The sequence below is a fragment of the Nicotiana tabacum genome, chromosome 18 (genome assembly GCF_000715075.1).
Source record: "Nicotiana tabacum cultivar K326 chromosome 18, ASM71507v2, whole genome shotgun sequence".
Classification (NCBI taxonomy): domain Eukaryota; kingdom Viridiplantae; phylum Streptophyta; class Magnoliopsida; order Solanales; family Solanaceae; genus Nicotiana; species Nicotiana tabacum.
This window is the reverse complement of record NC_134097.1, coordinates 9359966-9432054: the sequence shown is the minus strand read 5'-3', so window position 1 is coordinate 9432054 and position 72089 is coordinate 9359966. Positions and strand designations below refer to the sequence as shown.

The following is a 72089-nucleotide window of genomic DNA, read 5'->3' as shown; positions in this document are numbered from 1 at the left end:
TTTTGTATCATACTATCATAGGTAATTGATCCGGAGAGGCTGTTGTGAGATAAGTAGAACAAAACATGAGGAAATACTCAATATAGGGTGGCCGAACTTGATATACCGACTTATACATATTATGTACTGGCCTATAAGGCCATACCAGTATCAGTATACATGACATTTGTCTAGAAGCCTCTAAGAGTATATAATATCATAAAGGTCGGGACAGAGCCCCGTCATACCAAACAATACATATTCAAATCATACTGACCAAATAGGCAACTCCGGAGCAAGTGGAGTGCACAAACACCTTCTGCTGAACTGATAGCCTACTAGGAGAACTCTCAACCTGTCTATCGGGACCTGCGAGCATAAAATGCAGCGTCCCCAGGCAAAAGAGACGTCAGTACAAATAAAGTACCGAGTATGTAAGTCATGACATTAGTATATAAAAGACTTGAAAGAAACATGGAGTAAAGAACTCAACCTGAAATTCTGTATAGCTCTGTGAATCATGAAAATTTATAATGTCATGTATGTGCGTATAACTGATATATCATGCATAGGTATATGCGTACATAACACCATCAAGCCTCTGAAGGCATCCCATCATATCATCTCAGTCACTGTGGGCAAAATCATCAACGTATACCAGTTGATCAGGTGGTGGTGCGTATATAACGCTGTAACATTTTCCCATATCCCATATACATATGATATACGCGTATATAACGCCTTCTGGTCACGGGTCAATATACATGTATAAATGCATGAAATGCATAAGAAATACGTTAATAAGATTTCTCGAATATCATAAAATCAATATGCCTTTCGGACAAACTTTATCAAATACGTATTTTTCTGAGACCCGTGAATAGAGGATATAATAATAATTCACATGGGGAATCAAGAATATAGACACCCCTAGTATTTCTATGAATAGAGTCATTTATGAAAGTTACTTATTTTGCTCATTTCGTTTGTATCATTTGGATCATGCCAAAAGAAAAGAAGGGACAACCTTAACATACCAGTATGATCTCTTCCTTATTACTCAACCAAGCTCAACACAACTTCTTTTATCTACAACAAGTGAAATAATATTGCCGTTAACATATAATGCCATACCATCGTATTTGGCTAGTCGTATGGCTTAAGAAAAATCGGACAACAACTCCCCTATTCTTAATACATCCCAAAGACCACTAAGGGATATCAACAGCGCAACAACAACTATAACCAACAATAGCAACAACAACAATATAATCCAATATGAGTTTCTCCGATTATCTTAACAACCAAATTGAGCGGCAAGCTCGTTTTTACTCACAACAAGATATAAATTGAATCCAAATCTTATTCCATAAATTAGTTTATAACCTTCAGAACATCATACTTATATGTACTATATTATTTCTAGTTCAAAACATCCACAAAATACCTTCCAAAATAACCCCATACGTCTAGTACCTTAATCTTTATCGTCAATCACTTGTTTTTTTCATCTTTTCTTCTTCAATAAACTTAATTAACACCTATAAAAGCTTAACAACAGCAGCCAAAAAATTATCAAATTAATTCGTACAATTTCCAGCCATCACAAACCATCTATTTAGCCATAAAACAGTCCAACCAAAGACAACTACATCCCATGTTCTTTCAAGTGCTATCTTATGGTTTCTCACTCAAACAACACAACCAACACAAGATTAACCTTAGGCACAATCAAGAAGATATTATTAATACCTTGGACAACAGCTACAACTCGAAAATCTATCTCAACTTAGCTCATAATAGCCCTCAATCACACCACAACATCATAGAAGCATCCTCTTGTAGTCAGTAACACCTTTGATGATGATTTGAGTTGATTTCCCTTGAGTTTGGTTCTTGAGATCTTGGGATATGTTAGGGAGGGTTTTGTAGATATGTTAGATGAAGTTTGGGTGAAAAATGACCCTCAATGAGTCTGAAACACCTTTAAAAAAATCGTAAGGTCGAAGGTCGTCTCAAGTGGGTCCCAACCGAACTGCTTGCGCAGTCTCACAAAAATGTGGATATCTCAGTCGTATCAACAAAATGTTTAATGCGTTGGAAACTAAACTCGCAGACCTTCAATTAGGTATATAATATGTCCCAAAAAGACCTCATATAGCACGCGAAATATATTTCTCAAAAAGCTCTGTTACAAGGAAAATCCTTAGTCGGTTCTTTTTCTGCAACTTAAATCCGATTTTTCCAAAACTTTATATATTATATCCAAATGTCATATATAGTCATATCATGACTTTAAACTAATTTAAATCATGATTAACAAATATCATATTCATTACGTCACCTTGGGACGCACATGGTGTAACAGTCAGGAGATGAGAGATGTTATTCAGCTATCGAATCGATTAGTGGCCGCACAAGCTCTGTGCCAGGAGGTAGGTATTGTTTATGCAGATAGGGACATTAGTGCAAGGTTTTGTGATTTCATTAATTTGGACCCTCCGATATTCATTGGAGCATATCCAAATAAGGACCCTCAGGTATTTATCGATAGGATGCAGAGGAATTTGAGAGTAATCAAGGCCACTGCGACTGAGTCAGTTGAGCTAGCTTCCTATAGACTTCAGGATGTTGCAATTAATTGGTACGAGTCTTGGGAGTTGTCCAGAGGTAAGGATGCCCTTCCAGCAGTATGGTAGGAGTTTACAGAGGTTTTCCTTCGTCATTATTTGCTACCAGAGCTAAGACGGGTCAGAGTTGATAGGTTCTTGACCCTTCGACAGGGTAATATGAGTGTTCAGGAGTACAACCTTCAGTTTGATTCTTTGGCTAGGTATGCTCCCACTATTGTAGCTAAGATATAGGATCGGGTTAATCGGTTCATGATGGGGTTAGAGCCGCACCTGCTCAATGACTGTATGTTGGTCTCACTTCATCCAGGCATTGATATTTCTCGTATTCAGGCATACACTCAGGGTGTAAAGGAGCATAAGCATAAGCAGAGGGCCGGTCGTGAGCATGATACGGGCCAGAGTAAGAGAGCGAGATCTTCATGTCCTTCTGGTGAGTTTCGAGGTGGTCATACACAGCAATACCCGAGGTATCCAGACCAGCCATCGGCTAGTGCACCCCCTCAGTTTTTCGGTAGGAGATTTGATAGTTCCACATATTTAGGTCCCAGTCAGAGTTCTAGGACCTCTAGTTCTCAGTATAGGGGTGAGTCAAGTCAGATGAGGTGACCCTTGCCACTATGTGCTCAGTGTGGTAAGCAAGATGTCGGGCAGTGCCTCGTGGGGTTGGGTGTTTATTATACTTGTGGTTATCCAGGCCATGTTATGAGAGATTGTCCAACGAGAGGTGGTGCATATATAGTTCAGCCAACGAGATCTATAGCTGGTTCGTCATCACCAGTACGCCCCCCTGGGCAAGGATCACAGGCATCAACCGGTCGTGGTAGAGACAGAAGTGGAGCATCTAGCTCGAGCGGTCCTCAAAACCGCATTTATGCATTAGCGGGTCGACATGATAAGGAGTCGTCACCTGATGTTGTTATAGGTATATTATCAGTCTCCTCATATGATGTATATATATTGATTGATCCAGGTCCCACCTTATCGTATGTCACTATGTGGGTTGCTAGCAAGTTTGGGATAGAACCTGAGTTGATTAAACCTTTTGAGGTATCTACACATGTTGGGGATCCAGTGATAGCTAGACGGGTATATAGAGATTGTATAGTAGTAGTTCTTAGTCGTTCTACAGTAGCAGACTTGATTGACTTAGATATGGTAGAATTTGATGTTATAATAAGTATAGATTGGTTGGCTTCTTGTTATGCTAACGTTGATTGTAGATCAAAGATGGTTCGGTTCCAGTTTCCATGGGAGCCAGTTCTAGAGTGGAAAGGTAGTATTGCATCACCGAGAGGTAGGTTTATTTTGTATCTTAAGGCAAAGAAGATGATTAGAAAGGGCTATATTTATCACTTAGTTCGGGTACAGGATGTAAAAGCAAAGTCACCGACCCTTCAATCTATCCCGATGGTTAATGAGTTTCCCGATGAGTTTCCATGCCTTCCGCCAGAGTGGGAGATTGAGTTTGCTATTGACACATTACCAGATACTCAGCCGATATCTATTCCTCCTTATAGAATGGTACCCGCAGAGCTGAGAGAGTTGAAAGAACAAATGAGGGATTTGCTTGAAAAATGCTTTATCAGACCCAGTACATCACCGTGGGGAGCACCTATGTTATTTGTGCGAAAGAAAGATAGTTCTTTGCGGATGTTATTGATTACAGACAGTTGAATAAGGCGACGATCAAGAATAAATACCCGCTCCCGAGGATTGATGATTTATTTGATCAGTTACAGGGTGCCAAGTGTTTCTTAAATATAGACTTGAGGTCGGGGTACCATCAGGTAAGGGTTAGAGAGAAGGATATTCCGAAGACAACATTCAGGACCAGATACGGGCACTTTGAGTTTCGTGTTATGTCATTCGGTTTGACCAATGCCCCAGCGGTATTCATGGACTTGATGAACCGTATGTTCAGAACCTTTCTAGATCTATTTGTGATTGTATTTATAGATGATACTTTTGTTTATTCTCGTTCAGAGGCTGAGCATGCAAATCATTTGCGTACTGTGCTCAGAGATCTACAAGAAAGGAAGTTGTATGCAAAATTCTCTAAATGTGAATTCTAGTTGAATTTTGTAGCCTTCATTGGTCATATTATTTAGGGTGAGGGTATCCGGGTTGATACACAGAAGATTGAGGCAGTGTAGACTTCTCCTAGACCCACGACACCGACAAAGGTTCGTAGCTTCCTGGGTTTGCCAGGTTATTACAAGAGATTTGTAGAGGGGGTTTCTTCCCTTTCAGCACCATTGACAAAGTTGACTCAGAAGGCAACTAAGTTTTAGTGGACTGATGCTTGTGAGCAGAGTTTCCAAGTATTGAAGGACAGATAGACATCAGTACCGGTTCTAACACTTCCAGAAGGGACTAATGGTTATGATATCTATTGTGACGCTTCGAGCATTGGATTGGGTTGTATATTGATGCAGCATGGTAAGGTTGTAGCTTATGCTTCTAGAAAACTAAGAAACCACGAGAAAAATTACCCGACCCACGATTTAGAGTTAGCCGCTGTGATTCATGCATTAAAAATATGGAGGCACTATTTGTATGGTATTCATGTTGATATCTATATAGACCATAAGGGCCTTCAGTATATATTTAAGCAAAAGGAATTGAATTTACGTCAGAGGCGATAGTTGGAGCTACTAAAAGACTATGATGTTGATATTTTATACCATCCAGGAAAGGCGGATGTAGTAGCCGACGCCCTCAGCCGTAGATCTATGGGTAGCTTATCATATTTACAGCCAGAGAAGAGCGAGATAGCTCGTGAGATTCATCAGCTAGCTAATCTTGGAATTCGATTGCTAGATTCAGGTGGTACCGGAGTTACTATTCAGGACACAACAACATCCTCTCTAGTAACTGAAGTGAAGGAACGCCGGTGTGAATATCTTGTGCTAGCTCACTACAGTGATACAACCCCTCAAAAGGAGAAGACACAATTGGAGATAACATGAAATGGAGTCCTTAGATATCGAGGTCGATTATGTGTTCCTAATGTGGCAGGGTTACGCCAGCAGGTTATGGGAGAAGCTCACTATTCTCGTTATTCCATTCATCCAGGAGCGACGAAGATGTATCATGATATCAGGGGAGTATACTGGTGGGGAGGAATGAAGAATGATATAGCAGAGTTTGTTGCTCAGTGCCCTAATTGTCAGCAGGTTAAGATTGAGCATCAGAAACCCGATGGATTATTGCAGGCTATAGAGATTCCGACTAGAAAATAGGAAGTGATTAACATGGATTTCATCATAGGCTTACCTCGTACCTAGCATAAGTTCGATTCTATATGGGTTATTATTGATAGACTTACAAAATGAGCCCATTTTCTGCCTGTCAGGACTATGTATTCAGCAGAGGATTATGCAAGGATTTACATTAAAGAGATAGTATGACTTCATGATATTCCTATATCTATTATCTCAGATAGATGTGCTCAGTTTACAGTTAATTTCTAGAGGTCCTTCCAAAAAGGATTGGGGACTCAGGTAAGTCTTAGTACAACATTTCATCCTCAGATAGACGGTCAGGCTGCACATACTATTCAGACACTGGAGGATATGCTACGGGCTTATGTGATGGACTTCAGGGGTAGCTGGGATGATCATCTTCCACTTATTGAGTTCACATATAATAGTAGTTATCATTCCAGCATTCAGATGGCTCCATATGAAACTCTTTACGGACAAAAGTGTAGGTCACCTATCAGATGGTTCGAGGTTGGGGAAACTAAGTTAGTAGGACCAGAGTCGGTACAATAGGCAGTCAGAAGTCATATGCAGATAATCGACGATGAGACTTGGAGTTTCAGGTAGATGACTAGGTATTCCTAAAGGTATCACTGATGAAAGTCGTTATGAGATTCGGTAAGAAAGGAAAAAATGGCCCTCGGTACATTGGACCTTATAAGATCATACACAGAGTAGGGCAGGTAGCATATGGGCTAGACTTGCCTTCCAACTTGGAGTAAGTACATCCAGTTTTTTATGTGTCTATGCTCCGCAAGTGTATTGGATATCCTTCTAGAGTCGTTCTAGTTGACGATGTTCAAGTCACAGAGCAGCTATCATATGAGGAAGCTCCCATTGCTATACTAGATAAACAAGTTCGGATATTGAGAACTAAAGACGTATCTTCGGTTAAAGTACTTTGGTGGAACAATAATGTGGAGGAGATGACTTGGGAAGATGAAGAAGACATGAAGTCTAGGTATCCTCACTTGTTTCCGCTTCCGTAGGAGGATTGGACTGAGACATCACAACCTTAGGTATGTATATGGTACTTGATTCTTATGTTAGTTATTGTCATTGGTCGTGTGAGACCATTGATGTTATTGATGATTGTGGCTATGTGTGGATTTGTATTGTTGGGATTTCTATCTAACAGGTTGGTAGTGGTACCATTACAGGGGAGACTCTACCAAAATTTCTATAAATCTCTGGAAGTTTAACATTCGAGGACGAATGTTTCTAAGGGGGGAAGATTGTTATACCTTGTATATCCCAAGGTGACGTATAATGAATATGAGACTTTTTAATCATGATTTAAATGATTTTAAAGTCGTAATATGACTATATATGATGTTTGGATAAAAAATATAAAGTTTGGAAAAAATCAGATTAAAGTTGAGAAAAAACTGACTAAGAATGTAACAGAGCTTTTTGAGAAATAAATTTCATATGATATATGATGGGACATATTATATACCAAATTGAAGGTCTTGAAATGAAGTTTTATACTTAACCGTTCATTCATACGACATCCGGATAAAAAGATATAAGCGCCAGAAGATGGGCGAATGAGAGGGTGCCAAGCTAGTACCTCTTTGACTTTTCAAAAGTTGATATATATGTCTTAACTCGTCTCTCTCTTCATTTTTATGTAGAACCCGACTGGAGAACACCATAAAACCTGTCCTTGAGCTCTCTAATAGTGCTTCAAAGGGTACTAACATTCCGGGTACAAAATCGAGAAGCGATAACATCAGAATGATCCCTACGACGTAAGTATCGCTATATCGCCTCTCTTTTTCTTTGTAATTTGAGTTTTGGAATATGTTTAATAGTTAATAAAATAAAATTCCTAATTTCTGAGCTTTAAAATATCAAGAAAGGTTGATAAATTCGTTTCCTAATAGTTAAAACTCACGTGACGGTAATTGAAAGTCGTGAGTTCGAGTTATTTGACTTGTAGTGGACGATTTTGTGGGTTGTTTCATGTTGCTTTTAGGCTGTCTATTGTTCTGCTGATTTATGGAGTTTTGAAGGATAAAATGGCATGGATAAATTCCATATGTGGTAGGGTAGTAGGTTGGTCGCTCGTCGTTGTAGTTACAGGCTAATTGATAACTTGTTGATTGGGTGTATTATGGTATATTTGGGGTTTTTGTTGTATTGAAGGACCCGAATTGTAATTAGGTTGGTTTTGAGTTACGGATTGTATTATGTTTGTATCTCTCCTATAGTAGGCTTGAGGGAGCAGTAAAATCAGGGAAAATGCTGCCCGTTTTATTTTAAAATCGAGTTATCGTTTGAGATACGTGATATACTACCGCCATCTAAGTTGTACACATATTTATTTGTTATAGGGTTGGCGCGCTAGTTGTCATAAGCTTGTTGTTGAGTTGCATTGACGACTTGAGGTATGTTAAGGTTATCCCTTCTTTCCTTTTTGCATGATCCATACAATACAAACGAAATGAGTAAACGCACAACTTTCATAAATGACTCTATTAATAGAAATACTAGAGATGCATATGTTCTTGATTCCCCATGTGAATTATTATTATATCTTCCGTTCATGGGTCTCAAAAAAATACGTAGTTGATAAAGTTTATCCGAAGGGCATATTGATCTTCTAACATTCCGAGAAATCTTATTAACGTATTTCGTATGCATTTCATTCATTTATACATGTATATTGACCCATGACCAGATGGAGTTATATACGCGTATATTATATGTATATGGCGTTATGTACATTGACCCAAAACTCGTGTTATATACGTACCACCACCTGATCATCTGGTATATGTTGATGATTTTGCCCACAGTGGCCGAGATGATATGATGGGATACCCTCAGAGGCTTGATGATTTTATGTACACCTACATGACATTATAAATGTTTCAGGATTCACAAAGTTATTTAGACTCACAGATGGAATTCTTTACTCCATGTTTCATCTCTGTCTTTTATGTACTGATTTCCATGCCTTACATACTCAGTACATTATTCGTACTAATGTCCCTTTTGCCTGGGGATGCTGCGTTTCATGCCTTCAGGTGCCGGTAGATAGGCTGAGGGTCCCCCTTCTTAGGATCCTTGATCAGCGAGAGTTTGTGTGATCCATTTGATCCAGAGTTGATTTGAGTTTTGGTACGATGTGTTTGCATACATATATGGGTACGACGGGTCCCAGTCCCGTCCTTTATACAGTTGTACACTCTAATAGAGGTGTGTAGACAGTCATGTATAGTTAGATGGTACGTGGCCTTGTCAGCTCGCCCTATCGTATTTCGTATATATATATATATATATATATGCATATATGTCTTTTGGGCATGCTTTCCCACATAGGTTGTTCATATGAATTAGTAGTTTATTTCCAGATGTTATGCATGATCTACACTTATTTCATGTTTATATCTTAGATGAATGCTTATGGGTGTTTGATAGGTAGAACTCGGGCACTCGTCACGGCCCATCGGTTTGGGTCGTGATATATCAGGCTTACTCGATCGGGTTCACTCGGTTGAGCGTCGGTCATGCTTCCTGAGGTTGGGCATGACAGTCTGCAATTGATAGCAAAATCGTTGCTCATGAAAATGAGGTTACCCGTTTCTGTTTGGGGTCATGCTATTTTGCATGCAGCAATGCTAGTTTGTCTTAGACCGACAAATTATGATAAATATTCCCTCTTGCAATTAGTTTTGGGTCATAAACCTAATATATCCCATTTAATAATTTTGGATGCGCGGTATATGTGCCTGTAGCAAAGCCATATCATACCAAGATGGGTTCCCAAAAAATATTACGAATATATGTTGGGCTTGAATCACCCTCCATTATTCGCTACCTCGAAATATTAACGGGAGATTTATTCACTGCTTGATTTGCAGATTGTTGATTCGATGAGACACTTTTCTCAAAATTAGGGGGAGAAATTAGTGAAATCAAACGAAAAATTTTGTGAAAAAATCCATCATTGTCTCATCTAGATTCACGTGCCTCTATTTGTGAAAAAAGAGGTACAAAAGATAATTCATTTGCAAAAAGAAAATAGCAAATCAAATGCTAGATATGAATATGAAAAGGATAACGAAATCACATATCCATGCAGAGAATGTTCCAATGCGTATTGATGTCCCAGTCGGACAATTTTCTAGTGTCTTAGCGAATGAGTCAAAAGCACGCCTAAAGTGTGACATACCATTGGGTTCTAAGGATCGAAATCCTAGAGAAAAAAACATAAATGATCAAGATGACACTACAAATAAGTCTCATAAAGAAACCCATGAATTAACCAATCCTGATATTCATGAGGAAATCACGGAGCCTGAGACTCAAGAAAATAAGGAACTATCAACATATTCAATCGATATTGAGACGAATTTGAATCGATCTGATACAGTGGTAGATTATGTCTTTGCGTATAATTTTGCATCTAGCATTATGCAAGATATTTAGGATCTTGAACCTCAATCTATTGGAGAATGTCGACAAAGACGTGATTGGCCAAAATGGCAAGAAACAATCCAATCTGAGTTGGATTCACTTGCGAAACGTGAAGTTTTTGGGCATGTAGTCCAAACACCTAATAGTGTTAAGCCTGTTGGCTATAAATGGGTCTTTGTACGTAAGATAAATGAGAAAAATGAGGTACAAAGATATAAGGCACGCCTTGTTGCATAAGGATTTTCACAAAGGCCTGATGTCGATTATGAAGAGGCATATTCACCCATTATGGATGCAATAATATTTCGTAATCTCATTAGTTTTGCGGTCCATGAAAAGATTGACATGCATTTAATAGATGTTGTTACAGCCTACCTTTATGGTTCACTTGTTAATGAGATATACATGAAAATTTCCGAAGGATTTAAAATGTCTGACACACATAATTCAAAGTCCCAGGAAATGTTTTCAATCAAATTGCAAAGACCTTTGTATGGTCTAAAGCAATCAGGACGAATGTGGTATAACCGTTATGGTGAGTATTTATTAAAGTAAGGTTATGTAAATGATTCCATTTGTCTATGTATTTTTATACAGAAAACAATATCGAAGTTTGTTGTACGTGCCGTATATGTTGATGACATCAACATTATTGGAACTCCTACAGAACTCCAAAAGGCAATTGATTATTTAAAGAAGAAATTTTAGATGAAAGATCTCGAAAAGACAAAATTATGTCTCGTTTGCAAATTGAACATTTGGCAAACGACATATTTGTTCATCAATCTGCATACACAGAAAAGGTGTTAAAATGGTTTTACATGGATGAAGCATATCCATTAAGTACTTCGATGGTGGTTCGATCACTTGATGTGAATAAAGATCTGTTCCGACCTCAAGAAAAGAATTAAGAGCTACTTTGTCCTGAAGTATCATATCTTAGTGCAATTTGTGCACTAATGTATCTTGCTAATACTACAAGGCATGATGTAACTTTTTCAGTTAATGTCTTAGCAAGATATAGCTCTTCTCTTATAAGGAGACATTGGAATGAAATCAAACACATTTTGCGGTATCCAAAGGGGACTATCGATATGGCCTTATTTTATGGTAATAATTGCAGTCCCGATCTTGTTGGTTTTGCCGATGATAGGTATTTATCCGACTCACACAAGGCTCGATCTCAAACAGGCTATGTGTTTATATGTGGAGGCAGTGTCATATCTTGGCGATCGACTAAGCAATCAAACATAACTACTTCATCTAATCATGCTGAGATAATTGCTATTCATGAAGCATGTCGAGAATGTGTATGGTTGAGGTCTATAATATATCTTATTCGAGACAGATGTGGTTTGAAGTATGATAAACTACCCACTATATTGTATGAAGATAATGCAACATTCATAACCCAATTGAAGGCATGATTCGTAAAAGGAGATATGACAAAGCACATTTCACTAAAGTTATTTTTCACACATGAACTTCAAAAGAATGGTGATATCAATGTGCAACAGATTCGTTCAAGCGATAACGTGGCTGATTTATTCACCTAATCTCTACCGACGTCAACCTTCAAGAAGCTAGTGTACAAGAATGGGATGCGAAGGCTCAAGGATGTGAATTGATGCTCTCATCAGGGGGAGTTATTCGCGTTGTACTCTTTTTTTTCCCTTACAAGGTTTTGTCCCACTGGGTTTTCCTTGTAAGGTTTTTAACTAGGCAACCAAAAGGCGTATTTCTAAATACGTATACTCTTTTTCCTTTACTAGAAATTTTATCCCACCTGGTTTTATTTTAGTTAAGGTTTTAGCGAGTTGCATTATCTGTTGAATAGACATTCAAGGGGGAGTGTTATAAATAAAATTGTATTTAAGGTGAATGTCTATATTATAGAGAGATCTTAGAGTTTGTTACTTGGTGGCTAAGCCACTTTTTCCCTATAAATAGAGGCGTTCTATTCCATTATAATTCATCCTAAATCAATAAGAACTCTCTCTCTCTTTCTTTGTAATATTCTTCTTTATTGTTTCATTACAAAAAGTATTTTTTGTGAGATGATGATTATCATTCTCAAATCTTCAATAAAATTCAAGTGAAATTCATCCTTGAAAACTTGGAACCTAATCGAGTTAAAGGTGATCTGAAAATTAAAAAATATGTTGCATAAATTTTAAAAAATAGTAAGACATCTAAGGTGAATAGTAAGTATATTAAGGGCCTCTTTGGTTGAGATGTGACTGAATAATACCTTTATAGTATCTTGTATTATTGGAAAAACTTGCCACTGTTATGAAATATAGCTCAAAGTAATAATATAGAACAAGAAAAATAAGCTAAGAGATATAGAGAGAAAGAGAGGAGAGATTCTTATTTCTTCTTCAATTGTATGTATTTTTCTATCTATTACAAGGCCTTTATATAGGCAAGAAAAGTGAAGAACAATATGTCATTGAATATGTCATTGAGAATAAAAATATGTCATTGAATATGTCATTAAGCATTTGAGAAAATCATGAAGGAAGAGTAGACATCCACCATAATTTGATTTTTCTTATAACACTCCCTTTTGGATGTCCATAGATAATGTGCCTTGTTAAAACCTTATTAATAAAAAACCCTATGGGAAAAAAATCTTTGAGAAGATAAAGAGTACACATGTTTAGAAATACGCCTTTTGGTTGTCTTGTTAAAAACCTTGTAAGGAAAACCCCATGGGACAAAACCTTGTAAGGGTAAAAGAGTACAACGCGTATTAACTCCCCCTGATGAGAGCATTAATTCATATCCTTGAGCCTTCACATAGATTTGGTGAACAAATCAGCCATATTATCACTTCAACGGATCTGTTGCACATTGATATCACCATTCTTTTGAAGATCATGTGTGAAAAATAAATTTGGTGAAATGTACTTTGTCCTATCCCCTTTTATGAATTCTCCCTTCAATTGGGCTATGCATGCTGCATTGTCTTCATACAAAATTGTGGGTAGTTTGTCACACTCCAAACCATATTTGTCTCGAATTAGGTGCATTATAGACCTCAACCATACACATTCTCGACTTGCTTTATGAATAGCAATTATCTCAGCATGATTAGATGAAGTAGTCACGATTGATTGCTTAGCCAATTGCCAAGATATGACAATGCATCCATATGTAAACACATAACCTGTTTGAGATCGAATCTTGTGTGGGTCAGATAAATACCCAGCATCGGCATAACCAACAAGATCGGGACTGCAATCATTGCTATAAAATAATCCCATATCGGTAGTCCCTTTTAGATACCGCAATATATGTTTGATTCCATTCTAATGTCTCTTTGTAGGAGCAGGGCTATATCTTATTAAGACATTAACTGAAAAAGTTATGTCAGATCTTGTAATGTTAGAAAAATACATCAATGCACCAATTTCACCAAGATATGGTACTTTAGGACCAAAAAGCTCTTCATTATTTTCATGAGGTCAGAATGGTCTTTATTTATATCGAGTGATCTCACAACCATTGGGGTACTCAATGGATGTGCTTTATCCATATAGAATCGCTTTAAAAATTTTTTAGTGTATGCTGATTGATGGACAAAATTTCCATCTTTCATATACTCAATTTGTAGACCAAGACAAAATTTTGTCTTTCCAAGATCTTTCATTTCAAATTCTTTCTTTAAATAGTCTACTGTTTTAGGAAGCTCCTTAGGAGTTCCAATGATATTTAAATCATCAACATATATGACGATTATAACAAATTTAGATCCAGATCTTTTTATAAAGACACAAGGACAAATTGAATCATTCTTGTACCATTCTTTCAACAGGTACTCACTCAGGCGATTATACCACATACGCACTGATTGTTTCAATCCGTATAAGGATTTTTGAAGATTTATTTAATAAATTTCTTGAAAACCTTAATATGCTCCAGAATAATTTAAATCCTTCAATGATTTCTATTATACGCATATCACGTTTTTCTTGTATTGCCAGATTAAAACCTGAAATGACGACATCCACCACAGGAGAACATGTCTCTATATAATTAATGTCAGGATATTTACAAATCTTCTTGTAACACAAGTCGTCTTTATGTCTATCGACTTGACCTTTTTATTTTCGCACAAGAACACATGTATACCTCCACTGGCTTTATACTTTTAGGTATTGGGACTATCCGTCTAACTTCATATTTTTCAGGTAAAATCAATTTTCATTGCGTATTTTTCATTTGGCCAATCATTTATCTGTCCAAATTTCATGACAGATTTGAGCTCAAGATCCTCGTTAATATTAATAATATTGAGCGCTATATTATATTAACAATATCATCGACGATCATTTTATATCGGTTCTACTATTACCCAATAAAGACATAACTTATTGAGATTTATTTATCTTATTATTTTCAGGTACCTGAGCCTCCCCCGTGAGGTCTTATGAAGTATTATGTCGTGGTGCTCTTCTAGAGCACTTGCCTTCTTATTATGACATCTTGAACATTTGCTACTCTCCTTCTTGAAGGAGTTTTATCTTTATAACTGATTAGTTTATTATGCTTCATGCATGCCATATACTCTATTCATTATGAACTTTATTTTATTTGGAGCATTAGCAGCTGAATATGACATTTAGCTTTGGGTCAGCAAATACGTCTGACAATATTTTACAAATGAATTATCACTTGCACTTCAAGTTCACATTTTCTCGTACGAGGATCTAGATGCACTCATAATAATTCATTACATGCATTACTTTTTCAGCTGCCCATTTTCTCCCCCTAATATTGGGATCACCAACACATATCCCTAGCCTTATTTGGGGATCCATCTTTGTACGTTATGGTAGAACAATTAAATCATATAGCACATTCATATTTTTAGATAGAAATTATTTGGTTCCTGACCCTGAACCGATTGTGGTAGGGAGAACTTATCATAACTTGGCTAGATGCGTACAAGTCCTGTTGTATATTAAATAATACATCACATACCAAAATTTATTTTGGCAGTTTTGTTCTCATAACCAATGGTTTAGATATAATTGGAGGCATACAATTTCTGCTAAACTGGCTTGGATTTAAACTAGTATTATCAAGATAAATCATCATAATTTATATTCTGGAACTGTGCTCTAATAATTTGAGCAATCAATCTTGCAAAAGCCAAACTGCAAGTTGATAACAAATGCACACGTGACTATAGAATAGATGCATCTATTAAAATCATATAAAGTAAACGGTCCACATGGCAGGTGACTGGGCTCATATATTTATCATCTTTTATTTGTTCCAGAAATCAAGGGATTCAATCCCAATCTTAACTGGTATATCATGAGAATAAGCAGCACAAGAAAATTTTTGAAGAATCTTTTATTTCTTCAATACATGACAATGTAATTCTCAATTAATTTATCGCATCATAATTGAACCGGTATGGTCAATCGGTCATGCCAACTAATATTTGTTTCAGTAAACTTTTAGTTTACTTGTGACATATGATTCCATTATCATACATATATTTGTGTAGTATAAAAAGAAAAAAAATCGGATAACCTTTCATATTTACCCGTTATGATTATAGAAATATGAAGATATTCAATATTCCTTCCATTTATAGTCTCAATATGCCAACCACTTTGACTTATACATTTGAAACTCAAAACGTTTCTTTTGAGACTTTACAATATCAATATCGTGAATAATTTTATTTATCCGGGTAATAATAAACTATTTTTTTCGGAGCTCTTAACAATTTTTGTACTACAAGATCTTTTATCACACCATTCTTATGGTAAATATCTCCTTCACGGAGAAAATTATATCATAATAAATTGTCATGGTCAAAATCATCATAAGCAAAATCATTTCTTGCTTTAATTTTACCTTTAATAACCTTTTATAAGGCACAATAATATATATATTTTTTGGCGTATCACATGTACGCGACCAATGACATATTCATGTAACCACACAATAATATTTATTCTCTTTATTTCACTCAAACCTCCCTCAGAGGTGAGTTGTGTGGTATTCATCTAATCATGTACTGCATATTTTTATTCATTACTTTTATCACATATTGTCACATTCACCTTTAGGAATGGGTCTGCATTCTCATTGCTTATCACATGTCACATTCTCTTCAAGGCATGGATCATAATTAGCAGCGTGCTTTATTATTTTTCATACCAATTTGATGATAAACATTGCCTTCACATTTTGAAGGACTATTTTGAGAACCCTTATTGTTCTCCTTTTATAATCATAGTGATTATTATTATTATTATTTTGATCTTTGGAACGCCCACGTTTATTGTTCAACCACTTGTCTTTATTTAGACTTATTATGCGCCGCTACTATATTCACTTCAAGAATGGAGCAAATCAAGTGGGACAATATTAATGCCTTTTCATGAAAAATATATTATTTTTCTTTAGTTTTCATTATATCATCAATATGGTATAGTGGGACTCAAACCCAATGTCTTACCAATATAAAGGCATGTTAGACCATAATGAATTGGGACTCAAACCCAACTCTTATCAGGACTTGATCCTGATCTCTTACCCTCATGGTGTATTACGACTTGAACTCATTGAAATTGATATCATTAATAGCAAAGGACAAAAACAATTTCAAATATGAAGAAAATGCTTACCTCTTGAGTTATACTCTTCATAACGTCATTTGGATATAATTCTCAACAATAGACTTTCGTTTACTCAAATCAGCTAAGTAATTAGTGTCAAACAAATATATGAAAATACAAAATAATATTAAAAATTTACATATGGTCTTTGCTGCAATAAGCTTACTTCAAGATGAAAGTGATATGACGAGAACATTAAGGAAAAATTATGTATCAAACAGAATAATAGTACTACTAGTTACCATGCACTTTTGTGGAAACTAAGTATTATGCTCTCTAGAAAAATAAAAGATATAACAGAACCTTTAAGTCAATTAGGGAATCAAAAAAATAGTGGACAAATCTCTGTCTACTATGTACTACTATATGTTTTCCATATAGAAATGATTCAACATATTAATTTGATAAGAACTATCATCAATGAAAAATTTGGTGTAGTACATACTTCTTGTACTAATGTTTTATCTTATCAAAATAAAATAGTTATGATTATTATTATTATAATATTATATTTGACAGTAAACTAACGTATAATAATTATATCAGGCATACTAAAATCGTATTATAAGGTAAAACCATAAGCATACATAATAAAGTATAATTTTAATTTTGTAGATTATTTAGTATATCGCATGCCACTTATTATTTAGTTTGTGAAAATTTAACAAGGTGACATCCTTAGCAGCCACATAAATACTAATTTTTTAATAACCAGACCATTGCTTATTCTAAATAGTGGTACAAACTTATCTGGTTTAAAGCTCAGACTTTTATTCAGAAAAGTATCTGTTCTATATCGCTTAGCTTGTTTTTTCGTGCTGATAACGTGTTATAAAATATAGCTCAAAGTAACAATATAGAACAAGAAAAAAAACAAGCTAAGAGATATAGAGAGAAAGAAAGGAGAGATTCTTATTCTTCTTCAATTGTATGTATTTTTCTATCTATTACAAGACCTTTATATAAGCATGAAAAGTGATGAAAAATATGTCATTAAGCATTTGAGAAGATCATGGATGAAGAGTAGACATCCACCATAATTTGATTTTTCTTACAACAACCACAAATATAATTTTAATTAATGATCAAAGTAAAAAGAATTAAGCTTGTTAGTGGCTCATAGTTGGTAGACTAGCTATTTTTAAAAACGAACACACACATATATGTCTCCTTGCAATTGGATGATGGTAGCTTGATATTGCACCTCAATATTGTAAGATGAAGAGGTTACAAATATATTACGGTTTTTTTCATCTAGTTCCTTTTTGCGTAGCAATTTAATAAATGCTTCAAGTTTGTTGATGGTTAGCCACTTTGTCTTGGATCAAATATATTAGGTTTGCATCAAATATGTTAGGTTTGCCTAGTAATGATCATTATAATAAGAAATTCGTTTCAATCGGCTGTGAAAAAACTAGTGAAAGAAGTAGAGATTATTGAAGGTGAATATCTTAATCCATCGTTCAATTTATTTTTGGGTAACTAATATTTTTGAAATCAATACAAAACGATAGCTAAACTGTCACAACTTGCTATCTAAATATCAAAAATCAAAATCTTAATATACTTCTAGAACATAAGTTGTTGTACAATATTTCTAACTCCAGGGGGAGCTCTAACATTACAAACACTTTCCTCTTGCAATATTATCTCAAGTTCTACTTCTACGCTAAAAGATTCTGATTTCTTTCAATCCAATTGATATATATACATTCTACATAAACCATTATGACAAGTTGAGCAGCTTGTGATCTTTCCTATAAGTTTGTAATAGCCCAATTCAAATATATAATTGAATATATACACTGCCATTGTAATATATATTTATATGCTACTTGATATTAATAAATAAAAAATAGATAGATTAATTGTAGCCAATTAGTAGCCAGATTTACAAGTGGTAATTAAAAAATAGTCATAGTTTCAAAAGTAATCGAAATTTAGCCACTTTTCATATAAAGATAAATCTGAACGAAAACACTGTTCAAAATTTGAAAAATATTACAGCATAATATACTGGAGTTCGATTTTTTTTACATGTAAACGTCCAACATAATATGATGGAGTTCCCGTATATAACATAATATGCTGGAAGTTCATACACATGTGCTCCAATCTCCAGTATATTATGCTAGAACTTTCCGTGTTGCAGTAAAATAGTAGCTATTTTTCAATGACTTTGCAAATACTGGCTATTTTTCAATTACCAGTCCGAAAACAGACTAGCCCGTGCTATTTCACCAATTAGTAGGCTAAGTTGATACACAAATGCCAAATTCCCTTTCTATTCCTAGTACTAGTAAATACTCATGAAAAGAAGTTTGTCAGGCCGGCCCATTTATGAGAATGTTTACGCCCAGGCACAACTAGGCTTCATTCAGCTGGACCGGAAAGAAGAAGAAACAAGCAAAAGATCAGCCCAACAAGAAATCTCAATCAGCTAAACTCTCCCTCATCGGCGAAGTAAAGAAACGTTCTTCAGTTTATCTATCAAAACCCTAACAAGTAAGCATGGCCCGTGCGCAGACACGCACAAATCGAGAAATGGTCCAATTTTTTTTTTAAAACATTTTTCCATAGCTCCATTTTCGTGGATTTTGCTTTTTTATTCGGTTGAAATCTCTAACCCGAGGTCAGTTTCCATTTCTAACCTGAGATTATATTCAGTTTACGTTTCTTGTTTTAGAAATATTGATTAGAGTTTTCAGCAATTTCAGTTTCTGAAGTGCATTACAAATATTGTATGGAGCAATTTTTGTTCCTGGAAGATTTAGGTCAAATGGCATTATCCTAAAGGTTTTATCTTTTGGAAATTATATGCCAATTTACATGTCAAATACTTTCTGAAACTGGGTAAATTAGTGTTTTGAACATTTAATTTCATAGTTAATCTGAAGAATGTGTTCAATTTTGGAAGAACATTTGTGTTGTTTGGTGTTGGAAATTAAAGCATTGAAACTTTCTGTTTATAATTTCTCTTGCTTACGTTGCTCTAACTTTTTTTTAATAAAAAAATAGGAGAAAATAATTTCTCTTGCTTACTTAGTTTTAGGCAAATTGCATACAAATGGGAAAGAGGGAAATGGATATACATAAGCAAGTATGTATAAGGCTATGTACTCTTCATTTTGCCTTGAACACCTATGCGAATATGTATAATATGGTTGTGCATCAAATAAAAAGGGCAGCCTATTTTATTTGATTCTTTAAATTATACAGTAGAACTCTACTAGAACTTTGGTAATCCACCTCCGATCTACACCCGCTAAAGAATTGCCGTCTCTTGCACTATTTTGAGGCAAAATGGCTGTTACTGAATGTTCAATCAGTGGACAAGAACTTGACTGGAACTTTGGTAATCCACCTCCGATCTACACCTGCTAAAGAATTGCCGTCTCTTGCACTATTTCAGGCAAAATGGCTGTTACTGAATGTTCAACCAGTGGACAAGAACTTGACTGGAACTTTGGTAGCTAAATGGAAAAAAGGCTTCCTAAGAAGCCAGCTTGGGCTTGTTGAGTTTGCCTACCAAATGGGTTGCGAGTCAGGAAAAGCGGTCATGGGGACTCAGGTCGGGGGTGCAACATAACTAATAGAGACAGAGTCATTCCATTTACGGCGAGACAAAATGCACGGTCACAGGTGATGCCAGTTAATTAGATTTGTCATGGTTCAGAAAATAGGGAGAAGAACCATGAACACCAGGGTTAAAGGAGTCTGAACTAAATAGATCTATATTGAGAGAATGCTGATTTCCTAATCTTCCCCTGTCACTGGTTTATGGGAGTTTCCTAATAGGAGCATAAGAGTATTTGGAACACTAAACAAGGAGTTATTTAAGCTATCAACCAAAGCAGCTGTAAGCAGAGTTATGCAAAACGTTTATTAACTTAATCTCAGCCTGGAGGTTCATGTTTGAGATTCTTTAAAATTTTTACCAGAAACTAAAGTCCCGACAGTTTGGTAAACGTGCTAGTTCAAAACTCAAGAAAGATAAGTTTTTTAGAGCCCACCATAAAAATCATACCAACCATTAAAAGAGGTTCTTGAGTTTATGGCAGAAGAAGTCGAGCCCAATAAGATGTATATCTTCTCAATTTTTTTGGAGTAACACAGCTTTATTAAATTACGTAGGTGCCATGATTGACTTTCTTATCTCATTACACATTTCGTAATTGTAGCCCTCTTGTAATTACTTACCGGCACGCTCTTGTTGCTGAGATCTATGTACTTACTCTTTTAAAAATCAAAACGAATTTGAGACCAATACATGCGTCCATCTATAGCAATGGATTTGTGGAAACTACTAGCAATTCTAGAGTTTGAAGCTTTTGTTAGATTTTTATTTTGCCTCAATAGTATGTGCGCGCGCATGTGTTTAAACTACTTCGCAAAGTCATAAACCAACTCCGCACTGGAGAATTACTCGTGGATTTGTGAAAATGATCTTTGTTAATCAGTGAAATAAATCTCTCTCTGTGGCAATGTTTTAATGTCCTTGCTGAATCAATTAATTTAAGAAGACTGGGATTGGCATCTAACTTGTAAAATGTGGAATTTCCTTGATAGGCCATCACATGTTAGACTCTACTGCATAATCTTTCATGCATCCACTTTCATCATACTTCAATTCGAATCGAAGCTTTCTTCTGTTTATCTAGCTAGTTGTCCCATCCCAACCAAAAACCCCAACCAGCTAGTTGTCCATCATTGGCTACCTAAACAAGCTTTCTTCTGTTTATCTAGCTAGTTGCCCCATCCCAACCAAAGTGTATTATGAAGATTGTATTTGATGCCAGTTTCCATTGTTTTGGATTTTGTTTTGTGTATGTTAAAAGCCTCTTGCTTTACAAAGAGTGATTAGACTGTTGTGAAATTTTAGTTCTAAAGTGCATTATGGAAATTGTATTTGAGTTTTTCTTTTTCTTTTGGCGAGCAATTTTGTTGCACGGAAGATTTAGGTCCAAATGGCAAAGGTTTTCTCTTTTCTAAACTATGTCATGTCAAATACTTCCTGACATTTGCTGATCAATCTCTATTTTTCTGAGTAAATTCCATTTAGTAGAAGATGGGAATGCCTCTTTTGTGCAATTGACATTTTTGTAAGGAGATGTATGTATGTATATGGTTGTAGTTAATTGAGTTTCAAAATGTAGCATTTAGGAATTTGTAAGCATTTGCAGATTTTGGCTATTGTCAAGAAATCAAAATTGCTTTCATGTTGCTTGTTGGTTCCTTGTTTGGTCTTTATCTTCTGCAGATTCATTTTTGCACAGTAAGAATTGGCAGAAAGGTTTTTCTATAATCAGAACAGTACAGAAAATTACATATTATATGGTCCCGCAGTGTATATTCTTCGGGTACTCAGGTTTCCCTGATGTGCTCTTACAATGCACAGGGAAAATTTTCACTCTTAACATTATCAACGACCAAGGGAACATATGGTTCCTTTGCTCCAAAGAAAGTTTACGCAAGTTTTTATACCTTGAACATTTGACGGCTGGATAAGTGTTAAAGTAAATCACTGGTAAGTGACCCGTCACTATTTCTATGGATACATTGACAAGTCTATATATTTACTGATTGCTCAAAAATAATTCTATCATTAATAGGATACAATATGTTCAAAGCATGTGCTCCAACCACCATCATTTGTCATGTTGAATACATGTATATTTTGGTTGGAAAAAAGTAGTTCAGAGCTCCATTTTCTTGTGTTTTGGTTTTTACTCATTCTGTTCAGGTTAAAATCTCCAATATGAGGTTAGTCCCGCTGTGTGTGGTCTTTCTGAGAATGACCTTTTTTTTTATGTATATGTTAATGGCTTTTGGTTTTAAGAATATTGACTACAGTGTTCTGAAATTTTAGTTTCTAAAGTTGCTTTTGAAGATTGTAATGAGCTTCCTTTGGTCCGACAATTGAGCATTTTTAGAAATATTTGCTCTGCCTTAGCACCTCGGCCGCACGCACTTATTTTTCAGTGCAGTATTTTTGAGACCAAGGATAATGAGGGTAAAACACATACTTTTGTCCATCAACAAGATCAAAAGTATGTGTTTCTCCCTTAGTATCCTTGGCCACAAAAAAGTGCACTAGGAAATAAATGGGTGCGGCCGAGGTGCAAAGGCAGATGTCTGACATAGAAGCCATGATAGACTTTTTGAGTTCTTTACACTTGCAACAGTGAAGATCTTTTTTGTAAATACTTGTACAACACTTTCTTGTTGCTGGATACTCAATTCTTAACAATAATAGTAATAAAAAGCTTTCTTGGTGGAGGCTTAAATTGGAGTTTGATTTGGAAAGGAAGTATCCTTATATTATACTCAAACAAAATAAATTCTTCCACCAAAAAGGTTGGATTTAGTAAACCAACAGGAACATAGTTTCTTGTGGTTTTATTCTTTGCTTTGATAACTATCAAAATTTATACTCATAACTCAGTGTTGAATATTTGTAACTGGAGCAAATTGCTTGAAGATGCAGCAAGAGTCTAATTGGCTTATATTCCAGAATTAGTTTTCTCATTTAATTAGCTGATTTGAACCTCATGATGGTTCATTGTTTACTCCTTGTTAAATAAATCTTCATCTTGATCCATTTACACCAAGGTGATTGTAACTGTAAAAAGTGTTTTACATCCCAGCCATACCAAAAAGGTTATCTCCGTGTACAAAGTATTTTGCGTTCTATTAGTGGCGTAACCACATACATCGAACTTCGAAGGGTGGTCAACCGAACATCCTTCATCAAAAAATTATATTATGTATATAGAAACCTATATTGTATATATAAGTCAAATATTATTTTTTTATGTGTATATTAAATTTTGAACATCTTTCGTAAATTTTTTTGGCTTCGTCACTGTGTTCCACGCAAGGTTCGGGAAAGGACGCAACCTAAGAGGTATGATACTGACAACCTACCCTAATGCTAGTATTAATGGTTGCTTCTATAACTTAAATCCGTGACTTATAGGCCACGTTAACACCATTAAAATCGAAATCGACCATACTTAATGTTATACAACTGAAACGTGATTATTAAAATCCATAAGAGATTCATTCAACTCGTTCATGCAAGAGAAAAATTGAGTTCACACAAATTAAACAAAGCAACGATCACCAACTTTGACGAGAAGAATGATCCAGTGGAACTTCTTTAGAAGTTAAAATGGGAAAAAAGGACAGCTAAATGATAAGAAGATGATAATGTTATTCTTGCATCAAACCAATATTGGAAGTTTCTTCAATCTAGCCAGCTGAACAACAGTTGAATTTGACAGAAATAGAAATTTGATCTTCTTGATTAGATGAGATGAGAGACTCAATTCTTTGAGTTGGTAATTAAATAAGTCTTGGCAGATTTAATGACAGTCTGCAGTGGCTCAACCATGGTAAATGCATGATTTGCAAGCTTCACATCTTCCACTTCATAACTCACTGTAAATTTTGTAATACATGAATTTTCATCTTTCTCAATCACCTCAAACCGAATTCCATAAAAGATATAGCCAAGATCAACATATCCACCTTCAATCACCTCAGACTGCTTGTATCTTTTCTCATTATCCACTATATTGAGTCTCTCCTTGAAATAGGGTATTCCTGGTGTACCTATTTTAAGAAAATAAACATGATCAATATTATAAATACATTTAATTAGATGCCCCTTTATGATGTTGATCAACAACATCAATAACAGACCCAGTGAAGTCCACAAGTGAGGTATGTGGAGAGTAGTGTATACGTAGACTTGCCCCTACCCGGTGAGCAGAAACGGATACCAGGATTTAGATTCTATGAAGTTCAACTTTTAAGGTTTTTAGCATTAAACCCACTGTAGTTTTGAAGGTATGAGTTCGGACCTACTATTTGTTGTAATTTTAATGAATTTTTACATATAAATTTATACTCTATATCGAAAGTACTGGGTTCAGATGAACCCGACAACCATCCGCCCCTGCCTGTGAGGGTAGAGAGGTTGTTTCCGGTAAACCCACGACTCAAAAAAGATGGATTTGTGATGTTGATCACCAAATGAATAAATTATTTTGTTCTAATACTATAGGTAAACATGGGAGATTTAGTTTCGTCGTCCATTTTCTTTTATTTTTTAAAATTACATTAGGGAAGGGAGGAGAAAGGGGAGACGATGCTACGTTATTGGTGGGGTTTAAACCGTTCACCTCAACTGCGGAAAGTTCCTAGCTTACCAAGTGAGCTAGCTAGCCCTCATCATGTTTCATAGTCCATTTGATTTTTATTTATATGACCTTTTTCACAAGAGATCAGTAAAATCTAAAATAGGAGATGAGTAAATAAAACACAATAGACCAATTTGTGTACGGTTTTACCTTGAGGAAAGGTGATTTTGAGGACAGTTCCAGTACTACCATCACCTTCAATTACTTCAACTTTGTCAAGAAGAGTAGGCAACTCTTGCACAATAAACCTAGATAGATGTAACGTGCCATAGAGTTCCCATGCTACATTTGCAGGTACATTCACCTCTATTTCGTCCGAAATCGTCCCCTTCATCCTCCTAACGCCAGTAATAATGGCGGAGCAGAGAGGCGATGGCGGTGCAGAATTTCTTATTAAGCAAATAGTTCGCAAAAGGATGTTATATATGAACTTCTTGTTATGTTAGCTTTAGTTCTTATAATGGTATGTATAGTGGAACATTTAGGTAGAGATAGCTAGTACTTATTTGTCATGAGGACTTTTGAAGTCTAAGTGAAATTTACACAGAAATCTGTCAATGGCTGCATTTGTCCGAGTTTGAATTTGAGCACAAAACGTTGAGAGGAAAGGTCAATAAATTGCAAGAGGGTCCAATAATCCCATCTTGGCTGTGACGCATAGTAAAGGTAAATTGCAAATATTCCGTCTTGGCTGCTAGAATATAAGAACAAAAATGGGCAAGAATTTACGCTTGGTGTCGTCCAAATTTTATTTTGGGAAATGACGTTGTATAGTCACTCTTAAAATAATAACCATATATATATATATATATATATATATATATATATATATATATATATATATATATATATATATATATATATATATATATATATATATACTTTATGTATGCTATATACAAAAATTATACAAATTTTATATACTTTTTCGACTATCGAATGTAAATAGTTTCTGGCGCGGTCTAAAAGTGATAATACCCCTTTAATTTTCGCATATATGGCTAGTCCTTCCGTCCCAAATTATGTGTTACATTTCATTTCTTGAGATTCAAACTATTTGAACTTTGATCAATATTTTAAAATATATTTTTTCATAATATTGACATGAGAAGAATTGTAATTTATAGTATTTTTCTTATGTTTTTTTTAATATCTAAATTTTAATTAAAAAATTTGAGTTGATCTAATTTAATTTAACTTAAAAAATTAGTCAAATTGACTCATAAAATTAAAAGTGACTTAATTTGGAATAGAGGTAGTATTTGTCAATTATATTTTAAATGGTGGCTAAATATTAACAGTCAAAAAACTTGTGAGTCAGGCTATTTTTTACACTAGAATTAGATCACGGGCTTCCAATGCTGTGGTTGATGGGTGAAGTGAGACTTCTCTTAGTCAACAATTGGGGTGGAAAACAAGCGGGTCGGGTTAGATATGGATGGGTCGAAAGTGAATAATATAAAAACGGATAAATTATTCAATCCGACCAATATTTAATATGGATAGAAAATAGATTAATTAACCGACGAATAATATGGATATTCATATTATTCATGGCTTGTTGAATGATCATTTTTTGGAGAATTCTTAGTTCAAACTTGAAAATTTTCCAATTTGAGTCTTTAATGTAAAAGTTAAACTCATTGGTTATCCATTTTTTAAGTGGATAATATGAATTTTATCCATATTTGACCTATTTTTAAAAAGTTCATTATCCAACCAATTTTTTAGTGAATAATATGGATAAATAACTATTTTTTTTTGTGTCCGTTTTGTCATCACTAGTCAACAATAGTTTATGAAAGGATATGAACTTGTTAAACATTATTTTTAGTTTTTTTAAATCATGATTTAATTGTTGATTATTCATGATTTCAAAGTGAGCCAGCGCCTTTTGTGTTGGTAGGTCAAAAAATCTACGAAAAGTCATGTCAAAATGACAGAAAGAGTAACGTGGAAAGGAAAATTGCACTTTAAAAAATTCGAGCAATTTACATTTTCCCCCTTTACTAAATAAGTGATTTATTTCTAATTAGCTTATGGTTTATAATTGTCCGAGCAAAAATCCTTTACATGCATATGCACCTTGTGCCATACATAACTATAGGGCTTTTCTATTTATTATTTTGTTATTAAATGTAATATAGGGACCGCATTTAAAAAAAAAAAAGAATGAATATAACGGGTCGCATGAAAGGATTAACTTAAATGCATGCGAGATTTGTTTTTTCAAAATCGAAAAAATTGCTTAATTTTCCTTTGACACAAGATGAAATTTAATGGTGTTTACCCGTAAAACGGTACAGTTAAATTTATACGTGGTTTCTAGGTAAGTGAATTAATTCGATCTTGAAACAACAAGGTAATTGAAGAAATATATAATACTTAGCCTTGATAGGAGGACGAAATGACAGAAATAAAGACTTTGGTTGTGAAGCCTCTGGGTGCAATAGTAATAAGAATAAGAACATAAAATAAGAAGGTAAAAGTGATTAGAGCTTTGAGTAGATTGTAGTATTAGTTTGCCAGAAAATTCTTGTCCTTACAATGATAACCGCGGGAGCTCACTATTTATAGCTACGTCTAGGAAAGGAGGTCCTAGGATCGTGCCCTTCTTTAATGTCAATTATGAGGTCCATTGATGAAGATGTAACAGTGAGCATAAATGCCAAATTTCTTGTAACGAGCAATGTACTTAATGCTGTAGAATATTCTCCATTAAATGCTACCGGGCTATTACGACCCGATTTCCCCTTTCGTTCGACGTCGTGACGGCACCTAGTCTCTATAACTAGGTAAGCCTAATATTTTTGCGGAATAATGAAATAAAAATATAAATTTAACCAACTATTCAAAAATACACAACAATCCCAAAACCGGAACATCGTGAATCACAAACTACAGGAGGAAAAGTCTAGTATCTCTATACATCAGAATCTATCAAAAAAAAAAAATACAGAAGATAATGGACATGAGGAAGAGTAGAAATGGGACTCCGAGGTCTGTGGATGCGGCAGATATACCTTGAACTCTCCAAAGCTATCCCGACTCACTGATAGTGCGGCTGATAAGGAGCACATGGATCTGCACACGAAAAATATGTGCAGAAGAGTAGCATGAGTACACCACAATCAGTACCCAGTAAGTGCAAGCCTAACCTCGGTAAAGTAGTGACGAGGTCAGGTCCGAGCCCTACTGGAATATGACAATAAAGTAAGGCAAGAATGAAATAGCGCAGTAAAATAAAGACTGAAATTTAACAAGAAAGAATTCATAGAAGGTAACAACTCAATACACAGAAATACAACAAGGGATCTCCCGAGATACCGTCTCGTAGTCCCAAACGTAAATGTGCAAGGGGATCTCCCAGAATACCGTTCTGTAGTACCAAAGTAAATATGCAAGACATGGGGGATCTCCCGGAATACCGTTCCGTAGTCCCAAAGTAAATATGCAGTATATGAGGATCTTCCGGAATACCGTTCCATAGTCCCAAAGTAAATATGCAGTACAAGGGGATCTCCCGGAATACCGTTACGTAGTCCCAAAGTAAATATACAGCGCAAATAATAGAAATACAACTACATCATGAAATCTTACGATTTAGACTAAGTACCCGTCAAGGAAGAAGCAGAAAATTCACTAAGCATGCTGCACACAGTTCACATAAGTAGTTAAGACACGTAGACATGCTGTATTAGACTAAGATCCATAATCAACCCATAACGAAACTCATAACCAAAGCATAACTAGTTATGGAGTGGTTATAAAATGGACGTCTCAGAAATTCGGAACGGGCGTCGAGAGAAGGAGAGCTGAGTAGACAACTGAATCCATTTCATAGCTTTTCCTTTTCATTTCAGTTAGTTGTTCAGTACTTTAAATTTCTGCCCAGTCATTACAGTGGCTTTTGTTTCTAGTTCCTAATAAATTTTAACTTTGAAAATTACTCTATACCCCGCTTTTAATTAAATAGGGAGAATTATTCTTTCTGAATATTTCTTTCTATTTTATTATCTAATGGACAAGAATATTTTCATTAGCAATACTAGCTCCAGTATGGAGTAGCCTATCATGTGTTGGGAGAATGACGGATCTTAATATTTTTATCTAATAGTAAATTATTCCTCAATTTCACATGCCTGAGCTGAAGCTTTTTATTTAAATCTTATCTGCTTTATAGTTAGGTGTCATTTAATTTGTAACATCTATCTATTTCGTACTACATATTAACTTCTTACTAATTCTGTAATCGAAAGAGGCGGAAGAAGTAATATAGTAAATTTTGGTATTAATAGATGTTAAAATTGATTTTATACTTATTTGTAATCGAAAGAGGCAAATATTGTAGTAATCAGTTATAACAAGTAGGGAAACCGAAAGGGACTTACTAAAAAAGAGTATGCTTTAGTTCAAGTATATATTTCTGGCTCTGTAATATTACTATTTTGTCGATTACTTTGTGTAACCGAGATGTGTACAATTAATTGTTCAACTTAAGTAATAATATATAAATATAATCGAGAGAGGCATTTATACATTTGTGAGAAATAGAAATTGAAGAATAGGTATATCTATTATATAATTAAAATATTAAGTGAAGTCAGGATCCCAACACCTTTTATTATATTTGTAAGAAACAAAATATTTTCTATTGCTCTATTCATGCATTTTTAGTTAGTTAATTCACAAATCAACTCTTTCTGATTTTCTCAAATAGTAATTAAAACAAAAAAGTCTGTAGAATAGATAAACCAATCTCTGTGGGTTCGACATCTTTCTATAATATTATTTGACAGAGTACGAGCAAAACCTATACATACACCAGAAACTCATCAAATTTCTGGCGCCGTTGCCGGGGATTGGCAAAAATCTACTACAAGATTAATTATTTTACTACTAATTTGAGATTTTATTTTCTAATTATTTTGATTTTTGTGCAAAAAAAAAAAAAAATTCAGGAAGTGTATGACCCGTTCCTCCTTAAGAGAACTAGTTGAATACGATCCTGAAATTGAAAAATCCTTGCTGTTATTGCGAAAAGAACATGTATCACGACCTAAACTTTCTTCACAAGAAGAAATGGAGAACGAAGAACTTAACAACAACCAACTCCCGCTACATCAAGTAGAACAACAGTTTGATGAGGTAGCTCCACGACGTGATAGAATACTCAGAGATTATGCAAGGCCGGATCATTTTGAAGGAGAATCAAGTGTGAGAAGACCACCAATTGCAGCAAATAACTTTAAAATTCGCACAGGCTTGATTCAAACCATTCAACAGTCATGTCAGTTTACTGGTGATGCGAGTGAAGATCCTCACACTCATCTAATTGATTTTCTTGAATTAGTTGAAACTTGCAGGTATAATGGAGTCACAACAGACGCTATCAGGTTGCAGATTTTTTCTTTTTCATTAAAAGGTGAAGCCAAAATATGGTTGCGAAATCTGCCAAGAGGTTCAATCACTACATGAGACCAAATGACTCAGAAATTTCTTAATAAATATTTTTCACCTGCAAAAATATTTAAAATGAAGCAAGAAATCAATAATTTTATGTAGACAGATTCTGAATCTGTATACCAAGCATGGGAATGATTAAAAGCAATGTTAAGAAAATGCCCACACCATGGTATCCAAGATCCTGATATCTTATATATTTTGTATCATGGTCTTAAACCCTCTGCTCGAAATGTTATTGATGCAGCATCAGGAGGATCCATAATGAGCAAAACTACTGCAGAATCCATGCAATTGCTCAATGAAATTTCAGAAAATGTTGTTCAATGGCCCTCTGATAGGATGATTGTTAAGAAAGCAGCATGAGTCAATCAGGTTGAAGCTTGGAATTCATTAGCACAACAAATTACAACTCTGACACAAAAAGTTGAGGCCTTTAAGGTAAATACTCAATCATCATCTCAACACGAGAATTGTGACGTTTGTGGAGGTAATCATCCCAATCATGAGTGCCAAGCTTCAACGCAAAATGAAGAACAAGTAAATATTATTAGTTATAGAACCAGTTATCCATTCGGTAGTCCCATGGCACAAAAACATCTGGGATTCCAATGGAGTAATCCAAATGGTGCTGAAAATCCTCAAAGATTTTTCAATCAAAAGCGACAGGTGCAAGGACCACCAGGTTTTCAAAATCAAAATAGAGGGCAATAAGATTTCCAGAAATATCAACAACCGCCCCAAAGAGCTCATCAGCAAAGTCATGAAGACATGATGTACAAATTCATTAAGGCTACTGACGAGAAGGTTGAAAGTCAAAGTTCAACCATCAAGAATTTAGAAATCCAGATGAGCCAATTAGCAACCCACATGTCTGGACAAATAAAAGGTGATCTACCAAGCAACACCGAGAAAAATCCAAAGGAACACCTCAAAGCCATCTCTCTGTGGTCAGGTAAAACTCTTGATAATCCATATGCAGATAGACAAGGAAAGCCACAAGAAGTGGAACATATAAATGAAGGTAAGAATAAAATAGACTGAGAACTTCTAAAAGAACAAAAAGATAAAGAAGAAAAGGTACAAAAAAATAAATTGATGACAAATCCTCACTCTGTACCCCTCCCTTTTTCCCAAAAAATGAAAAGAAAAAAGCTTGACAGTTTTCAAAGTTTCTGGATATTTTAAAGCAACTTTACATTAACATACCTTTCACAGAAACTTTGACACAAATGCCTTCATATGCTAAATTTTTCAAAGAAATTTTGTCAAGTAAAAGAAAATTAGAAGAAGTTTCAGTGGTTAAGTTTACAGAGAAATGTAGTGCTATACTTCAGAATAAGCTTCTACAGAAACTGGGTGATCCAGGAAGTTTTACAATTCCTTGTACTGTGGGAGGTGCTCACTTTGAAAAAGCATTATGTGATTCGGGTGCTTCAATAAATCTAATGCCTTTTTAATTTTTAGAAAATTATCACTTGGTGAATGGAAAGATACTGGTGTGTTTCTTCAATTAGCTGATCAATATACTAAAAGGCCCAAAGGAATAATTGAAAATGTCCTCGTTAGAGTAGATAAATTCGTTTTCCCGGTAGATTTTATAGTACTTGAAATGGAAAAAAACGCTGAGGTATCATTAATTTTAGGTAGACCATTTCTCGCAACATGAAGAGCGATCATTGATGTTCATCAAGGACAATTAATATTACGAGTTGATGAGGAGAGAGTAATTTTTGACATGCAAAAAATGATGAAATTTCCTGGGAATGAGTCATCATCCTCTTGTTTTCAAATTGATTTACTAGATGGCCTTGTAGATGAATTCAAGGATAATCAATTGATTACTGATTCATTGGAAAGATGCTTGGTCAGGTCAGGTACCACAAGTGATAAAAATCTCACAATTAGAGAAGAAGCTGAAACACTGAAAAAAGAATCAGAAAAATTGAACTCAAAAATCTTCCTTCTCATTTGAAATATGTTTTTCTTGAACCTGAATTATTTCCAATAATCATTTCATCTTCTTTGACTGTGGAACAAGAATACAAACTGATAGAAGTCGTGAGAAAATATAAAAGAGCTTTAGGGTGGACTATAGCTGACATCAAAGGAATCAATCCAGCTATTTGTACGTGTAGGATCCTCATGGAAGAAAATTACAAACCAATAGTTCAACTCCAAAGGAGACTTAATCCAGCAATGCAGGAAGTTGTCAAGAAAGAAGTGGTAAAACTTTCAGCAGCAGGTATTATCTATCCGATATCTGACAGCCCTTGGGTAAGTCATGTGCAGGTAGTACAAAAGAAAGGAGGTATGACAGTAGTAAAAAATAAAAATAATGAACTCATACCTACTAGAACTGTCACAGGATGGAGAGTCTGTATTGATTACATATGACTTAATGATGCCACAAGGAAAGATCGTTTTCCTTTGCCTTTTATTGACCAAATGCTTGAAAGAGTTGGATGCCATGGTTTTTATTATTTTCTTGACGGATATTCTGGGTATAATCAGATACCAATTGCTCCAGAAGATTAGGAGAAAAACACATTCACATGCCCCCCAAGGTACGTATGCTTATAGAAGGATGCCATTTGGACTATGTAACGCTCCTGCTACATTTCAGCGTTGCATGCTGGTAATTTTTTCAGATATGACTGAAAAATTTCTTGAAATTTTCATGGATGATTTCACACTCTTTGGTAAAATATTTGAAGATTGTCTTTATTATCTAATTTTGGTACTTAAAAGATGTGAAGAAACAAATCTGGTAATTGGAAAAATGTCATTTTATGGTGACCGAGAAAATTATTTTAGGACATAAAATTACTGCTAAAGGAATAGAAGTTGATAAGGCTAAAATTGATCTTATAGTAGGATTACCCCCTCCTACCACTGTTAAAGGCATTAGAAGTTTCTTAGGGCATGCAGGTTTTTACAGAAGGTTTATAAAAGACTTTTCAAAAATTACAAAACCTCTGACTAACCTACTGATGAAAGATGTGAAGTTTGAATTTTCAGATGATTGCAGAAATGCATTTGAGTTCCTCAAAGAACAATTGACTAATGCTCCAATTGTTGTTTCTCCCGATTGGAGCCAGTCATTTGAAATAATGTGTGATACAAGTGATAAATCAGTAGGAGCAATATTGGGACAAAAGAAAAACAAGATCTTTAGACCCATATACTATGCCAGCCGAACGCTCAATGAAGCTCAAATGAATTATGCAACAACCGAGAAGGAGTTATTGGCAGTAGTATTTGTGTTTGACAAATTTCGTCCTTATTTGATAGGAACAAAGGTTACAGTGTTCACTGATCATGCAGCCTTAAAGTATCTATTAGCAAAAAAAGATGCTAGATCTAGATTGCTAAGATGGATACTCCTTTTGCAAGAATTTGATCTCAAAATAAAAGATAGAAAAGGTTCAGAAAATCAGGTAGCTGATCATTTGTCACGTCTAGAGAATCCTCCTACTGAAATACTAGATATCCAAGAGGAATTTCCGGATGAGCATATCTTTTCTGTCGCGACGGTTATAAATAGACCTCCTTGGTTTGCTGATATTGCCAATTATTTAGCGGGAGGGTGGATTCCAAAAGATTTTTCTTACGAACAAAGAAAAAAACTTAAAAAAGAGGCAAGACATTATTATTGGGAAGACCCTTATTTGTTTAAATTTTGTGCAGATGACATAATCAGGAGATGTGTACCTGAACCAGAAATGAACAATATTTTAAGTCATTGCCATGATTAAGCTGTAGGTGGACATTATGGAGGGAGAAGGACGACAACTAAAGTACTTGAAGTCGGTTCTTTCTGGCCTACTTTGTTCAAAGATGTAAGAAAGTTTGTTGCCGCTTGTGACAAATATCAGAGAACTGGTAATATTTCAAAAAGACATGAGATGCCTCTTAACTCTATTGTTGTGTGTGAAATATTTGATGTTTGGGGCATTGACTTCATAGGTCATTTTCCTCCTTCTAATGGTTCCGAATATATTTTAGTAACTATTGATTATGTCTCAAAATGGGTAGAAGCAATTGCTACTAGAAAAAATGATGCTCGTGTTGTTTGCGATTTTCTCAAGAAAAATATCTTTTCTAGATTTGGTACTCCACGAGTTATCATAAGTGATCAAGGAACTCATTTTATAAATAGACAATTTGCTAGTTTATTGTCAAGATATGGAGTTACTCATAAAACAGGAACTCCATATCATGCTCAAACAAGCGGACAAGTAGAAGTATCCAACAGAGAATTAAAAAGAATTTTAGAAAAAAACTGTTGGCTCTTCTCGAAAAGATTGGTCTTTGAAGTTGGATGATGCTTTATGGGCGTACAGAACTGCTTTTAAAACTCCCATAGGCACATCTCCTTATAGATTAGTTTTTGAAAAATCTTGTTATTTACCTGTGGAATTAGAACATAAAGCATATTGGGCTATAAAATTTTTGAATCTAAACTTACCTGAAGCAGGTAAAGATCGTCTATTGCAGCTAGATGAGTTAGAAGAGTTCAGACTTACGGCATATGAAAATGCTAAATTGTACAAAGAAAAGACAAAAAATGGGCATGACATACTCATTCGCCATAAAGAATTTAAAATCAAAGATCATGTTCTGTTGTACAATAGTCGGTTGAGATTATTTCCAGGAAAGTTTAAGTCACGCTGGACAGGGCAATACACTGTAACAGAAATTACCCCTTATGGTACCATTGAAATACAACATATAAACGGGGAAGAAAAATTCAAGGTAAATGGTCATCGATTGAAGCCTTATGTTACTAGGATATTTGACAAACAGGTTTCAACAATCTTTCTTGCTTAGAAAATAATAATAAGTCGAGCTGACGACATTAAACTCAGAACTATTATCTCTCTTTTGTATTTTTTTAAGGTAATATTTATATTAAAAAAAACATAAATATATTTTATTATATAATTTATGTATATATGTATGTATGTGTGTGTGTTTATGTGTGTGGTATTTAGATAATATGTATTTATAAACCTATACTATAGCATTGTCTAATTTCTCTTTCTAATATATAAAAAAAAAAAAGAAGATAAAAAATAAAAATAAAAATGAATGAAATTGATAAAATAAAGAGATCTCACAGTTACGTAGTAGTGTAGATATAATTTTGAAATAGTATAAATATTATAAAACAAATCAAAGCAAAAAGAGGAGGGAATGGGTAACAACAATAAGCAGTGATAAAAAAGTTTTAAGTTTTGAAAATCTTTTATCACATCAATGCAAGTGTTGAGCCAGAACTTACAATCATTACCCGCTCTTGTTACCTTCCCAATGTTGTCTATTTAATTACTATTTTACTTTTACTTCAATCTACAAGAAACCCGCCTCTATCACCGGTCACACTCCCCACCAAACCTTTCAATAAATCCACAAATAAACTATACACTATATATTACATTTGTGTATATTAGTATTATAAATTATATGTATATATAAATTATTATATATATTTAATGTATAAAAGTAATATAAATTATATATAGATATATATTATTATAAATTAAATATTAGGAAAATAAATGGAGAGAGAAATCTCAAAACAAGTTTCTTATCCCACTGTCCCTAATCAGTTACAACCACCGAAACAAGATTTCACAACCGAAAAATCCATGATCAAAGCTTACTCTTGCAGTAATATAATCCCATTTCATCCTCTTCAACTTTACAACAAATAACTCTGTCCCTTTCACTGTAATCACCACTCTCCAGCTCAATCTACTTTCGTTAAAAAATTAAAATACTAACCAACATGGCATTTTTGAGGAGGACCCGTAGAGGAGGAAACTCGCAACAAAAGTCAAGACCCTGGTTTATGGATGATTTCGGAGGGAAATAGAACAATGGTGGAGGAACATGAAATGCAATTTTCTTCCTTAGATGGACAAAAGGCAGTTTATATGCTTAAACAAATCAGCTCCTTAGGATGAGAAATTTTCGTGCAAAAATCAGGAGACTACTCTAGAGAAGTTATACTCGAATTTTATGCAAATTTCAATGAATCAGAGCAGACATCAAAGATTCGAGCTAAAACATTCTTTTGCAACCCTACTTTTCTTAATGGCTTGTTTAACTTGAAGGATATAGATGATACTGATACACAAATGAAGATAAAAGGGGAAGATAGTGATTTTGTACAAGAAGCTGTGGAGATAATCTGTCGTAATGGTATTCGATGCATTTCGGGAACATATGAGAATCCATCAACCATTACATGTTCTTGCATGCTCGAAACATCTAGGACATGGGGGAAATTCACTAGCTCTCGACTGGTGCCATATATGAATAATTTTAGCTACAATCTGCAGAGGGTTCTTCTTCTGTATGCCATCAATAAAGGTCTACCGATAAATATTGGACGTATGGTATATGATGGAATGATCACTTGTCGTTCCAAAAGCTGTCAAATGTTATATTTTCCATCAACAATCACACGACTAGCAGGTGCATTTGACGTTCCGGTGGCTGATTTGAAAATTGTTAGGATGAAGGCCTTTATCGGTAAAGCATTTCTCAATGGTTTAAGACCTCCAAAAGGCCCGGATCAAGAGGCAAGCCCGGAAGAGGCATTGACAGACTCAAATGTTGGGAATTGGTTGCAACAGCTACTACAAGGACAAGTTCAGATGATAAAAAATTAGAAATCTTTTAAAAGTGATCAAATGGTCAAAGATGCAATGTTGGGTGCCAACATGACACAACTCATGAAAGAATTAACGGACACAAGAAACAACCAGAATGCAATATTTCAAACTTTGGAAAAACAGTTTGCCACTACATCAATGATGGGAAACTTTATGACCAGTCTTGTTAATGCTTTTAAACATGTCGATATCCCCACTTTTTCGCACTATTTGGTTATCAATCCTGGTAGTAGAAATCTTTATCATGCAGGAAACAATATGTATTCTATTTCAGGATACACGCAATCAATTCCACTACCATCAGCAACAATGTTTAACTCAACAGGACAAGGTGTATCTATTTTTGATACAACACAATTTTGTAGTGCGCCTTTTATGACCTTTTCTGATCTTGCTACAGCCACTGTTGGAAGTCCTCATAACTTCTTTAGTCAAGAACCATATGTTCCTCCAGTACATATGGAAGAAGGCGAATTCGATGCTCAACTTCATTTCTTCCAAGGGGAAGGTACTAGAGAAATAATTAAATCTTGAAGTGTTCATTCAGGAGAATGAACAAATTAGATATGTGGGTGGATTGTAAACTTTTTGTCTCTCTAAATCATGGTGTTTCGTTTAGTAATGTTCGTTCAGTAATATTAGTATAATGGCTAGTTATGTTTTTTTTTTGTTTAGTTGAAGGTGGAAGAACAAACAAGTAATATCCTTTTTGGTTGTATTTTTTGTAAATAGCAATAAAAGAGAGTTTGTAAATAGTATAACCTGTTGTTGGTATAATATCTAGTTATGTTTTTGCTAGTTGAAGGATGAAGAAACTTTGGGTTGATAACAGGTAATATCTTTTTGATTAACATGTTGTTTAAATTATGATGAAGGCCAATGCAAAAGAATCCTAACTTTGTCATGAAAGTCTCAAAGCACAATACTATCATATTTTTATTTTTATCTTTTAGTTGAAGATGAAGAAACTAGTTTTTATTTTTATTATATATTTTTTCTTTTGAAAAAAAAAAAGTACGAAAAAACCAAATACATATTTATAATAACAATAATTTGTACATGAATTAATTTCAATAAACTTTTGACAACACATCTAGAATATTTTAAGTCCGTTGAGCATTGAAAACTTCTAACTTTATGATTCTACTTTTGCAAATGTAAGTATCCTACTGTGATTAAATCTTTGAAAAATAAATAAAATAAATAAATAAAATCAAGACGTTATGGAGTGGTTATAAAATGAACGTCTCAGCAATTCGGAACGGGCGTCGAGAGAAGGAGAGCTGAGTAGACAACTAAATCCATTTCAGAGCTTTTCCTTTTCATTTCAGTTAGTTGTTCAGTACTTTGAATTTCTGCCCAGTCATTGCAATGGCTTTTGTTTCTAGTTCCTAATAAATTTTAGCTTTGAAAATTACTCTATATCCTGCTTTTAATTAAATAGGGGAAATTATTCTTTCTGAATATTTCTTTCTATTTTTTTTATCTAATGGACAAGAATATTTTCATTAGCAATACTAGCTCCAGTATGGAGTAGCCTATCATGTGTTGGGAGAATGACAGATCTTAATATTTTTATATAATAGTAAATTATTCCTCAATTTCACATGCTTGAGCTGAAGCTTTTTATTTAAATCTTATCTGCTTTATAGTTAGGTGTCATTTAATTTGTAACATCTATCTATTTCGTACTACATATTAACTTCTTACTAATTCTGTAATCGAAAGAGGCGGAAGAAGTAATATAGTAAATTTTGGTATTGATAGATGTTAACTTCTATTTAAAGACATCTAGCTCTTATATGTTAAAATTGATTTTACACTTATTTGTAATCGAAAGAGGCAAATATTGTAGTAATCAGTTATAACAAATAGGGAAACCGAAATGGACTTACTAAAAAAGAGTATGCTTTAGTTCAAGTATATATTTCTGGCTCTGTAATATTACTATTTTGTCGATTACTTTGAATAACCGAGAGGAGTACAATTAATTGTTCAACTTAAGTAATAATACATAAATGTAATCGCGAGAGACATTTATACATTTGTGAGAAATAGAAATTGAAGAATAGGTATATCTATTATATAATTAAAATATTAAGTGAAGTCAGGATCCCAACACCTTTTATTATATTTGTGAAAAATAAAATATTTTCTATTGCTCTACTCATGCATTTTAGTTAGTTAATTCACAAATCAACTCTTTTTGATTTTCTCAAATAGTAATTAAAACAAGAAACGTCTGTAGAATAGATAAACCAATCTCTGTGGGTTCGACATCTTTCTATAATATTATTTGACAGAGTACGAGCAAAACCTATACATATACCAGAAACTCGTCAACACTCCAAAAACCAAAACGAGACCTCCTGGCAAGTCACAATAGAAGAAATAGATATGGGAGAAGCAGTAAATAGGGGATCGGGGCTGTTACTCTCAAAACGACCGGTCGGGTCATTACATCCTCCCCCTCTTAAAACAATCGTTTATCCTCGAACGAGCATAGAGACATACCTGAAGTGGTGAAAATATGAGGATAACGGCTGCGCATATCCTGCTCGGTCTCCCAAGTCGCCCCCTCTACCGACTGTCCCCTCCCCTGAACCTTCACGGAAGCAATGTTCTTTGACTTTAGCTTTCTGACCTGCCTGTCTAAAATAGCCATTGGCTCTTCAACATAAGATAGATCCTTGTCCAATTGGACTGAGCTGAAATCTAATACGTGAGCCGGATCACCGTGATACTTCCGGCGCATCAAAACATGAAATACCGGATGAACTAATGCTAGGCTGGGAGGTAAGGGAAGCTCATAAACAACCTCCCCAACATGCCGCAACACCTCTAAAAGACCAAGGAACCTTGGGCTCATCTTGCCCTTTTTTCCGAATCTCATAACGCCCTTCATAGGCGAAACTCGGAGCAAGACCCGCTCTCCAACCATGAATGCAACATCGCGAACCTTTCTGTCCGCGTAACACTTCTGTCTAGATTGGGCTATGCGAAGTCTATCCTGAATCACCTTAACCTTTTTCAAGGCATCCTGAACCAAGTCCGTACCCAATAATCTGGCCTCGCCCGGCTCGAACCAACCCACTGGGGACCGACACCGCCTACCATACAAAGACTCATATGGTGCCATCTGAATGCTGGACTTATAACTGTTGTTGTAGGCAAATTACGTAAGTGGAAAGAACTGGTTCCAAGCACCCCCAAAATCTATCACACAAGCCCAGAGCATATCCTCCAGTATCTAAATAGTGCGCTCGGACTGTCCGTCCGTCTGAGGGTGAAATGATGTGCTCAACTCAACCCGAGTACCCAACTCATGCTGTAAAGCTCTCTAGAACCGTGATGTAAACTGCGTACTCCGGTCAGAGATAATAGATACCGGTACGCCATGAAGCCTGACGATATCACGGATGTAGATTCGAGCTAGATGCTCGGAAGAATAGGTAGTCATCACAGGAATGAAATGAGCCGAATTGGTGAGCCTATCCACAATCACCCAAACTGCATCAAACCTCCGCTGAGTCCGTGGGAGTCCAACAACGAAATTCATAGTGATCTGCTCCCATTTCCATTCCGGAATTTCCAATTTCTGAAGCAACCCACCTGGTCACTGATGCTCATACTTCACCTGCTGGCAATTTAGGCACCAAGCCACATACTCCACTATGTCCTTCTTCATTTTCCTCCATTATTAATGCTGCCTCAAGTCCTGATACATCTTCGCGGCACCTGGATGAATAGAGTACTGCAAACTGTGAGACTCATGAAGAATCAACTCACGCAAACCATCAACATTGGGCACACATAGCCTGCCCTGCATCCTCAATGCACCATCATCTTCAATAGTGACCTCCTTAGCATCACCGTGATGGACCGTGTCCTTAAGGACAAGCAGATGGGGGTCATCATACTGACGCTCCCTGATACGATCATAAAGAGAAGACCGAGAGACCACACAAGCCAATACTCGACTCGGCTCAGAGATATCTAATCTCACAAACTGGCTGGCTAAGGCCTGAACATCCAACGCCATGGGACTCTCTGCTACTAGTAGATATGCTAAGCTCCCCAAACTCTCTGCCCGATGACTCAAAGCATCGGCTACAACATTGGCCTTCCCAGGGTGGTACAAAATAGTGATACCATAATCCTTAAGCAGCTCCAACCACCTCCTCTGACACAAATTAAGATCCTTCTGCTTGAACATATACTGCAAACTCCGGTGATGGGTGTAAATCTCACAAGAAACACCGTACAAATAATGCTGCCAAATCTTCGAGGCATGATCTGCTAACTCAAGGTCGTGGACATGATAGTTCTTTTCATGCACCTTCAACTGTCTGGATGCGTAGGCAATCACCCTACCATCCTGCATCAACACCGTACCGAGACCAATCCGCAAAGCATCACAATATACAGTATAAGACCCCGAACCTGTAGGCAATACCAATACTAGGGTTGTAGTCAAAGCTGTATTGAGCTTCTGAAAGCTCGCCTCATATTCCTCTGTTCACCTGAACGGAGCACCCTTCTAGGATAGCCTGGTCATAGGTGCTGCAATGGTTGAGAAGCCCTCTACAAATCGACAGTAATACTCCGCCAAACCAAGAAAACTCCGAATCTCTGTAGCTGAGGACGGTCCGGGCCAACTTTGCACTGCTTCAATCTTCTTCGGATCCACCTGGATCCCCTCACTCGATACTATATGAACCAAGAATGCCACTGAGTCTAGCCAAAACTCACACTTTGAACATTTTGTATATAACTTCTTTTCTCTTAAGGTCTGAAGCACAGCCCTCAGGTGCTGCTCATGATCCTCCCGACTTCGGGAGTATACCAGAATGTCATCAATAAATACAATGACGAATGAGTCAAGATAAGGCCGGAACACACTGGGCATCAAGTGCATAAAAGCTGCTGGGCATTTATCAGCCCAAAAGACATAACAAGAAACTCACAGTGACCATATCTGGTCCTGAAAGCAGTCTTCGGGATATCTGGTTCCCGAATCTTTAACTGATGATATCCTGAACGTAGGTCAATCTTGGAAAACACTCTGGCATCATGTAACTGATCAAATAAGTCATCAATACGAGGCAATGAACACTTGTTCTTCACTGTGACTTTGTTCAACTGGCGGTAATCAATACACATCTGCATAGAACCATCCTTCTTCTTCACAAATAAGACAGGAGCACCCCAAGGTGACACACTAGGCCGAATGAAGCCATTATCAAGCAACTCCTGTAAATCCTCCTTCAACTTAGGAGGAGCCATACGATATGGAGGAATAGAGATGGGCTGAGTGCCCGGCAACAAATCAATGCCAAAATCAATATCTCTGTCGGGCGGCATGCCCGGAAGATCAGCTGAAAACACATCTGGAAAGTCCCTCACTACTGGAACTGACTCCACTGTAGGGGTATCAATACTGACGTCTCTCACATAAGCTAGATACGCGTCACACCCCTTCTCAACCATTCGTTGAGCTTTAAGAAATGAAATAACTCTGGTGGGAGTATACTCTAAGGTACCTCTCCATTCTAATTGCGGAAATCCTGGTATAGGCAGCGTCACGGTCTTAGCGTGATAATCAAGAATAATATAATGGGGCGACAACCAGTACATGCTCAAAATAATATCAAAGTCCACCATGCTGAGCAATGATAAATCGGCTCAGGTCTCAAAACCACTAAGAGCAATCAAACACGACCGATACACGTGATCCACAACAAAAGAATCTCCCATAGTAGTAGACACATAAATAGGGGAACTCAAAGAATCCCAAGATACTCCCAAATACGGGGCAAAATAAGAGGACACATAAGAATATGTAGAGCCTGGGTCAAATAATATCGACGCATCTCTATGACAGACCGGAACAATACCTGTAATGACAGAATCAGAAGAAACTGCCTCTATACGAGCAAGAAGTGCATAATATCTACCTGGCCTCCCCTCTAGGGCGACCTCTTCCTCCCCGACCTCCACCTCGGGCTGGCTGAGCAGGTGGGGTGGCAGCTGGCGCTGTAATCATAGCCTGAGGACCCGGTGGAGCACGTTGTGGCTGAGAAGTCTGTGGAGGTGTACCCCTCCTAATCTTGGGGCAATCCCTCACCACATGGCGAGTGTCGCCACACTCAAAATAAGCTCTGGGAGGGCGTGGCTGCTATGACTGGCTCGGGCCAGGTCTGCTGGACTGGCCGCTAGGAATACCCCGTGCATGAGGCACACTAGATACTGGCGATGCATAATAAGGGTCCTGGGGTCTAGAAGGAGTCTGGAACACCACTGGCGGTTAGAAGAGCTGAATGAACGGGGCGGCTGGAAGAGCTGAATGAACGGGGCGGCTCACATAACCCCTACCATGGCGAGCTGCTGGGGCACGAGATCCAAAATAATAACCAGTCTCTCGAGACTTCTTGGTCTCTCTCTTCTCTCTATCCCGAGCAAGCATGCCCTCCAATCTCCTGGAAATACTCACAACCTGCTGATAAGAAATATCCATCTCCAACTCCCTGACCATACTAATCCGGATACTGGGGTGGAGTCCCTCAATATACCGTCGACCCCTCTCTCGAACTGTGGAAACCAAGGCCGGTGCATGTCGGGCCAAATCACTAAAGCGAACTCCATACTCTGACACAGTCAAAGCACCCTGGCGCAGCTACTCAAACTCCGTGCACCATGAGTCCCTGAGGCTCTGAGGGACATACTCTCTCAAAAACATGTCCGAGAACTAAGTCCATGTAAGTGAAACTGCCTCATCCGGACTACTCAGCTCATAGGCACGCCACCACTAATAGGCTGCTCCTCTAAGATGGAATGTAGTAAAAGAAACCCCGCTCATCTCCGCTACATCCATAGTACGGAGAATACGATGACACTCATCTAGAAATCCCCGAGCGTCATCTGTAGCCAATCCGCTAAAGGTTGGTGGGTGGTACTTCTTGTACCTCTCAAGTCTGAGCTGCTCCACCTCAAAAGCTGCTGCCCTAACCACGGGCTGAGCTGGAGCTACCGGCTGCATTGGTACAATCTCTGGAACCTGATCGACCTGAACTCACTGCTCTGGGGTACCGGCGATGGGAGTCTGTACGCCTCCCCCGGCCTGAGATGGGGAAGGAGCAAGTGGAATCAATCCAGCCTGAGCTAAGGTGCTGAACATGCTCAAAAACTAGGCTAGAGTATCCTGGAGGGCTGGTGCAGCAACAGGTATCTCATGTGTCTGCCCTCCAGCTGGAGCTACTAGGGGCTCATCTGTAGAAGCTCGTGCGGGTTCTCTAGCTGCACCATGTGGTCGTCCTCTGCCTCTACACCGGCCCCGGCCTCTCGTGGCTCTAGCAAGGGGTGCGGGTGCCTGGTCATCAGATCCGCTTGTACGTGTCCTCACCATCTGTGAGAGAATAAAATACAAAAGTTTAGAATTTTTTTGAAATTAATAATTTTCGCATGACAAGGAATCAAAGTAGTGAAATTTTCCTAACAGTTCCATAGCCTCCCGAAAATAAGTACAGACGTCTCCGTACCGGTCCAAGAGACTCTCATAAACTGGCTTGTGACTCACGACACCTATGAACCTAGAGCTCTGATACCAACTTGTCACGACCCAATTTTTCCTTCCGTGCGACGTTGTGACGGCACCTAGTCCCTACAACTAGGTAAGTCTAACATTTTTGTGTAATAATAAAATAAAAATATAAATTTAACCAACTATTCAAAAATACACAACAATCCCAAAACTCGGAACATCGTGAATCACAAACTACAGGAGGAAAAGTCTAGTAGCTCTATACATCAAAGTCTATCAAAAGAAAATACAGAAGATAATGGATATGAGGAAGAGTAGAAATGAGACTCTGAGGTCTGCGGACGTGGCAGATATACCTTGAAGTCTCCAAAACTGTCCCGACTCACTGATAGTGTGGCTGATAAGGAGCACCTGGATCTGCACACGAAAAATATGTGCAGAAGAGTAGCATGGGTACACCACAATCGGTACCCAATAAGTGCCAAGCCTAACCTCGGTAGAGTAGTGACGAGGCCAGGTTCGGGCCCTACTGGAATATGATAATAAAGCAAGGCAAGAATGAAATATCGCAGTAAAATAAAGACTGAAATTTAACAAGAAAGAATTCATAGAAGGTAACAACTCAATACACAGAAATACAACAAGGGATCTCCCGAGATACCATCTCGTAGTCCCAAACGTAAATGTGCAGGGGGATCTCCCGGAATACCATTCCATAGTCCCAAAGTAAATATGCAAGACAGGGGGGATCTTCCGGAATACCGTTTCGTAGTCCTAAAGTAAACATGCAGTACAGGGGGATCTCCCAGAATATCGTTCCGTAGTCCCAAAGTAAATATGCAGTACATGGGGATCTCCCGGAATACCGTTCGGTAGTCCCAAAATAAATATCCAGTATAGGGGGATCTCCCGAAATACCGTTCCGTAGTCCCAAAGTAAATATGCAGTGCAAACAATAGAAATACAACTACATCACGAAATCTTATAATTTAGACTAAGTACCGGTCAAGGAAGAAGCGGGAAATTCACTAAGCATGTTGCACAGAGTTCACATAAGCAGTTAAGACATGTAGACATGCTGTATTAAACTAAACAAGATAGCTACAAAATAATGAAATAACTCAATTAAGAATGAAAATAGATTAATACTAATTAAAATGGTATAACTCAAAATAAAAATAAAACAAGTTGCTACTTAGTAAGAAAATCGAGTTTTTCCACAACTAGTCCGTGTACGTACTCGTCATCTCATGTACACGACGCTCATATATCACAATAGTTCCAAATCTTAGGGGAATTTCTCCCGCACAAAGTTAGGCAAGCCACTTACCTCGAACCAAGCTCAATCAATCAGTCACAATGCCTTTCCCACGAATATCCGGCTCCGAATGGCCCAAATCTAGCCAAAAGCAATTACATACCATAAATACAAACATAATAGACTCATCTAATTAATCAAATCAATAATTTAAGAAAATTTCAAAATTCATCCTAAAAAGTCGACCCGGGCCCACGTCTCGAAATCGGATAAAAGTTACAAAATCCGAAAGCCCATTTACTCACGAGTCTAACCATATCAAATTTATAAAAATCCGACACCAAATGGTCCTTCCAATCCACAAATCAAACTTTCCAAATCCCTAGCCTCCAACTCTCAATTTTCACCTTAAATATACACTAACTAGGTGGAAAAATAAATGGGGAAGCAAGATTATTGATAAAAAATAAGCACAAGGGACTTACCTCAAGAAACCCCTCAAAAATGCTCTCAAGAAATCGCCAAACCCGAGCTCAAAATTTTTAAAATGAGCAAAAATCGCGAACCTTTGCATTTAAGTGTTCTGTCTAGACATCTCGCACCTGCGAACTCTCTGTCGCATCTGCGACTATCGCAGGTGCAGAAATGCATCGCACCTGCGGCTCCCCTTCGCACCTGCGCCCAGCTTCTCGCATCTGCGACTCTCGTAGGTGCGGGAAAATCTTCGCACATGCGGTTCATGCCCAACTCCTTCTTGGCCGCATCTGCGACTCCTCCTTCGCACATGCGATCTCGCACCTACGGTCTCCCCTCCGCAGGTGCGAAAACACTATAAATCAGAAAATCTTCAACAACTAGTCTAAGTCTAAATTCAATCCGTTAAGCATCCGCAACACACCCGAGGTCCCCGGAATTTCAACCAAACATACTAACAAGTCCTAAAACACCATACAAACTTAGTCGAGCCCTCAAACTACATCAAACAACGCAAAAATCATAAATCACCCTCCGATTCAAACTTAATGAACTTGAAACTATAAACTTCTATAACCAATGCCGAAACCTATCAAATCACGTTCGATTGACCTCAAATTTTGCACACAAGTCATAATTAATATTACGGACCTACTCTAACTTCCGGAATCGGAATCCGACCCCGATATCCAAAAGCCCACTACCGATCAAAATCTCCAAAAAATCGACTTTCGCCATTTCAAGCCTAAATAAGCTACAGACCTCCAAAACATAATCCGGACACGCCCTTAAGTCTAAAATCACCTAACGGAGCTAACAGAACCGACGAATTCCATTTCGGAGTCGTCTTCACATAGTTCCGACTACGATCCAAACCCTAAGGCTTAAACCTCCATTTAGGGACTAAGTGTCCCAAAACACTCCAAAAACCAAAACGAAACCTTCCGGCAAGTCACAATAGCAGAAATAGATATGTGAGAAGAAGTAAATAGGGAATTAGGGCTATTACTCTCAAAACGACCGGCCGGATCATTACACGTGCGAGGAGTATTTATTGCATCCTTATGAGCGTTATTTTTTCCGGTGACAGACGGGACCGTTGCCTTCGATTTTGACTATCCCCGTCTTAGGTTCCACATGCTTTTGACGGCTACGTAACATAACATATTTTACCCTATACAAATGGCTATTCTGATATTGTCATATTGAGATGAACCAATCTATATATATCTATATAAAGCAGGGGACAAAGAAAGGTGATGTGACTTTCTCACCGACTAGGAATCCTATTTATCTTTTTTCTCATTGTTTTGACTTATTTATTGATTTATCTTATTTTTAGAAGGTAAAAAAATTGTGTAAATGCATTAAAGGGGGCGATTTTATTAGCCAACCGTTTTGACAGCCTTTCATTCTCCAAAAAAAAAAAACGGTTCACTATTAAGAATTCTTAATTTGTTTCTTTGCTTCCTAGAATGTGTAATCTACACAATACACACGGACCCAATATTGATCTTCTATATTTCTGTTTCAGGCAGATGCCTTCGGAAGAGGTTCGAGGCTAATAAGTACTGCGTAATTTAGTTTGTTATTTTTTCCCTTCAATATTTCTTTTTCATTTTACTTATTAATTTCTCATTTACTCCAGTAATTTATGCCTTACTTATCAACAATAAAATTTATGTTTTTCGTTTTCTTTTAATTCTAATATGTTAAAAGTTGTCATTTCATTGGTTGAAATAAATTAAATGCCTTAAGCTTAATGTATGGATTAACTCAATTACTTGAAGACCTTAAATGGGACAAAAAGTTCCGAAATTGATAAATATATAATTCAAAGAAAACAAATCTGACAGACAAATTTTTAAAGGACATTAATTCCTAAATATATAAAATATAATATAATAGAGAACGAAACAATATAATAACCTTTGTACTTTAACATAAAAATAATAGAGACCTGACAAATCTTCATACAGCTTTTCCATAGATATAAAATGTTACTACTATGGGGGAATGAAACAATAAAAGAACATTACTACTCCAAAACAACAATAATCGGTTATACTAAGACAGTGCTAATTTAAGGAATCTTTTTTTTTTTGGATTGATATAGTTTCCTAGGTACTGAATCCTGCGTAATGATTCTAATGTAACAGGGGAAAAAAGCTACAGGTATTAATAATAAAATAGATTAAAATTTAAAAGCCAATTTGTTTTTTCAAATTTGATTTTTTTTTAAATATTTATAATTTTTGAATATTATAAAATTTATAGTTCACAAATTTAATAAGATGCTCCATGATCGTGCGAAGCGCGATCTAATTTACTAGTAGTATATATATAAATGAAGGCTTTTAAAAAAGTGTTGTGACATGTTTCTTTTTGCCAAGAATCACACTTATCTTTTTTCTCAAATTTTTGACATTTTTCCTATTAATGTGCTACATTAGACAATCTAAAATTCACTTCTTAAGTACATTCTCTTAATTATACCTCCCTCAGTTGCTCTTCTTTCTCTCCCATTTCTTTTCAGTTTAGAAGCCTAAAAGTCTCTATCATTAATTCAGTAATTAATTTATGCAATATACACAACATATAAAACATAAAAATATATATGGCTCTAAGAATGCGACCTTCTTCATTAGCCAATGCACTAAAAATCTTATGCAATGAATAAGTTTGCTTTACTATACAGTATACAGTATAGACCATAAGAGGGTAATTTGATATCAATTAAAATGCGCTTTTGCTTTTTCGTTTTTAATCATTTTATTTGTGATCTTTGGATATATTTGACTATAGTTTCTATCTGTTAGTCTTTTTTATTCCACTAGGTCCCAAAAATGTGATTGCTCTGCATGTTCTTTATATTAGCATATGCATCATTTTATCTTTCTTTTTCCCTTCTCCTATAATTATTTAGTATAATTAGTACATTTTATACTGATATATAATATATTATGTGTAATTCTTTTATGACGTTGGTTGTTTTTTCCAAATTCCTAACCGTTTATTCTCTTTAATTCGTTTATTTTTCATTTGCTTATTATTTGGTTTCTTTTCGTATTCCAATTAAATCGGATAATTAACGAGAAGGTAGTTCAATATTTCTCATGTTTCTTCTTTTATATTTTTTTTGATAACTTTAAATAGTTGGCACTGACAATTTCACTTCCAATAACTTTTAATTATTTTATAGAGAAACTTCATATGCAGTAAAGAGGTCGGAAAAGGAAATTAACTTACTGGAATCTCTGCGAATTATCTTGTAAGATGGCCTTCAACATGGTCATTATTATAGTTATTTTTTCTTTATTGTACTATGCTAATTTTATATATTTGTAGCGGCATTAAACTATGATTTTTAATAAGTGCATAAATGAACAATATATTATGCAATATTTATTAGCGTGAAGAAAAGGAAGGAAATGCACAGACCTTCATATCTTTTTATTTTTACAAATAAATTTATTGCGGCCAATTATTGTAATTCTATAATCATTTGTATGTAGTTATAGGACTTAATGATACTTTTTACATTAATACTATTTTTTGAGCATTTTAGAAGGCTATAATTATGAAAGATTAATAAGTTTTGTTTCCACTTCAATTTGTTATTCCAAATACACATCCAATAAACTGGTAAACTGTTGTGGGCATGCAATAACATTTGAATGTATATAGTTATTATCGCTTAACTTTTATTCTCACTCTCTAAGATATCACAAACTATTTTACTGTCTAAGAAAAGTTTTTTAATTTCTTTTCTATAAAGTCTCTTTCCAGCAAAACCATCTGGGAAAAAAAGAAGAAGGAAAAATCTTAAAGTTTGTAGCTCCAACCCCACTAATGATAAATTTGAATATACTATCTTCATTTTAATTTTTAAGAGCCTCTAATCTTTCCAAAGAAGAATTAGTTTAGGTATATGGCAACATTGTAACTCTATATTAAAAATATTTGACTAGGAAACTCCCATACAAAAGAAGAAGAACAATCTTTAACGGCCGCGCGAAGCGGCGGTTTGTTTTTACTAGTAAGGCATATAATAATGGGATCTTTATATAAATAACTAATTAAATTTATTATTTATTTTTTCTAACAAGTATATATAAACTATATAATGATTATACATAAAACGCCAAAAAAGGAGAAATAACAGTTTATCTTTGGTCCAGATGTCCCTCAAGTCCTAACAAATAAATGAGTAAATTGGAAAACGATATAGGAAGCAACAAGGCGTTTGTAGTCCAACGGTTAGGATAATTGCCTTCCAAGCAATAGACCCGGGTTCGACTCCCGGCAGACGCATTTTTATGCAACTTTTTTATTTGTTGATTTTACTCTAAGAGGTCAAGGGTTCAAACCTCAACTAAAGCTTTTTCTTTTGCACATATTTGAGAGAGACTTTGTGGTTAAAAAATGTGATGAAGTAAAATTGAACTCAGGACCTTTTCTAACATAAATTTTTATGCAACTTTTTTATTTGTTGATCATTATTTGTTGATTTTGCTCTAAGAGGTCAAGAGTTCAAACCTCAACTAAAGCTCTTTCTTTTTTGCAGATATTTGAGAGAGACTTTGTGATTAAAAATTGTGATAAAGTAAAATTGAACTCAGGACCTTTTCTAACTTAAGACTCAACAAAATTAATAGACTAAATTTATTTCTTGTCTAGAAGTATGATAATTAAAGTTATATTCTAGTTCTTCTATAAATTTTGACACCGCTTACAAATTTTTTTTGCGTACGTCCGTGTGTGTGGTTGATTAATGTTCTAAATAATACTATGGTGCTTGAAACAAACTCTCAGAAATCAGTGACTCGGGGAGGATTTGGGAAACAGCATTCTCTCAAAGTTCCAATAAAGGCCTTCAAAAAACTGAAATATCATACACATCAAGTAGTATTCCTGAAAGGAAGCAACGTTAAAGTTATTTCCGTGGTGGCCTATAGGTCACGGGTTTATCGTTATTTTCTTGTGGCCAATAGGTCACGAGTTCGAACCGTGGAAGCAATAATTAATGATTGTATTATGGTAGATTGTACTACATCACACCCCTAGGGTGCGTCCCTTCCTCGGATCCTATTTAAATGAGTAATGCCTTGCGCACCGAGCAACTCCTTACCACGTAGTATTTCTAAACAAAAATCTTTTAACATACACATAAACAAAACCCAAGAAAATGGAAACTGACTTCAGGTTAGAGATATCAAGCAAATCCCGCGAAAATGGAGTTATGTAAAATATCCACACAAACAATAAAGTAAAATAAAATAAAATAAAAATGGACCATTTCCAACGGTGAACTCAAAATTTTATACAAGCGGGTTTAGTCAAAGAGCATAGTAGCCACTTGTATAAGCGGCACCGGTAAATAAAATTTGCTCGCTACTTAGTTTTGTTCATCATGTGGCCTCGAAATAAAGTCATTGATGCTATTTTATAATCAAAGGTGAGATTTTTTTTTATTTAAAAAAACTATTTATTTTTATTTTTGAAATTTTATCTATATATATAAACAAGTTTTACTTCAACAAATTTGTAAATTTATTAATTTTAACAATTTATTTTTTAACCAACTTAAAAATCTTATAACTCTGAGAAATTTAACATAATAAGTTAATATTTACAAACAAAAAAAGTAAAAAAGGGAGTTATGAACTAAACTAATTGATATAAACTTAAAGTAAAAGAGTAAACACCAAACTATAATTTTCAGTATAACACAAATTAACAATTCAACATACATAAACTAAACTACATTAAATTAAAAAATTACAAATAATCTCAACAAAGCACTCTCATGTTTTAGCAGAAACTATGCAAGAGAGAACCAAAATTCACTTAATGGAAAGATTTAATTTTTTTTTGAAGTAAAATAGAGTTTAATAAGATTAGCTAAAATAGTTACGTATATAACTGGAACATAAAATGCAATGTGGAAAAAAAGTAAGTTCGACGCTTCAGCAGAGGTTCAAACTTCTGACCTCCGCCCACATTATGAACCCTCTTTGCCACTGCGCTGCAGCTTCCATTTGTATCCAGTGGGTTCATGTCTTATAATATAATATTATCTTCTTTCATGATTTTCTGATGAAGTTCACAAGTGAAAATAATTAGTTTTTTCGATAAAACGGGTTCAACAACCCCTTGTTATAAGGTGGGTTCACCCTGATCATTTCTCAATTTGTGCGTGTCAACCTTGAAGTTAGAGAAGAAAAGAGAGTTTGTGACTGATGTTCCTTTTTTGAGTTAAATTAATTGACCCTGATGCATATAGCGACAAACTATACTGTTAATTCTGCATCTCTTGCCTGCAAACCTTAGTAAGACGGCCACATGCAAAACAATAACAACAACAACAAAATCAATATAATTTAAGAAGTGGAGTCTAGAGAGAATAGTGTGTACGTAGACCTTACTCCATCTTACAGGTAGAGAGGCTATTTCCGATAGACTTTCGGCTCACGAAAGACAAGAAAGAAGCAACAATACCAAGCAATAACAACAACAACATAGGGAAAAAACGCAACTAAAGGAAAACCAAGTAAGTAATCTAATAATAACGAAATACAAGTCTACCGCTAATACTCTCGACTACCTACTAGCCGTCTACCTTGATTCTCGATCTCCACACCCAAATTCATGAACATAATGTGAACATTAGCACACGAAAAATTAGAAATCGTCCTGAATTTCCTATTTTATGGTCCTGAAATGCCGAAAAACGAGAAACGGTCATGGCGAGATGATGATCATTGTTCGTTAGGTCGTGCCTGATGGGCTCACAAAATTTTAGGTAATTCGGAGCCTGTCGCGCAAATTCATGAAAATATTATGGACATTAGCATACGAAAAATTAAAAATCTCCTGAACTCCCGTTTTATAGTCTTGAAACACCAAAAAAACGAAAAAAGTCATTACAGAGTTATTTCTATTATTCACTAGATCATTTCTGATATGTCCACAAAATAATAGGTGATTCAGAGTCCGTTTCCCAAATTCATGAAGATGTCGTGGACATTAGCACACGAAAAATTAGAAATCATCATGAATTCCTGTTTAATGGCCCTAAAATGCCAAAAATGAGGAATAGCCATGGCTAAGTAATAACTATTGTTCATCAGGTCGTTTATGATGTGCCCATAAAATTTTAGGCTATTCAGAGTCCGTCGGCACACGAAAAATTGGAAATTGTCTTGAATTTCCGTTTTATGGCCCTAAAATGTCAAAAAAATGAGAAATGGTCATAGCGCAACAATGCTTATTGTTCATTAAGTCGTTTTTAACGGGCCCATAAGATTTTACGCGCTGCAGAGCTCTTCACCCCAATTCATGAAGATAGCGCGGATAATAACACACGAAAACCTGGAAATCATCTAGAATTCCTGTTTTACGACTCTAAAATGCAAAAAAAGAGGAACGTATATGGGAAAACTATGATTATTGTTCATTGGATATTTTTGATAGGCCCAAAAAGTTTTAGGAGTTATGGAGCCCGTCTACCGAGTTCATGAAGATGGCATGGACACCGGTCCATATAAAATTAAAAATCGCACTGAATTCCTGTATTATGGCCTTAAAACGCCAAAAAACAAGAAAGAGTCATGGCGAAGTGATGACTATTATTCATTAGGCCGTTTCTATTGGGCACACAAAACTTTAGGCAATTTGGAGTCCATTGTCCGAATTCATGAAGATAGCGTGAACATAATGCACACGAAAAAATGAAAATCGTCATGAATTCCCGTTTTATAGCCCTAAAATGCTAAAAATAAAGAATGATCATGGCGAAGCTAAGATTATTTTTTATTAGGTCGTTTTTAATGGGCCTACAAAATTTTAGGCGATTCGAAGCTCATTGCCCAAATTCATGCATTAGCACACGAAAAAAGGAATAGTCATGGAGAAACAAAGACTATTGTTCATTAGGTCATTTCTGATGGGCCCGCCGCCTGAATTCATGAAAATTGTGTGGATATTAGCGCATGAAAAATTAGAAATCATCTTGAATTTCTGTTTTCTGGCCCTAAAACGTCAAAAACAAGTGAAAGTCATGCGAAGCAATCTCAATTATTCATTAGGTTGTTTCTAATGGGCCCACAAAAGTTTAAGCGATTCAGAGCCCGTCTCCCAAATTCATGAAGATGGCATGGACATTAGCACATGAAAAATTTAAAAACGTAATGAGTTCCTGCTTTATGACCCTAAAATGCCAACAATAAAGAACAATTATGGCGAAGAATTGAATATTGTTCATTAGGTCATTTTTATGGACCCACAAAATTTTAGGCGATTCGGATCTTGTCACCTGAATTCATAAAGATGGCGTGGATATTAGCATACAAAGAATTAAAAATCATCGTGAATTCATGTTTATGTCCCTAAAACACCACAAAATAAGAAACAGTCATGGAGAAGCGATGACTATTATTCATATGTCGTTTCTGATGGGCCAACAAAATTTTAGAAGATTCGAAACCCATCACCCGAATTCATGAAGATGGTGTGAAAATTAGCACACGAAAAATTTGAAATCATACTGAATTCCTATTTTATGGTCCTAAAATGTCAAAACAATGAGGAACATTCATGGCAAAGTAATGACTATTGTTCATTAGGTCTTTTCTAATGGATCCACAAAATTTTAGACTATTCGAAGCCCATCGCTCGTATTCATGACGATGACGTAGATATTAGCACACGAAAAATTGGAAATCGTCTTGAATTCTTGTTTTATGTCCCTAAAACACAAAAATAAAACGAGGAACAATCATGAAAAATTAATGACTATCATTCATTAGGTGTTTCTAATAGGTCTAAAAATATTTAGGCGATTCAGAGCCCGTCGTCCGAAATGATGAAGTTGGCATGGACAATATTAGCATACAAAAAATTAGAAATAGTCGTGAATTTTTGTTTAATGGCCCTAAAATGAAAAAAATGAGAAATAATTATGGCGAAGCGAAGACTATTTTTCATTAGTTCGTTGCTAATAGGTCCACAAAATTTTAGGCGATTCACAGCCCGTCACCCAAATTCATGAAGATGACATTGTCATTGGCATACAAATATTGAAAATCGTCCTGAATTCCTGTTTTATGACCCTAAAGTGCCAAGTTAGGGCCATAAAAAGAGGAACGATTATGGAGAAGAGATGATTATTGTTCATTAGATTGTTTTTGATGGGCCCATAAAATTTTAGGCGATTCGGAGCCCGTCGCCCAAATACATGAAGATGGTGTGTACATTAGTGCATAAAATTTGGAAATCATCTTGAATTCCAATTTCATGGCTCTAGAACGCCAAAAAAGAGAAACAATGTAACGATCCAGCGGTTCGTTTTGAGTATTATAACCGTGTTCCCCCATTTACTGCTCAAGTTATGCTTTACAATTGTTTTATAACTTACCGGGTTAATTGGTTCGGGCCCGGAAGGATTTCAGAGTGAAATGAGACATTTTGTATCATAATTAAAAACTTAAATTGGAAAAGTAGACTGGATGTTGACCTGTAAATGACCTCGGATTTGAATTCTGATGATTCCAATAGCTATGTATGGTGATTTTAGACTTAGGAGCGTGTCCTGAAAATTATTTGGAGGTCCGTAGTAGAATTAGGCTTGAAATGGCGAAAGTTAAACTTTTGAGAAGATTGACCGAGGGGTTGACTTTTGATATCAGGGTTGAAATCCGATTCTGGAAATTTGAATAGGGCCGTTATATCATTTATGACTTGTGTGCAAAATTTGAGGTCAATCGGACGTGATTTGATAGGTTCCGGCGTCGTTTGTAGAATTTGAAAATTTCAAAGTTCATTAGACTTGAATTGGGGTGTGATTCGTATTTTTAGCGTTGTTGAATATTATTTGAAGGCTCGACTAAGTTTGTATGATATTTTATGACTTGTTGGTGTATTTGGTTGAAGTCCGGATGGTCTCGGGTGAGTTTCGGATGGTTAACAGATCAAATTCGAACTTAGAGCAAAACTGGAAACCTGTCGCCATCTTGTGCAATCGCACCTACGAAAATGGGCTCGCAGGTGCGAGCTTGCAGAAGCGGGAAGACCGCAGAAGCGGACAGAATCTCGCAGAAGCAAGTCCGCAGAAGCGACACCAAAGTCGCAAATGCGGAGGCAAGGGAGGCGGGGCAAAACTGCAGAAGTGAGGGAAGTCGCCGAAGCGGTTGGAGTCTTGCACCTGCGAGACCGCAGAAGCAACTAAGTGAGTCGCAGGTGCGGAACCCTGGACAATATACATTTCGAAGGGATTCCGAGTTTTGCCATTTTGGACCTTCAAGCACGGATTTTGGGCGATTTTTAGAGAGAATTCACGGAAAACTTGAGGTAAGTCACTTGTGATCATTTCTACTCCATAATATTGAATTATCATCGAATAATCCGACTAGATTACATGTGTTTTGAGGTATAAATTGGGGAGTTGAACCTAGGGATTTAAAAATAAGATTTGAGGATTTGGAGGCCGAGTTGATGTCAGAATTTAGTAAAATTGGTATGGTTGGACTCGTGGTTGAATGAAATTTTGTCGGGTTCTGAGACGTGAGCTCCACGGGCGATGTTTGAGTTAAATTTTGAATTTTATTGGAAAATTAGTATTTGCTTATGGAATTAATTCCAATAATTTTTATTGACTGAATCGAATTATTTGTGGCTAGATTCGCGGTATTTGGAGGCCAATTCACAAGGTAAGGGCATAGCGGAGTAAGAAATTATACAGTTTTGAGGTAAGTAACACTTCTAAACTTGGTTCTGAGGGTATAAATCCCCGAACTGGTGTTATATGAAGGTGACACACACGATAATTGACGAGCGTGTGGACGTCCACCATTGAAATTGTTACTTGAATAAATTCTGTGAAGTTATAAAAATTACAGAATCATGTTATTATTTGAACATTTTTCACGTGTTAGAGAAATTGAGCTGAGGCTCTTATTAAAGATAATGTTTAGGCTACGTGTCAATATTTTGGGACCCATGGGATCGTGTTGCTGTTGAATTAATTATTTTAAAAATATACATTTCACACTTACACATATTCGTCCTTTGAGAGGATATTTATGGGATTGAGGTGCGCGCCGCAGCAGGCCACATTGGCTTTATATATATTATTATTATATAGATCGGGGTTGCCCGCCTGTAGCAGGCCTTATAGGCTTTATTACTATATGGATCGGGGTTGCCCGTATGCAGTAGGCCTTATAGGCTTTATTATTATACGGATTGGGCTTGCTTGCCTGCAGTAGGCCATATCGGCTTTATATCACGCTTGGGCTGAAGGAGCACCTCCGGAGTCTGTACACACCCCTAGTGAGCGTAGATGATTATATATTCGGGATGGACTTCCCAATACATGGACTTGCCTTACTTATTTATATTTTGATGCATATTCCCTAGGCATGGATCTTGTCTGTGACATTTATATTTGAGGATAAATTACCCCAGGGCTGGATTGGCCATATACGGTACTGAATGACTGACTGTCAGTCAATGTGTATATATATACGGGATGGAATATCCCTGGGATGAATTGACCATAAACAGTACCGAGTGACCGAATGATTTGTGACCAGTATTTACATGAGGTCTTTCTACTGAGATGTCATATTCCTCATATCATGCAGTATTGATCTATTTCACTTGTACTGAGTTTAACTGTTGAACTTGAAAGCATGCCTACATTTTTGTACCACTATTTATACTAGACTATACCTGCGGAGCACGTCACTACTTTCAGCCCAGAGGTTAGTTTTGTTACTTATTGAGTTGGTTGTACTCATACTACAATCTGCACCTCGTGTGCAGATCTAGGTGCTCCCGGATACGACGCCTGCTACATTTCGGAGTTATTTCTGTTGGAGACTATCGAGATAGCTGCTTGACGTCCACAGACTTGATTTCCTTCCTGTTTAGTTATTGTACAGTTCTATGTTTTAGATAGTGATTTTATCAGTCAGGCTTTGTATTCATTTATATTCTCATGTACTCAGTGATAACAGATTTTGGGAGTGATTATAAATGTATTGTGAGATTTCTTCCATTGAATTTAAATATTATGTTTTTAAACTTAAGAGATATGGTGGTTTATTGAGATTGTCGGCTTGCCTAGTATTGAGATAGGCGCCATCACAACAGGTGAGATTTTGGGTCATGACAAGTTGGTATCAGATCCTAGATTGCATAGGTCTCACGAGTCATAAGCAGGTTTAGTAGAGTCTTGCGGATCGGTACTGAGACGTCTTTACTTATTTTCGAGTGGCTGCCGAACCCTTAGGAAAATTTGACTTTTTGTACTTTGTCGTGCGAATTTGTTGATTCTGGGAACTAAAGTTATGTTTTTCTATTCTCTCACAGATGGTGAGGAAACGTACTATCGGATCAGACGGTCAACCACCGGTGCCACCAGTTAGGGTCGCGAGAGGCCGAGGTAGAGGTCGAGGTGTAACTCGTACAGCAGTTGGAGCACCACCACTAGTTGCTCCAGCTCAGTAGCAGATTCCAGAAATAGCTAAGCCGACAGGACCAGCTCAAGCACCAGCTGTGCCCATTGTGATTCCAGGCCTTTAGGAGGCTTTGGTCCAGATATTGACAATTTGCACTGGCCTTGCTCAGGTGGTTTCGGCTCAGGCTACACCTGCCACTTCTCAGGCCAGAGGAGGTACTCATACCCTTGTTGCCCGTACTCTAAAGCAGGTAGTGCAGGGACTTCAGATATTGGGGGCACTACCAGCCTAGCTGACTGCAACTGTTCAGGCCCCGGTAGTCCCCGTTATGGCAGATGATGAGCAGAGGAGACTTGAGAGATTTGGGAGGCTTCTACCTCTATCATTTAGCGGTGATGAGTCAGAGAATGCTCAGGGATTTCTGGATAAGTTCTAGCGGATGCTTCGAACAATGAGTATTCTAGAGACCAGTGGGGTCTCGTTCACTACTTTTCAGTTTTCTAGGGCTGCCTTCAGATGGTGGGAGGCTTATGAGAGGCGTAGGACGGTGCAACACCACTTACATGGCAGGAATTCTCCGTTCTCTTTTTGGAGAAGTTTGTACCGCAGTCTCGCAGAGAGGATCTGTGCAGACAGTTTGAGCAGTTACATCAGGATGGCATGTCTGTGATGTAGTACGAGATGAGATTTTCTGAGTTGGCTCTTCACGCAGTTTGATTGATTCCCACTGATAGGGAGAGGATTAGGAGGTTCATTGATGGCCTCACATACCAGTTTTGATTGCTTATGACTAGGGAGAGGGTATCTGGTACCACTTTTGATGAGGTGGTTGACATTGCTCGACAGATAGAGGTGGTCTGTAGCCAGGAGCATGGTATTTATTGATGATATCCTAGTGTACTCACATAGCGAGACAGAGCATGCACAACACTTGGGTATTGTATTACAGAGGCTAAAAGAGGAGAGACTTTATGCTAAATTCTCTAAGTGTGAGTTCTGGCTTAGTTCGGTGGCATTCTTGGGACACAGTGTCTAGTGAAGGGATTAAGGTGGATCCGAAGAAAATAGAGGCAATTCAGAGGTGGCCCAGGCCATCTTCAGTTATTAAGATTAAGAGTTTTCTTGGCTTGGTCGGTTATTATCGTTGCTTCGTGGAGGGTTTCTCGTCTATTGCGGCACGTATGACTAAATTGACTTAGAAGGGTGCTCCGTTCAGGTGGTCGGATGAGTGTGAAAAGAGGTTTCATAAGCTCAAGATAGCTTTGACTACAACCCCAGTATTGGTGTTGCCTATAGGTTCAGGGTCTTATACTGTGTATTGTGACACGTCGCGTATTGGTCTCGGCGCAGTGCTGATGAAAGACGGCAGATTGATTGCCTATGCATCCAAATATTTAAAGGTACATGAGAAGAATTATCCGGTCCACGACCTTGAGTTAGCATCTATTGTTCATGCCTTGAAGATATGGCAGCATTATTTGTACGGTGTCCATTGTGAGGTTTATACCGATCACCTGAGTCTACAATATCTGTTTAAACAGAAGGATCTTAATTTGCGGCAGCGGGGGTGGTTGGAGTTGCTTAAGGATTATGATATCACCATTCTCTCTCATCCCGGAAAGGCCAATGTGGTGGCCAATTCCTTGAGTCGTAAGGCAGAGAGTTTGGGCAGCTTAGCATACTTACCGGTAGCAGAGAGGCCTTTAGCCTTGGATGTTTAGGCCTTGTCCAACCAGTGTGCCAGATTGGATATTTTTGAGCCGAGCCATGCGTTGGCTTGTGTGGTTTCTCAGTCTTCTCTTTATGATCGTATCAAAGAACGTCAGTATGATGACCCCTATATGCTTGTCCTTAGGACACGGTTCAGCACGGTGATGCCAAGGAAGTCACTATTGGGATGACGGTGTATTACATATGCAGGGTAGGATATGTGTGCCTAATATAGATGGTTTTCATGAATTGATTCTCCAGGAGGCTCACAGTTTGCGGTACTCACATCCAGGTGTCGCGAAGATGTATCAGGATTTGAGGCAACACTATTGGTGGAGGCGAATGAAGAAAGATATAGTTGGGTTTGTAGTTCGGTATCTAAATTGTTAACAACTGAAATACGAGCATCAGAGACCGGGCGAATTGCTTCAGAAACTTGGAATTCCGGAGTGGAAGTGGGTGAGTATTACCATGGAATTCGTAGTTGGGCTCCCACAGACTTTGAGAAAGTTTGATGTTGTTTGGGTGATTGTAGATTGGTTGACCAAGTCCTCACATTTTATTCCAGTTGGTACTACTTATTATTCGGAGCATTTGGCTGAGATTTATATCCGCGAGGTTGTTTCCGGTGTCCATAATTTCATATCGGGGTACGCAGTTTGCATCACAGTTTTGGAGGGTAGTACAATGAGAATTAGGTACACAAGTTTAGCTAAGTACAACATTTCACCCTCAAATGGACGGACAGTCCGAGCACACTATTCGGTTATTGCAAGAAATGCTACGCACTTGTGTTATAGATTTCGGGGGTTCTTGGGATCAATTTCTTCCACTGGCAAAGTTTACTTACTATAACAACTACCAATCGAGCATTCGGATGGCTCCGTATGAGGCTTTATATGGGAGACAGTGTCGGTCTTCGGTGGGTTAGTTTGAGCAGGGTTAGATTAGACTACTGGGTACTTATTTGGTTCAGGGTTCTTTGGAGAAGTTTAAATTGATTCATGAGCGGCTTCACACGACGCAGTCTAGACAGAAGATTTATGCTAACTGAAAGGTCTGTGATGTTGGTTACATGGTTGGGGAGAAGGTTATGCTCAAGATTTCACCCATGAAGGGTGTGTTGAGGTTCGGGAAGAAGGGCAAGTTGAGCCCTCGATATATTTGGCCTTTTGAGATACTTAAGAAGATTGGTGATGCGGCTTATAAAATTGCTTTGCCACCTAGTCTATCAGGTGTTCATCGAGTGTTCCATGTGTCCATGCTCCGAAAGTATGTCGGGGATCCGTCTCATATTTTAGATTTCAGTACAGTGTAGCTAGATGGTAATTTAACTTATGATGTGGAGCCGGTAGCTATTTTAGACCGGTAGGTTCGAAAACTGAGGTCAAAGAACATAGCATCAGTGAAGGTACAGTGGAAGGGCCATCTAGTCGGACAAGCTACCTGAGATATTGAGAGGGAGATGCGGTGCAAATATCCATACCTATTTGAGACTCCAGGTATGATTCTAAACCCGTTCAAGGACGAACGTTTGTGTAAGAGAGGGAGAATGTAATGACCCGGCCGGTCGTTTTGAGTATTATAACCCCGTTCCCTCATTTACTGCTCAAGTTATGCTTTACAGTTATTTTATAATTTATCGGGTTAGTTGGTTAGTGTCCGGAAGGATTTTGGAGTGACATGAGACACTTAGTCTCATAATTTAAAACTTAAGTTGGAAAAGTTGACCAGATGTTGACTTATATGTAAATAACCTCGGATTTAAATTCTAATGATTACAAAAGCTCCGTATGGTGATTTTGGACTTAGGAGCATGTCCGGAAAATTATTTGGAGGTCCGTAGTGGAATTAGGCTTGAAATGGCGAAAGTTGAATTTTTGAAAAGTTTGACCGAGGGGTTGACTTTTTGATATCGGAGTCGGAATCCAATTCTGAAAATTTGAATAGGTCTGTTATGTCATTTATGACTTGTGTGAAAAATTTAAGGTCAATCGGACGTGATTTGATAGGTTCCGACGTCGTTTGTAGAATTTGGAAATTTCAAAGTTCATTAGGCTTGAATTGGGATATGATTCATGTTTTTAGCGTTCTTGGATGTGATTTGAAGGCTCGACTAAGTTCGTATGATGTTTTAGGACTTGTTGGTGTATTTGGTTGAAGTCCCGAGGGTCTCGGGTAAGTTTCGGATGGTTAGCAGATCAAATTCGGACTTAGAGCAAAATTGGAAACCTACTGCCATCTGATGCAATTGCACCTGCGGAAATGGGCTCGCAGGTGCGAGCTCGCAGAAGAGAGCCTGGCATCGCAGAAGCGGGAAGCCCATAGAAGCGGACAGAATCTCATGGAAGCGAGTCCGCAGAAGCAGTTGGAGTCTCGCACTTGCGAGACCGCAGAAGCGGCTAAGTGAGTCGCAGGTGCGGAACCCCTGGACAGTATACATTTCGAAGGGATTCCGAGTTTTTCCATTTTTGGACCTTCAAGCACGGGTTTTGGGGCTATTTCAGAGAGAATTCACAGGAAACTTGAGGTAAGTCACTTGTGATCATTTCTACTTCATATATTGAATTATCATCGAATAATCCGACTAGAATATATATTTTTGAAATGTAAATCGGGGATTTGAACCTAGGGATTTAAAAATAAGATTTGAGGATTTGGAGGCCGAGTTGATGTCGGAATTTAGTAAAATTGGTATGGTTGGACTCGTGGTTGAATGGACTTTTGTCGGGTTCTGAGACGTGGGCCCCACTAGCGATTTTTAGGTTAAATTTTGAATTTTATTGGAAAATTAGTATTTTCTTATGGAATTAATTCCAATAATTTTTATTGACTGGATCGGATTATTTGTGGCTCGATTCGAGGCGTTTGGAGGCCAATTCACGAGGCAAGGGCATAGCAGAGTAAGAAATTATGCGATTTTGAGGTAAGTAACACTTCTAAACTTGGTTATGAGGGTATGAATCCCCAAATTAGTGTTATATGAAGTGTTTGAAGGTGACACACACGATAATTGATGAGCGTTTGGACGTGCACCATTGAAATTGTTACTTGAATAAATTCTGTGAAGTTGTAAAAATTAAAAAATCATGTTATTATTTGAACATTTTCCATGTGTTAGAGAAATTGAGCTGAGGCTCTTATTAAAGATCATGTTTAGGCTACGTGCTAATATTTTGGGACTCATGGGTTCGTGTTGCTGTTGAATTAATTATTTTAAAAATGTACATTTCACACTCAGTCATATTCTTCCATTGAGAGGATATTTATGGGATCGAGCTGCGCGCCGCAGCAGGCCATATTGGCTTTATATATATATATATATATATATATATATATATATATATATATATATATTATTATTATTATATGGATCGGGGTTGCCCCCCTGCAGCAGGCCTTATAGGCTTTATTACTATATGGATCAGGGCTGCTCGCCTTTAGCAGGCCTTATAGGCTTTATTATTATACGGATCGGGACTGCCCGCCTGCAGTAGGCCATATCGGCTTTATATCACACCTGGGCTGAAAGAGCCTCTCCAGAGTCTGTACATATATTCAGGATGGACTTCCCAGGGCATGAATTTGCCTTACTTAATTATATTGTGATGCATATTCCCTGGACATGGATATTGTCCGTCACATTTATATTTGGGGATAAATTACCCCAGGGCTGGATTGGCCTTATACGGTACTGAATGACTGACTATCAGTTGATGTGTATGTATATACGAGATGGAATATCCCCGGGCTGAATTGGCCATAAAGAGTACCGAGTGACCGAATGATTTGTTACCAATATTTATATGAGGTCTTTCTACTGAGAAGTCATATTACTCATATCATGCAGTATTGAACTATTTCACTTGTACTGAGTTTAGCTGTTGAACTTGAAAGCATGCCTGCATTTTTGTACCACTATTTATACTAGACTGTACCTGCGGAGCACGTCACTACTTTCAGCCCAGAGGTTAGTTTTGTTACTTATTGAGTTGGTTGTATTAATACTACACTCTGCACCTCGTGTACAGATCCATGTGCTCCCGGATACAACGACTACTAGATTTCGGAGTTATTTCTGTTGGAGACTATCAAGGTAGCTGCTTGAGGTCCGCATACTTGATTCCCTTCCTGTTTAGTTATTGTACTGTTCTACATTTCAGACAGTGATTTTATCAGTCAGACTTTGTATTTATTTAGATGCTCATGTACTCAGTGACACTGGGTTTCGAGAGTGATTATAACTGTATTGTGAGATTTCTTCCGTTGAATTTAAATATTATATTTGTAAACTTAAAAGATATGGTGGTTTATTGAGATTGTCGACTGCCTAGTATTGAGATATGCGCCATCACGACAGGTGAGATTTTGGGTTATGACAAACAATCATGAAGAATTAATGACTATTGTGCATTAGATAGTTTTTGTTGGGCCCACAAAATTTTAGATGATTCGTAGCCCGTCGGCCGAATTTATGAAGATGGCATGCACTTTAGCACATGAAAAATTAAAAATCATCGTGAATTCCTATTTTATGGCCATAAAATGTCGAAAAATGAGGAACGGTTAGGGCAAAGAGATGAATATTTTTTATTAGGTCATTTCTGATTGTGCCACGAAATTTTAGGCGATTCGTAGCACGTCGCCCAGATTCATGAAGATTGCATGGATATTAGCACACAAAAATTGAAAATCATCATGAATTTCTGTTTTATGGCCCTAAAATTCTAAAAACTATTATTATTTTTAAGGGTAAGCTATGACTATTTTCATTAGATAGTTTATGATGGACCCACAAAATATTAGCCGATTCATAGCCCATCTCCCGAATTCATGAAAATGGTGTGGACATTAATTAGCACACGAAAAATTAAAAATCGTCCTAAACTCCTATTTTTACGGACCCTAAAATACGAAAAGAATAAGGAACAGTCATGGAGAAGCGATGAATATTGTGCATTAGGTCGTTGATGGACCCACAAAATTTTAGGCGATTCAGAACTCGTCGGCCAAATTCATGAATATGGCGTGGACATTAACACACAATAAATTAAAAATTATCGTGAATTCCTATTTTATGGCCCTACAACGCCAAAAAAGAGGAACGGGCATTACTTTGCAATGATTATTGCTGTTGGGCCCACAACGTTTTTTGGCAATTCGGACCCTATCATCTAAATTTGAGAAGATGGCCTCGACATTACCACACGAATAAGTTAAAATCGTTGTGAATTCCTTTTTTATGGCCCTTAAACACCAAAAAATGAGGAACGATCATGGTGAAGCGATGACTATTGTTCATTAGGGCATTTTTGCTGGACCTACAAAATTTTAGGCTATTTGGAGCTTGTCGCCCAAATTCCTAAAGATAGCGTGGACATTAGTACACGAAAAATTAGTAATCGTCCTGAATTTCCGTTTTTATGGCCCTATGACACCAAAAAGCAAGGAACAACCATATCAAAGCAATGACGTTCACAAAACTTTAGGCAATTTAGAGCCCGTCGCCCGAATTCATGAAGATGGCGTGGACATTAGCATACGAAAAATTGGAAATCATCGTGAATTCCTGTTTTTAAGGCCCTAAAACGGCATAAAATGAGGAACGGCCATGGCAAAGCGATGACTATTGTTTATTAGGTCTTTTTTGATGGGTCCCAAAATTTTAGGCAATTCGAAGCTCGTCTCCTGAATTCATGAAGATAGTGTGGACATTACCACACGAAAAATTTAAATCGATGTGGATTCCTTTTTTATGGCTTTAAAACGCCAAAAAATGAGGAACGGTCATGGCAAAGCGATGACATTTGTTTATTATGTAATTTCTGATGGGCCTACAAAACTTTACGCGATTCGTAGCATGTCGTCCGAATTCAGTAAAATTGCTTGGACATTAGCACACGAAAAATTAAAAATCGTCCTGAATTCTTATTTTATGGTCCTCAAACGCCAAAATATAAGAAACGGTAATGACGAAACGAAGACTATTGTTCATTAGTTCGTTTCTGATGGGTCCAGAAAATTCCTCTAATGAATTAGATCTCATCTGCTAACTATAACGCAACTCCAAGGAAATAATGAAAAGCAAAAAAATTCTCTACTCGAAAGTCGTTGCTGATATGATCTTTTCTTTCCTGGGCGTGGGCGAGACAAAGTCTTCTTAGTCTTCTGGAATCCGTAGCCTGTCGCTTGAATTCATGAAGATGGCATGAATATTAGCAAACGAAAAATTAAAAATCGTCTTGAATTCCTATTTTATTGCCCTAAAACGCCAAAAAATGAGGAACAATCATGGCGAAACAATGATTATTATTTATTAGGTCGTTTCTGATAGGTCAAATACTTTTAGGCGATTTAGAGTTCGTCCCCGGAATTCATAAAGTTGGCGTGAGCATTATCACATGAAAAATCAGAAATCGTCCTGAATTCTTGTATTATGGCCCTAAAACGCGAAAAAATGAGGAACATACATAGTGAATCAATGACTATTGTTCATTAGGTCATTTTTATTAGCCCACAAAATTTTAGGTGATTCGAAATGTGTCACCTGAATTCATGAAAATGGTCTTGCAAATTAAATAAGAAATCACTCGGGAGAATTGAGAATATTTCCTAAAATGACCGAACTCTAATCCTACTTAAATGGTTCTCCTTATACTCAAGGTTAGATTAAACTTGCCTGATATCCGAGTCTTAAATAAAACAAAAAATCTTAAGAATTGAAAATGTTTCATCTCATTGCAAAGCCAAAAAGTTTTATTCAATAAACAAAAATATTGACATCCAGTACTATGTCCATCAAAGTACATTACATTACTTAAAGGGGCAATAACTACAAGGCAAAAACAACATTAAATATGAAAATTCATGAATTCCAATTAAAGAAGATTAATTTAATTACTTGCTCTTCTGGTTGAAATATTCAACAGTAGCTTTCATAATGGCAACGAGAGCTTGGAGATTGCCAATAGTAAGATGAATATTTTTGTCACGACCCGAAATTTCCCGTCGACGGGATCGTGATGGCGCCTAACATTTAACTTGCCAGGCAAGCCAACGTTAGAGAATCATTAAACCAATTCCTTATTTTCATTCAGTAAATAACAATAATTGACTAAAATAAAATATAATAAGTGCGGAATATCAAAAACTATATTAATTACTACCACCCGGATCTGGAGTCACAATTCACGAGCATTCTGAAATTTTACTACAAGTAATAGTCTGAAAGAAATATAACTGTCTGAATGAAAGAAAACAGCAGGATATAAAAAGATAGACGGGGACTTCAAGGTCTGTGAATGCCGACAGATCTACCTTGAGTCTCCGGACAGCGGACCAATAGCAAATTTCGATCAACCTTAACCGGTATCAAAATCTGCACAGAAAGTGCAGAGTGCAACATCAGTACAACCGACCCCATGTACTGGTAAGTATCGAGCCTAACCTCGACGAAGTAGTGATGAGGCTAAGGCAATGCACCTACAAATCAACCTGTACAATTTAACAGTGTATACACAAATAACAGGAATTAAGAACTAAACAGAAAATATCGGGAGGGGAAACATACTGAGGGAATACAAGATAAAGAACTACAATAGAATGATCACCAGAGCAGTCAATATACTATGAATCAACAGGAATAGTGAATACAGTAAGGAAAAATGCATGGTATCACCCTTCGTGCTTCTACTCTTAATCTCACCATAAAATTTATAGAAAGGGCACGGCATCATCTTTCGTGCTTTTACTCTCATATCATGGCACAACATCACCATTCATGCATTAACACTCACAATATGGCAAGTCATCACCCTTCGTGCATTAACACTCACAATATGGCACGGCATCACCCTTTGTGTATTAACACTCACAATATGACATGGCATCACCCTTCGTGCATTAACACTCTCCCTTACCATAATGCAATGCATAAATAACAACAGGGAGATAGAATAAAAAGTACAAACCTTACTTCAACATTTGGTTCCATAATATCAATCTCAACTTTGAAATAAAAACTCAGTTATCACCAGAAAAATCCGTAAACATGATAAGAACGATAATTTGGACAACTCTAGTATAACACATAGCAATTTGGCATAGGAATGTGACAATATCAGAAAATACAGAGAAACATGAAAAAATAGGTAAATTGGCGGCGCATAGGTACTCGTAACCTCACATATACGCCGCTCATATGAATTTCACTTAGCAAATAATCTAAGGTTCCTAATTCCCTCAAGTCAGGATTAGACACAACATTTACCTCGCTCCGAAGGCCACTTAATTCTCAATCACAGCTTTTCCTTTGGAATTCACCTCCAAACCACTCGTATCTATTCAAAAATGACTCAATAATATCAAATATTGCTAAAGGAATCAATTAGATTGCATAAATTAAATTTTCTAATTTTTCCTCCAAGAAGTCAAAAAATCGATCCCGGACCCGCTTGGTCAAAACCCGAGGTTCGGACCCATTCACCCCCGATCCCGAATATGTAATTAGTTTTGGAATCCAACCTCAAATTGAGGTCTAAATCCCCAAATTCTCGAAATTCCTATTTTCTACCCTAACCCCTAATTCTACCATGAAAACTCTAGATTTTAGGTTGAAAATTCAAGAAATGTAATGGGTAATTGAAAAAAAATGGTTTAGAATCACTTACCAACAATTTGGGGAAGGAATGACACTTGAAAAATCGCCCCTCACCGTTTGGTTTTTGAGAAAAATGAGTTTTTTGGCAAAAATCCCGTTTTGGATTCTGTTAAGTGCTGGGCGACAGTGTTCATCACGTTCGCGAGAGCACTGTCGCGTACGCGAAGTGTATGGGCTGCCAAGCCTTCGCGTTCGCAAGGCAGTGCTCACGTTCGTGTAGGCTACCCTTCCATGGTCTTCACGTTCGCGAGACATTGCTCATGTTCGCGATGAAGAAAAGGCTGACTCCCCCTCCCCAGTGCCTAACGCTACGCGTTCGCGATAGGCTTGTCGCGTTCACGAAGGTTAACGCCCCCATCGCTTCGTGTTCGCAACCAAGACTTCGCGTTCACGAAGAAGAAATCCTCAGCTGCCCAGTTTACTCTTCCCGTTCGCGTTCGCGTTCACGAAGAAGAAATCTTTTAAAAAGGACATGCCAGAACACAGATTCTGCAGAAAAACCAGATTTCCAAAGTCCAAAACATTCCGTGGCCTATCCGAAACTCACCCGAGCCCTCGGGGCTCCAAACCAAACATGCACACAAGTCTAAAAATATCATACGAACTTGCTCGCGTGATCAAATCGCCAAAATAACAACTAGAACTCTAAATTTAGCACCAATTCAAATAAAATTCTCAAGAACACTTTAAAACTTCTAATTTCTCAACTAGACGTCCGAATCACGTCAAATCAACTCCATTTCTCACCAAATTTTACAGACATGTCTTAAATATCATAATGAACCTATACTTGGGCTCCGGAACCAAAATACGATCCCGATACTAACAATGCCAAATATCAATCAATTCTTAAAAATAAATAATTTTCAAACTTTTAATTTTCATCAAAAATTCATAACTCAAGCTAGGGACCTCCAAATTTGATTTCGGGCATACGCCCAGGTCCCATAATTCGATACGGACTTACCGGGACCATCACAGTACAGATCCGAGCTCGTTTACCAAAAATATTGACCGAAGTCAACTAAAATTAACTTTTAAGGTACAATTTTTTATTTTTATTAGTTTTCAACATAAAAACTTTTCGAAAACCTCCCCGGACTGTGCACGCAAATTGAGGAGGGTAAAAATAAAATTTTTAAGGCTTAAGAGCGCGGATTCAAGTTCTAAAACATAAGATGACCTTTTGGGTCATCACAATTTTCAGCATCTTTAGTCTCAAAATCAATGGTAATTTTTACGATGCATAAATTTTCATCCTTTTCTATAATTTCAAACTTAATCCTACAGAAACTGAATCCTAGATCAAGATATCCATCTTCAACAATCTCGACTTCCTTCACTCATTTTTCATCGTCGATTGAGACGCATTTCTCTTTATAAGGAGCATTATCAGGTAAACCTAATATATTTGGTCCAAACAAAACAGAAAATCATCAATAAACTTAAATAATTTACCAAATTACCATGTAAAAAATAAGAATCGAAAGGAAAAACAGTAATATGTGATGGGATGGACGAGATTACTCCTCTCTTAATCAGAGGTCTCGAGTTCGAGCCCAAAAAATAGAGAAATTCTTTATAAAGAGCGCTTCCCCCTTAAAAAAAGCCATGCGTTGCCCGAATCCGACCGATTAGTAACTTTGCACCAGGGGAAGGGGAAAGTGTGGGTTATAATAAGAGGAGGTGTGTTCCCGGAACTTTTAAATCCTGGGACTGAACCTCAAAATCTGCAAAACAAGTGCAGAGTGTAGTATCAGTACAACCGACCCCATGTACTGGTGAGTGCTGAGCCTAACCTCGACGAAGTAGTGACGAGGCTAAGGCGGTTCACTTACATTAACCTGTACGCAATATTAATGACAATAACAAATAATAGAAATAAAATAGGTAACTCATTTATAATAATTAAAGCCAACTCAGCAGTCATAATCTATTATCATTTCAACCAATTCTGTTGCAGCGTGCAACCCGCTCTTACAATATATTCACATTCATTTCTGTTGCAGCGTGCAACCCGCTCTCACAATATATTCCTTTTAATCAAGTCTGTCATATATTTATTTCAATCAAGTATATATATAGACTTTTAAATAAGTCTGTTACGGCGTGCAATCCGATCCCCCAATATTGACTTTTAAATAAGTCTATTACACAAGCGCGAAACATATCTTCCAATATCTGAATGGTGCGCTTTGACTGTCCGTCTGTCTGTGGATGAAATGCTATACTCAACTCAACCCGCGTGCCTAACTCGTGCTGTATAGCCCTCCAGAAGTGTGAGATAAACTGCGTACCTCGATATGAAATAATAGACAAAAGGCACACCGTGAAGGCGGACAATCTCATGAATGTAAATTTCAGCTAACCTATCTGAAGAATAGGTAATTGCCACTAGAATGAAATGTGCTGACTTGGTAAACCTGTCCACAATGACCCAAACTGCGTCAGATTTCCTCTGAGTCCGTGGAAGCCCAACAACAAAATCCATAGTGATACGCTCCCACTTCCACTCAGGAATTTCTAACTTCTGAAGCAAACCACCAGGTCTCTGATGCTCGTACTTAACTTTCTAACAAGACACCGAGCTACATATGAAACTATATCCTTTTTCATTCTTCTCCACCAATAATGTTGCCGCAAATCTTGATATATTTTGGCGGTACCTGGATGAATAG

General features: G+C 36.8%; 1 protein-coding gene, 1 long non-coding RNA gene and 2 other non-coding genes across 4 annotated transcripts; 2 read left to right on the top strand and 2 right to left on the bottom strand.

Annotated features, from left to right (window-relative positions):
* The first annotated feature begins 19289 nt into the window (after positions 1–19289).
* LOC107823418 (uncharacterized) lies at positions 19290–22185 on the top strand. Its single transcript, XR_012701839.1, has 2 exons — positions 19290–19582; positions 20363–22185. It is a non-coding gene; the product is annotated as an uncharacterized LOC107823418 (long non-coding RNA).
* A 1895-nt stretch (positions 22186–24080) lies between these two features.
* Positions 24081–25627, bottom strand: LOC107823422 (norbelladine synthase-like). Its single transcript, XM_016650061.2, has 2 exons — positions 25308–25627; positions 24081–24567 (listed from the first exon to the last, which is right to left on the bottom strand). Exons 1-2 carry the CDS (start codon positions 25489–25491, stop codon positions 24278–24280), a joined length of 474 nt encoding a protein of 157 aa, XP_016505547.1. The 5' UTR covers positions 25492–25627; the 3' UTR covers positions 24081–24277.
* A 5062-nt stretch (positions 25628–30689) lies between these two features.
* LOC142173118 (small nucleolar RNA R71) lies at positions 30690–30796 on the bottom strand. The gene has a single exon (XR_012702548.1). It is a non-coding gene; the product is annotated as a small nucleolar RNA R71 (small nucleolar RNA).
* A 20024-nt stretch (positions 30797–50820) lies between these two features.
* On the top strand, positions 50821–50892 carry TRNAG-UCC (transfer RNA glycine (anticodon UCC)). The gene has a single exon. It is a non-coding gene; the product is annotated as a tRNA-Gly (tRNA).
* The last annotated feature ends 21197 nt before the right edge of the window (positions 50893–72089 follow it).

Coding starts and splice junctions, on each gene's coding strand:
- LOC107823422 (XM_016650061.2), bottom strand. CDS start 25,491: ATGAAGGGGACGATTTCGGACGAAATAGAGGTGAATGTACCTGCAAAT. Junction 24,568..25,307: donor CAAAATCACCTTTCCTCAAG/GTAAAACCGTAC, acceptor TTCTTAAAATAG/GTACACCAGGAATACCCTAT.